At 38.7% G+C, this 72,089-nt stretch overlaps 1 protein-coding gene across 1 annotated transcript; it reads right to left on the bottom strand.

Moving 5' to 3' along the window:
- Nucleotides 1–38,566: 38,566 nt before the first annotated feature.
- SERPINB7 (serpin family B member 7) lies at nucleotides 38,567–60,336 on the bottom strand. Its single transcript, XM_041739865.1, has 7 exons — nucleotides 60,169–60,336; nucleotides 54,820–54,870; nucleotides 54,161–54,277; nucleotides 46,978–47,095; nucleotides 42,809–42,951; nucleotides 41,343–41,489; nucleotides 38,567–39,675 (listed from the first exon to the last, which is right to left on the bottom strand). Exons 1-7 carry the CDS (start codon nucleotides 60,334–60,336, stop codon nucleotides 39,277–39,279), a joined length of 1,143 nt encoding a protein of 380 aa, XP_041595799.1. The 3' UTR covers nucleotides 38,567–39,276.
- Between the last annotated feature and the right edge of the window lie 11,753 nt (nucleotides 60,337–72,089).

The following is a 72,089-nucleotide window of genomic DNA, read 5'->3' as shown; positions in this document are numbered from 1 at the left end:
GTGAATCCATGAAGCAAGAAAGCTCCCCACCTAATAGAAGCAGACAGAATGGAGGGAAGCAGGGGTGGGAAACATTGTGTGAAGACTCATGCATTAACAATTCATTATTGTAATGATTTATTAACTTATTATTTTATTTTTTATTTAATTTATATGATGAAGTTAATAAATCATTACACATTTTTAATTCAATTTGAAATGGGGGTTTAGGTTATTTTAACTGGAGAGTGTTCTATTATGGTCATAAAACTCATCTATGGGCACAAACAGCTGTGCAGAGTAATCACCTCTCCCTATTCCCCACCCCACCTCACCCAACTACTCTTAACTTGTTTAAACCTGTGTATTCCTTCCTGACTCCCAGTTTCTGGCTCCATATTCCAGTTCTCATAACTGCTTTTTGGCTTCCTTGGACCTTAGCGATTCTTTCTTTCTTTTTTCTTTTTTTTTACAATTCTTAAATTTCCCCTTTTGCTCTTTTTTGGGTAAACAGTTCACATCTGACTTCAGTTCTTCTTGTTCCTTGCCCTCGATATAACCATTTCCTGGACTGAGAACTTCCCCTGACCCCTGACCACACACCTGGTTCCCTACTAGTACCCCAGATCCAAACAGATGGTGGTTTCCTTGTCTGTCTTACACTCTTGGCTATGATTTTACAGTATACTGTAGTTGACTTTGCTTCAAGTAAAGCAAGTATCCAGTGAATGTTGAGTGATTTTCATTCCATTGAACTATTTCTCATAGTGCTCAATCAAGCTCCCTGGCTACCCTAAGCCATCTTCCACATCCATGCGGGCACCTTCTTGGGGAGCCCTCCAGGAAGCATGTCCTCCTTCCCGCTTCACCCATAGTCTTCTTCCATTGATGCTTCCTTATTTGTGCTTCCCCTATTTTCATACCTATATATAGTCTGTTTTTCCAATGAAGAGAGCACCAGATTTATTGAATTAATAACAATAACAGGGATCCCTGGGTGGCACAGCAGTTTAGCGCCTGCCTTTGGCCCAGGGCGCCATCCTGGAGACCCGGGATCGAATCCCACGTCAGGCTCCCGATGCATGGAGCCTGCTTCTCCCTCTGCCTATGTCTCTGTCTCTGTCTCTCTCTCTCTCTGTGTATGACTATCATAAATAAATAAAAATTTAAAAAAATAATAACAATAACAACAACAGCATAGTGATAAATAACTGTTGTTTCATAAGAACGGTTGTTGAGTAGCAACCACGGGCATTCACAGTACTGAGGGATTTACATGTAATCTTGGTTTAATGTTTACAATAACCAATGCATTAGTACTATTGTTTCTCCATTTCAGAGGAGAAAACTGCACTTTAGAAGCCATTTAGGCTACAGAGCCAGTGAGGATCAGAGCTGGAACTCCCATTCTCTCAGGGCAGAGTTAAGGGCATTCCAATTCCTGGATTTGTGCTTTGGGGTGGTGGGTGTTAGGGGCTGAGGGCCAGAGAGCCCAAGATCAGCAGGGGATGCACCTCCAAGCCCCAGAGAGCAAGCATACTGCATGACACACCGTCTAGTTTCACATGGCTCTACTCAGTTGACTATACCACTTTTTCTTAAGTCTCTTAAAACAGTTTCAGCCTTGTCCTAATCAAGTTTCAGAGTATCAAAAGGTAGATGATGTTTGGCAACCAGGAATTATCTTCTATTACCATACATGCGGAAACCCACTTTTGTTTTCATTAAGAAAGAAGGGTATTTCCATACTTAATCCTCTCAGAGCACTTCTTGGTTTTCTCGACTGGATTATCTAGTTATATTCCCTTCCTGAAAGCCTTAAAACATTCTATTATTGTCTATCGTGGCATTCGTTATATCATTCTTGGCATTAGATGTCTTTAAAAAAGATTTATTTCTTTATTTGAGAGACAGATTAGGCATGAATGGGAGGAGCAGAGGGAGAGGTAGAGAGAATCTCAAACCGAGCATGGGGCTGGAGGTAGGGCTTGATCTCACGACTGTGAAGTCATGACCTGAGCCAAAACCAGGAGTTGGACGCTTAACCAATTGCACCACCCAGGTGCCCCTACAGTTGTTGTTGTTGCTGTTGTTTTTAAATTCCCTCATCAGATTGGATTCAATGTGCTAACAGGGACCACGTCTTCTTCCTCTTTAATTTCCTACAAGTCACTATTCCTAACTGATGTCAACAAAGAATGCTTGCATTAGGTGGGATTTCCCAAACTTGGTGCTACTGATATTTTGGGCTGGATGATTCTTTGTTGTGGGGGCTGTCCTGTACCATAGGATATTTAGCAGCATTTTTGGCTTCCATGATCTATCGGCCCTCCTCCCAGACTCCCAAATTGACAAAAATGTCTCCAGACATTGCCAAAAGTCACCTGAGAGATAAAAACCACTCCTGGCTGAGAACCATTGATAAAGAATATTGTAGCATTCGAGTGCTTTCACGTAAAAGACAGCTGTAAAAATATGAAAGAAAAGAGGGATAAATAAAACCTGGCTTAAATTAGATGAATCATGTAATTTTCAAATATATATTTTGGCAATTTATTTCTCATGGCTACCAGCCTCTAAGAGCTCATGCTCCGTATTTTGGCAATTTAAGAAAAGGTCTCAAAATAGATGGAAGAAAGGGAATTAGCATTTATGTAGTATACCTATTGAATATTAGGTACTTAACTTATAATGACTCATTTAATGTCCAACAAAATGTAATGGAATAAGGTAATATGAGGACTTAGGGAAGGTTCTGTTTTCTTACATGTTCTCCCCTGAAAATCTACCATCAATGGGGTAATAAAAGAACAGCATTAATACTTAAACCCATGGGCTATAGAGGTAGATAGTGGATTCCAAGCCTGGTTTTGTCACTTAATAGCTGCTTGGGGCAAGTTACTTAAACTTGCTGAGCTTCAACTGACTCATTCGCAAAGATGAGTTTAATTATAGCGCCTCTTCATAGAGCTTTGTGAAGACTAAATGAAATAATGTGTGCACAGTGCTTAGAACACTACCAAACCTTGGTACTCAATAATAGTATCTAAAAATAAAAATATTAATTGTGCACAAAAAGAAGTACATCATTTGCAAGCTCATTAATTGTAAGATGGAACCCAATTTCAGAGGCATTAGAATACACATTTATCATTTCTCTGAGAACTATTGATATTCAGTATCTTTTCATGTACTTATTGGCCACCTGCCTTATTTTCTTTTGTGATGTATCTACTATTTTATTTTTTAGAATATTTTATTTATTTATTCATGAGTGACACACAGAGAGAGGTAGAGACACAGGCAGAGGGAGAAGCAGGCTCCAGACAGGGAGCTCGATGTGGGACTCCATCCCGGGTCTCCAGGATCACACACTGGGCTGAAGGCGGCACTAAACCGCTGAGCCACCCGGGCTGCCTGACTCACATGACTTTAAATGAATCTGGAAATCATTAGGTTGAGTAAAAGAAGCCAGACACAAAAGAGTAGATGCTGTATTATTCCATTTATACAGAATTCTAGTAAAAGCAGACTCATCTAGAGCAATAGAAAGCAGATTAGCGGTTGTCTAAGAATGGAGATGGAGACAGGATGGATTGCAAAAAGACCTGAGGAAATACTAGAGGCTGATGGAAATATGTGGTATCTTGATTATGCTAGCGTGTACACAGTATGTAAACTAATCAAATAGTTCCTTTTATATATGTGGTGCTTTTTTGTTTTGAAGGTAGACTTAATTTCCTTTTATTCTTTTTATTGTTTTTTAGTTAAATTCCAGTGAGCTAACATACAGTGTAATATTAGTTTCAGGTATATAATATAGTGATTCAGCATTTCCATACAATACTTGGTATTTATCACAAAAAGTGTTTCTTAACTGGACTATTCATTTTAGGAATGTTGAGTTTTATAAGTACTGTATAGATTTTGGATACTAACCCTTTATCAGGTATGTCATTTGCAAATATCTTCTCCCACTCCATAGATTGCCTTTCAGTTTTGTTGATCATTTCCTTCATTGTTGCAGAAGTTTTTTATCTTTTTTTTTTTAAGATTTTATTCATTTATTCATGAGAGACACACAGAAAGAGAGAGAGAGGCAGAGACACGGGTAGAGGGAGAAGTAGGCTCCATGCAGGGAGCCCGACATGGGACTTGACCCCGGGTCTCCAGGATCAGGCCCTGGGCGGAAGGTGGCGCTAAACCACTGAGCCACCCAGGCTGCCCAGAAGTTTTTATCTTGTTGATGTCAGAGTAGTTTATTTTTGCTTTTGTTTTCCTTGCCTCAGGAGGCATACCTAGAAAGTTCCTATGGCCAATATCAGAGAGGTCACTGCCAGTGTTCTCCTCTAGGATTTTTATGGTTTCAGGTCTCACATTTAGATCTGTAATCCATTTTGAATTTACTTTTGTGTATAGTATAAGAAAGTGGTCCAGTTTCATTCTCTTGCATGTGGCTGTCCAGTTTTCCCAACACCATTTGTTGAAGAGACTGTCTTTTTCCCATTGGATATTCTTTCTGGCTTTGTTGAAGATTAATTGGCCATATAGTTGCAGGTTCATTTCTGAGTTTTCTATTTGTTCCATTGATCTATGTGTCTATTCTTTTTTTTTTAAAGATTTTCTTTATTTATTCGTGAGAGACACACAGAGAGGCAGAAACACAGGCAGAGAGACAAGCAGGCCTGATGTGGGGCTCGATCTCGGATCCTGGGATCACGCCCTGAGCTGAAGGCAGATGCTCAACTGCTGAACCACCTAGGCATCCCTATGTGTCTATTCTTGTGAGTACCATACTATTTTGATCACTACAGCTTTGTAATATAATGTGAAGTCCAGAATCGTGATTTCTCCAACTTTGCTTTGCTTTTTCAAGATTGCTTTGACTACTTAGATTCTTTTGTGGTTCCATACAAATTTTAGGATTATTTATTCTAGCGCTGTGAAAAATGCTGTTGGTATTTTGATAGGGATTGCATTAAATCTGTAGATTGCTCTGGGTACTATAGACATTTTAACAATATCTGTTCTTCCCAGTCCATGAGTATGAAATGTCTAATGGAGTTTGTGACACTAAACCAGCCCTGCAAGAAATATTAAAGGGAACTCTTTGAGTGGAAAAGAAAGATCTAAAGTGAGAAAGATAAAAAGGGATCAGAGAAAATATCCAAACAATGACAAAACAAGTAATAAAATGGTAAAAATATATATCTATCACTAATTACTCTGAATCAAAAGACATAAGGTGTCAGAATGGGAAAAAAAAAAAGACCCATCTAAATTCTGCCTACAAGAGACTCAATTTTTTTCTACTTTTTTGAAAATATTTTATTTATTTATTCATGAGAAATACAGAGAAAGAGAGACAGAGACATACACAGAGGGAGAAGCAGGCTCCATGCCGGAAGCCCAATGTGGGACTTGATCCCGGGACTCTGAGATCATGTCCTAAGCTGAAGGCTCAACCACTGAGCCACCCAGGCATCCCTAAGAGACTCATTTTAGACCAAAATCATCAGCAGGTTGAAAGTGAGGGTACGGGGAAACATTTATCATTCAAATGGATGTCAAAAGAAAGCCAGAGTAGTGATACTTACATCAGAAAAACTAGAGTTTAAAACAAAGACTGTAATGAGATAAAGAAGGGCAGTATATCATAATAAAGGGAAAAATCCAATAAGAAGATCTAACAATTGTAAATATCTATGCACCCAACAAAGGAGTATGCAAATATATAAAAAGATTCATAACAAACATAAAGGAACTAAGTGATAATAATACAATAATAGTAGAGGACTTTAACACCTCACCCACAGCAATAGATAAATAGAAAACAAGGATACAGTGGCTTTGAATGACACACTGGACCAGATGCACTGAACAGATATATTCAGAGCATTCCCCCCTAAAACACCAGAATACACATTCCTTTCAAATGCACATGGACATTCTCCAGAACAGATCACATATTAGGTCACAAATCAGGCCTGAACAAATACAAAAAGATTGAAATTATACCATGCATCTTTTCTGACCACAACGTTATAAAACTTAAAGTCAAGAAAAAATTTGGAAAGACCACAAATAAATGCAGGTTAAACAATGAATGGGTCAACCAAGAAATCAAAGAAGAAAAAATTTTTAAAATACATGGAAACAAATGAAAATGAAAACACAACAGCCCAAAACCTTTGGGATGCAGCAAAAGCAGTCCTAAGACAGAAGTAGGTAGCAATGCAGTCCTACCTTCAGAAACAAGAAAAATCTCAAATAAAAAACCTAACCTTACACCTAAAAGAGCTAGAAAAGAAATGCCAAATGAAGCCTAAAACCAGCAGCAGGAAGGAAATAACAATGATTAAAGCAGAAATAAATGATAAGGAACAAAAAAAAACCCACAATAGAACAGATCAATAATATATAATATATATTATGCAAATTTTATATATTGTACTCTGAAAACCATAGAACAATGATGAAATAAATTGAAGATGACACAAAGAAATGAGAGACATTTCGTGCTCATAGATTGGAAGGACAAATAGTGTTCAAATGCAGCTTATTATACATAACATGTCGATAAAGTTGTAAAAAAATATGCATTTGAGATCAAGGAGATACAAAATTTTCTCATCAGTTAATGCAGAATTAAGATCCTTCACTCACCTCATGCCAACTCCAGCATCTGTCAGACTCCTTAAACAGCATTAATACTCCTTAATTTACTAGTGGCTGACATTGGCTCTTGGTGGTATAAGTTCATCACCTGTCCTCTAGAGGTCAGCCTTGTTCCAGAAAAATAACTCAAACTGGTAAACATGCTAGCTCACCTGGACTGTGGGAAGTAGCCTTAAGATGTATTGGAGGAAGTGTGTGTATGTGTATTTAGTCTTGCATCAAATAAAAAACTGGTGTTTTTTGGTATGACAGCCTCCTGCCCTACCACTGTCCAAAGAAAGCGTACCCCTACAGTGAGTAAGTTGACAGCTAACATTCAATGGGAGGAGAACTCTTTAGAGAAGCCTAAAAGGGATCTTAAATTAGGAACTCTTGGTTTCATGCAGATGTTAAGCCAGAAGTACCTTGGAGAAAACAGGCACATCTAGCTATTTGGGTTATTTTCTGCCAGAAGGGATGTTGGAACAATTTAGTAAAGAACAAGTATTCATTGAAGGTTGACTGTGTACCTGGAACAATGGTAAGTACTTTTATATGTGCCACCATATTAATCTTTACAACAACACTCTGAAGCTGGTGCTAGTCTTCCTATTTTTACTGGGGAAGCAGAGGGCCAGAGAGGCAAAGTAAGTCTCCAAATTCCCATGGCAGTGGAGCCTGGCTTCAGGCCCTGGTCTTGCTACCTTCAAAGCTTAATTATCACTGAAAGATACTACATTTTTGTTATTTTTTATTTAAGTTCAATTAGCCAACATAAAGTACACACTTAGTTTCAGATGTAGTGGTCCTCTCAGGCCTTAACCCAAAGGTAGATAGAGTTCAGTAATATAAGCAATTTCAGGCTGTGGCTGATGTTTTGGCATATCCCACTAAGGGGGCACACAGTGTCATTGAATATATTATTGAAAGGCTTTATCAAAAGTAGTGATGACAAGTTGTTTGAATTTTCAGATGGTAAGAATCTAAGAAGAATAGTTTGGAAAATACATTCAAGTATATATCAAGTCCACAAATATAAAATTTAATAGGGATAGATTAAAAAAAAAACCTTGCAGACATTTGCAAGAGCATTATAGAAAGAGGATTTAAGCATTTGAAAATGAGGCAATATTTTTGAGGGTGTGGGTCCATGATTCCCACATCCTACAGGAGATTGATGGACCAGACTAGAAAGGGCTCCCAGTCAGGCTATTTGGAGGAAGCAGGAAAAGGGGTAATACAAAACAAAAATTCTTTGATTTCCATCGTACAGAAATTAGAACATCCAAGACAAGGGAAGGAATTTGGAACCAATTGAGACCCTGATCAACCAACTGAGATCCACATCAACACAGATGGCCTATCAAGAATGGTATTGTAGGGCTCCAGATTGTCAAAGCAATTGACTCTTTCTTTTCAGCTCAAGTCTGATCTCAGGATTGTGAGATCGAGTCCTGCATCAGGCTCTGCTCTCTGCTTGAGTTTCCCTTTCCCTCTCCCTTTGCCCTCTCCCCTCCACTTGCTCTCTCTCTCTCTCTCTTTCTCAAATAAATAAATCTTTAAAATCTTTAAAAAAATGACAGAACTCTGGAATGCTCATTTCTTAGTTCTTCATGGAGCCAAGATGATGTTAAAGTGCTGGTCCACTTCAGAAATCTGCTAGGGCCACAAGATTGTTAAAATGACACATAATATTTCCTATAGCTTAGGATCATAGTGGTCAGGGAATCTGGCTGTATAGTCTAATTCTTCCCAGGTCAATCTGCTGATAGTATGTTCTAGTCAAGAAGAGCCCCTTCTTGGATCAGCCAAGCCTCTAAAATCCTGATTCCTCAGTTGAGGGCTTTGCCCTGAATGATCTGAATCTCTTTATTCCTTTTTTTTTTTTTTTAAATCCGCAAACTTGTTAGCACTTCTGTTTCCTTTCTGAGGCAAAGATGGTGTTGTGGTTAAAGAGAAACTTAGGGACAGTCGGGATGTTAGTAATGTCTGGAGACATTTGTGACATTTATGACTGTCACAGCTTGGGAGAAAGTGGTGCTATCCTCATCGAGTTGGCAGAGACAATGGATGCCACCAAATCTATATATCTCTCGATGTACAGGACGATCGACCACAACGAAGAATCATCTGGCAGAAAATTCCATTCATGTTGAGGTGTGAAAACCTGAGTCAGACCAGGCAACTCCTTCCTGGAGAACCATTAGAAAAGTACAGATGCAGTGAAGAACACTAGAGGTCAGTAAAAACTCATGAAATGTCACTTCCTAGGCAATTGTCGCCTTGTTAAAAAGAGTCCCAAACTGTTTCTAAAACAATTTCTGTGTGGATTTTAGGAAGTAAGTAAATATATTGCAGTTTCTGAGAAGCAGGTCTTTCACTGCGGGAGAATGATTCACAAATAGGGAAATGGGGCAAAGTGAGGGCAAACCCTGCAGGGTTGGATTTGACTTTGATACATAGCTACCAGAGGGAATGTGTGAACATATTGTATTGTATTATATTATATATCATAGCATATATCATATTATATCATATCATATCATGTGAAATGCTTTGTGCCTACCTAAATGTCTTAAAAATGAAGATGCTCATAAAGCAAGGAGTACACCTGGCACCCAAATCTAGTTCTCTAAATACCACTCTTTACTTAAAGGAATTAGAGATTCTCAAAGAACCGGCTGATTTCAGGAACAGGACAGGGAAAGTACAGGATAATCCTGAGATACCTTATTGGACTAAACAGTAAGGAAGTACTCAAAGTGGGATGAGGACATGTCAAAATAACCTGGTGTTGGCCATCTTCCAATGGCCAGATTTAGGGCAATTTGTACATGATAAAGAATAACAAGCTAATGGATAAAATATCTTAGGCTAATTTAAACAAGGGACAAATTAATGAGAGAAAAGATATTATTATGGATATATAGTAGCTACATTCCAGCAAGAATCATAAAAATACATTAAAACCACTAGTTGAAATGAAAAGTTATGGAGAAGAGCATATTCACTATCTCAAAGGATCGTCCCATAGACATATATAACTTTTTTCTAGATTATATAGTAGATTTTAAAAAAGCAATATTTCACAAAGATTATTATAATATTCAGTTGCTTTGCCACCTGGATGGATTCAAGAAGCACTAATAAAGAGAAAGCTAGCACCAGCACTTCTTAGCCTGGGATCCATGTACAACTTTAGAGGTCTGGGAAATTGTGTGAAACGTTTTGTGTGAATGATGCAAGTGTGTCATTTTATGAGTAAAGTTCAATAGCTTTTATCAGGGCAGCCCTGGTGGCCCAGCAGTGTAGCGCTGTCTTCAGCCCAGGGCCTGATCCTGGAGACCCGGGATCGAGCTCCACGTCGGGCTCCCTGCATGGAGTCTGCTTCTCCCTCTGCCTGTGTCTCTGCCTCTCTGTGTCTCTCTCTCTCTGTGTGTCTCTCATGAATAAATAAATTAAATCTTTTAAAAAATAGCTTTTATCAAATTCTAAAAGGATTCCATAACTTTAAAAAGTCCTGTTAAATAGAGGACATCCCACTCACATATAGCTACGTGTATTTATCACACATTTATGGGAAAGGTGTGTTTGCCAGTTAAAGCACTTTGCTTCATGAATGCATGGTATGCAACATTTCATTCATGGAAACTCTTAAAACATATTGCTTTCCATTAAAATTAAGCCATTGTGTCTTTTTCCACCACCAGAAAAAAATTTTTTTGAATTTTCTTCTGTATTCATATTTCTGCCCACCACCTTACAGATGGGAGTTTTTTAATGATTTGGTCATTTTGAAGAATCCTCTTAAGACGGCAGTCTTGGAGTTCAAGGGCTCTCTCTACCAGTTTGTTCTTAGAGCCTAAGACCATTAAAAACAACCACAGCAATAACTATGTTTCCATTTCTATCATTTTCCAGTTATGAAATACAGAAAACTCAAAGTTTTTATCCAACTGAACTACTACTGTGCTAAACAGAGGGAAAATAATTTATGAGTATGATGAATTTTTGTGTTGTTTCTACACATGAAAATGAAAGTCTGTGTACATTTTGGTTTAAATCAACAAGGTTCTTTTTGCTACTCTTTCCTTTCTGCATGTGGGGGTGCAGTAACAGAGGAAGGAGGTAGGTAGGTTCCTGACAAGATACTTTACACAGAAGCAGTTTTCTCTTATTCTCACCTGGAGGCTACAATGATACTTTGGTAAAGGGAAATCCAGTCTTTATTCAGTGTTCTTGATCATTTTTCCTAAACTTCCCAAGTCTTGTCTGATTCCAGATTATGTTGATGGGTGGCTGTACCCACTTCATACTCCTGGATGATAAATATTTGGTTATTAGGTGATAGCTATGATTAGAACAGGACAACATTTAAAACCTCAACATATTATATGTATGAAAATTCTCTTTCTTATCCCAATCCCTGTATTTTCTAAAACTAGCATATAAATCGTAACTGAAATGAATTTTTACCAAATGGCCTCAGCTGAAGTGGAATATTACAAGGCGGTAAACAGCCTAAGTAAAGTCTAGATGGAAAATGCTTTGAGAATGAGTTTTTCCCACTACTTCTTCTTATTTATATACCTAAGTAGTCCAACCCAATTTCCTAACTAGCATGGCAAAATATTTGACAATAAAAATAAAATGTAAGATATATAACATACATATTAAATAAGAAGTTTGTAATATAACAATATATAATAATATAACAAGACTAAGAATGTGGATTCTTATTTACATATTCTACTAGAGTCTGTTGCAAAAAAAGAGACTATGCACAAAAGAAATTCTGAGTTATCTTTAAAATCTGTGTGCTAAGTAAGGTATTAATATATGGTAGCTTCAAACATCTTTCCTCACTTTATCAACTAGTACTCTATTAAATTCAAGGCATTTGCCTTATGTCAGCTTTCTTATTTTATGTCTTCTATGTGTCTTCATAGATCAAAGGCCCTACCCAATTTTAGAAATACGACTGCCAGCCTCCGACCTAAGCAAATCATGACCCAGATAAAATTATTACTTAAAACCGGAAGCAATAAATGCTTTTCCTCTTATTTTTGTTTAAATTATCATCATTATCATTACTATTAGTATTATAACTTACTCCTACAGTTTTGTTGTTTCTATTAAAATTGCTCATCAGTATTATGGTAGAGTATATGGCATGGGTTGTTAAAATTTTGTAGAATACCCACAGAAGTAGAGGGAGGGCTCCTTTCTAGAAAATTATATATGTTTCAATAGGAAACAATAAAATAGCATATGAATTATAGTCCATAGCTTTTATGGTTTTCTGTTTTAGAAAAAATTCCTAAATAGAATATTTGCTTCTAAACAACAATTCACAAAAACATTTAAATTTTATTTCTCAAACAATATTATTCCCCATATGGAAATATACAGTTTTCTGCTCTGAAATTGTAATTACTCCCATAAAATTATTTACAAGTGTTTACTCCCGATCCTTTGGCATAGATGTCTTGGTCTTAGATAGAATCAGGTGAAGCTATTTTAAGTGTTCAACTTAATGATTTATTCATTATTTTGACATGTATGTTCCCTTCATTCCTTGTTCTCAATTTTTGAATGTCAAGATCAAAGAGATTAATTCATGAGATACTTCATTTCAAATCTCGTTTTTAGTCTTATGCCAAATTTTTCTTAAAACGGCAGCATATACCTGCTACAACAGAGATGCACAGAGAACAGCCCTCAGGCATTCTGCCCTAGAAGAACAGCTGTATGAGGGAACTTAGGTTTTCTGGTGCAATGGAATCTCCTTGTTGCTATGTTGAAGGTGGAGAGAGAAATCTTTGGGTGGCACCATGTTCCATATGGATGTTCATGCAATGGGTGATGGCTGGCTTATTGACTAACTTCATTAGTACTTTCAATTCATGGATAGACCCAAGTATAGATGTATATTGAGGGACTTAATAAGCTATATACAAGGTGAGGCATATAAAGATGTAAAGTCTGATGAATAGAAATGAAATATTTTTATCAAGTACGAAGTAAGGAATTTCTTTGAACCTATGGTTCATGCTATTATGGAACTCCATGGTCACTTTTGCTTTTCTATGTATATTACACACACATTTCAGACTCTTTTAAAACATATCTTCCTTATTTGAGGTAAAGACATTTTTCTTTAATCCATCTTATCTACTAGAAACCATTGTTAGTTTTTAAAAGCATTTATTTTCAAAATAAATGTTTTTTAAAAGTAGTACTAAACAATATTTAGATTCCTATTTTTAAAAAGATTTACTTATTTGAGAGAGAGAGAGAGAGCTCTCATGCATGCTCGCACATGCATGAGCAGGGAATGGGGCAGAGGGAGAGGGAGAGAGAGAATCTCAAGCAGACTCCTGGCTGAGTGTGGTGCCCCATGGAGGGCTCTATCTCACAATCCTAAGATTATGACTTGAGCTGAAATCAAGAGTTGGATGCTTAACTGACTGAGCCACTCATGTGTTCCATTAGATTTCTATTTAAAAAGAATTTAGTTATGGATTTTTAGATGTATTCCTTTTTTCTTTTACACAGGTATTTTCTCTCTCTTAATGGGTAGATATTTTTCTGTTTTATTTTGACTTGTCCTCATTAGGTGAAATTCACATAATTCTATTTATAATTTCTGTCTTTGGATGTTAGGAAATTTAATGTATTTATGGGTGGTAGTTAATTTATGTGACTTTTTGGTGTGTCCTGTATGCAACATGCTTATCTATACCTGTTTTCAGGAAATAGAAATTGTGATCTAATTTTGATTGCATGTATTTCCTTCTATCAAATGGATTGTATACTGTTTAAAACAAAATATATTAATCAAAGGTGTCAAACTACTTATACATTCAGTAAGGATTTTATGATTAATCTTAAGCTGTCACGCATTATAGTGAAAAGAAAATGTTTATTCTTACATGTTTGGCATCATTTAGTATCAGTTTGAGGAGGGAGTTAAGTCTATAAGGGAATTAGTGATATTCTAGTAGACCCAGAAAAATTTACCTTCCCCGAGGGAAAAGCAGAAAGAAACATGGCTAACAGAATAAAAATGAAAGAGTAGAAAATGACAGAAAAATCTCATGAGACAGAGTATGGAAATGTGCATTGTGAGGGGTGAAGTGATGCAATTCGGAGGGAGAAGGCAGAGGAATTTGAGGAATAAAATAATGAATGTATAATAAAGACACAACTACAGTCCCACACTAACCAATCAGTATTGAAATGCAAGAATATGAAAAAAAAGTCAAAATATTTTGAATTTTTGAAGAGAAAAAATACTAATGCAGCAGGGCACCTGCTCAGGTAACTGATGATATAACCCAATGTAGAATTCAGAAAATATAATCAATGAAATCATTTGAGGACATATCCATGCAGTTAGCAAATTCATTTATGAAATTAATACTAAAATTATTTAGATATCTCTTCTTTTTTATCAATAACACTTTTTTTCATGAGTGAAACCAGTCACCGTATTAAAACAACAACAAAAAATTCTACTTGGGAGAGCAAGGGTTGGCATTCTATAATCCAAGGGCTCCCTCCAGCAGAGTTGGCTTCCACATCTTCGAGAAGCATGTCCCTGCAAGAAAAGGCTTTGGAGAGGGGGACCTGTTTGTTTTATTTACATTAGAGATACAATAGTTTAGTACCTAGCCTCTATACATTCTGTTTGAACTAAAGATGAGACTCTTAGAATGTTATTTTTTTTTTAGAAAACATTTCACAGAACTGTGTGAGTCCCACTTTCCCCAATTATACTTTTTTCCCTTTCCTTTCTTTTCTTTTTTTCTTTTTCCTGCATAATCGATTAGAGGCATGGACATACAACTTTTAAAAAGAAGAAAAATCTCAGCATTACAATGAAAAAAAAAACCCTATAGTTAAATTGTTGCTCTATGTTACTATATACCTTGTCCTTCCTCCCCACCTTTTATTTATTACTTCCTTGGCTTGTCCACCATTAATTGTCTTCTCATACATCTTTGGCTGCTTCTGACAGTACTTCATTTGGAAACTATGATGACTCAAATTTCTGCTTAGACAATAGAAGGTATTTACAACAAATTCTAGGAATGTGTTATTAGGGTGTACCAACCACAGAGGGTGTGCAAAGTGACTCGATGGAAAACACTCTAAGCAACTAATAAATTTTTAATAGTACAACATCACCAATATTTCCTCAGTGGTTACACATTACAGAATTTTTATTCAGTCCTGTCAAAATAATTGCGATATCTAATCTAAAGCAATTAAAATCTAAATCAGGAGGTAGTGGAGATTGAGAAACAATTTCATTACAATGTATCAGCATCACTGGAATGATTCACCTGATACGAGTTACCAATTAAGTGGATTAAGGGAAGTGTTTAATATTAGGTTTATTATATCAATAAATTTAAATTCAAATGGTAAAGCTAAAAAAACAATGCCCTGACATGAGCAAAGGGATTGAAGGAGTTGTCCCCAACTCACTTAAAAGGAGAGATACAATTCAAATTTTAAAAATCCAAGAAAGGTGTTCAAAACCATTTCTCTGAATCGTTCCCATCAGATAAAAACTAGAAATGCAGAATGCCTGCAAAATGACACCACAGAGGTAAGGAAGGGATTGGCATTAGATAATCAAGCCTGCAGATAACATGAAGAAGGACCAAAATTAAGAGGGAGGAAGCAGAGGGACACAACACAGGAAGGGATGCCCCAAAGAGCATTCTATGTGCAGGGCTCCCAGACAGCTGTGCACTTTGGCAGCATGTAATTGTATTATTTTTAAAGATCTATTTATTTATTTATTTATTTATTTATTTATTTATTTATTTGAGTGAAAACGAGGGAGTGCACAAGCATGGGGAGGGGCAGCGGGAAAGAGAGAGAGAAAGAGAATCCTCAAGCAGACTTCTCACTGAGCATGTAGCCTGACACTGGGCTTGATCCCAGGACCCTGAGTTCGTGACCTGAGCCAAAAATCACGAGTTGGATTACTTAATCACTTAACCTACTGAACCACCCAGGCGCTTCTATAATTTTAAAGTTAACAATTTATCAAGCCCTTACTTGTGTGTTAACTTGTGAGTCTCCCAGCAGCCTACTGAAGGAGACAGACTTGGAAAGCCCATTCTGCATAGGAAGGAGATTGAGCTCCAAGTGGTGGGGGCCTCCCCCAACCCTGCTGGCTTCTCGATGCCCAGTTGGAATCTCTGACATGGAATCCTGGGCTCTTTCCATTCCATTCTCAGGGTCCCCTGGTGAGGGACCTGAGATGATGAGCACCTAAAAGCCAGAAGAATGAAGAGTGTGATGAAGAGAAGTGGAAGCTATATGGAGACAAACACAGGAAAGGGAATGAGCACACTTGCCTATGCAATGATTTCAAGTATGAAACTTCTTTGTCAACTTGAAAATCCTCTATAAATGTTATTTCTAAATTGTGCCCATGCCCACAAGAAAGGAAAGGAAGGAAATGACTCCTTTCTGTTCCTCTCTGCTTCATTTTCCACCACAGAGGCCCTGACTCTGAGTCTCACAACACAAACCAGTAAATAAGTCTGGGTCGATTGTGGTCAAGGTCTGGGGTCTCATATCCGACTTTCTGGGTTTGAAAATCCAGTCTGTCACTTTTTATTTCTGTGTTGAATTACTAAGCCTAAGCTTCAGTTTCCCATCTTTAAAATGGAGGAAACAGTAAGTCCTGCTTCTTAGGGGTTTGATGAGAATTACATGAAGTCACACATGTGAGTGCCTGGCACATGCCCAAATAAATCATCGTAGGGAATTTCTACTTTCTTCCTTTTATGACCCCTCTATAAATAGTACAACATGTATTATAACTGCACACTATATGTAAGTTCCTACCCTTTTCTCTCATCCACATTAAAAAGACTCCTTTGGAACATGAGATCCTCTGATTTTGATGACATAAATTATAATTCTAGCCTGACCAACTTACTTTTCTACCTCAACTCAAACCAACATTCTTATTAGGCATCCATAGAGATCAACGCAACATCTGCAAATGATTAGAATCAAATAATCTTACATTTGAAAGAGATCTCCAAGGAGGGTGTCTCACAGCATTGGCAACACCAATAAGCACCCGCTTGAGAAGCTCTGTGTCAGTGCACCTCTTTATGAAACAGCCAGGCTCATGGTTGCCCAGCTAAGCTTGCAAGAAAGGCCCTTCCCATTTGACCATAAATCTCCTTCCCTGTAATTCCCGCCTATTCATTTTTGTTCTCACTCGGGGAGCTACACAACATTATCCACTCGTTCTTCACAGGGCCACAAAATATTGTAAGACAACCAACACACTCCCTAATGCAGGGCCTCTTTCCTCATTTGCTTTTCACAGGGCACCTTCTCTGGCTTCTCCTCATTCCAGTTGTCCTTGTGGGGAGGAGATTTAAGTGTTTTTGTAGCTCATTAGATTTGAGGGTATGGAATCTATCAGGAAGTAGGCTGACCAGACATCAATCAATGCCATCTCTAGCAGTAAAAAAAAAAAAAAAAAAAATTGTTTTGCATGGAATTGACATCCACCATATACTGCCTCCAATCAAACTCATTTACAAAACCAGGAATGACTGTCTTCATGCACAGAGATGAATTAATGTGAGGTATCATAATAGGAAAAAATTGGTTGACCATAAAGACCTACTAATTCCACCCGTTCCCTCTTTAAGATCATTTTATCCAACTGTGATTGTACTTCAGAATCTGCTTACTTCTCAGAGATCTTAACATTACTCTATATGTTCCAATTTTATGATGCATACTAAGGATATTGAAGCACACCACAAGGTACTGACAATGTAATCATGTAGCTTATAGTAGATAGATGTCATTTCACTGAACTTTCATAAGATTATCAAATTTGAGAGCTGAAAGGAACCATAGGAATCATTTACTGTAATGTCTTCATAGTGTGAATAAAGTGAGGTTTGGAGAGATTAACTGCTGAACCCACAGCCCTGTTGTGAGTTTGTGGCAAAAACCATGGTCAGATTTCAATGTCACCACCTATAGACCCGGCATTCTAACCATGGGAAAGGAAGTCTGTAAAAATAAATCTATCTAGCATTAATAATTTTTAATTAGCTGTAACTCAAACCTCATTTATCAGAAAGGTTTTATTTGTCTGTCTTATTTTTCTTCACAGCTCATAGCAATCACATTTCTTATGTAGAAATATATTTTTATATAAGGACTGAGATTTTGATTTTCATCCATATTCATGATGCGTCTGAACAACTTAAACATCAAGCCAGAACAGGCTGAGAGGCCAGGGAACTGGGCTATCATGGCATCACAGACATGAGTTGCTATGAAAAACTGAGCAAATCATGGCTTGGTCTCCGCGTTTCCTACCCCTGATGGGCTGCCAGTGTCTGAGGATCCTTGCCACCAGGGATGAAGAAATGTTGAAGGTGAGGATGAGAAGTCTGTAGCCAGAGAGAAACAGGTAGGAACAATGTGAACTTGAAAGATGCATAAAATGCAGAAGAAAAGGAAGAAAGAGAGGAATTTAAAGAAAGCTACAGGGGAGAGATCCTTTTAATGCTGGGAGCAAGAACACACCAGCACAGTACGGTGCAAAACATACAGGTGGGGCTCAGGGGAAAGTACCTGAGAAGGAAGCGCAGGGAAAAGCCTGAGCATTGAGTTTGTGCATTTAGGCCTCGGGTGTTGGTGAAAATCAATTTAGTTGGTTGGCAGCAGGTCCAAAAGAGATGTCAGAGTGTAGTATTTTTTTTAAAAATACACGTAAACCGATGACCAGCTGTGAAGGATGAAAGAGGAAATGTGCATGGCTGCTTTGAAAGCCTAAAACTTATACAAGTGGAAGTGGCAAATCCCAGTGCAAGGGCATGTACTTACTTCATTTGGTGCCTCTGCTTATTTTTTTAAGTGGACATCGCACTGCATTAAGTAGTTGTGCAGGTGCTCATTTTAAAGCCCCAAGCCTTCGGCATGGAATCCTCAAGCAGTGCCTTTTCATGTGGCTCTGGCTGCGAAGGCCAATGGTTCCCCTGTCCCAAGCTGATATCCTCACTGCAGAGCACGACGACCATGCTCAGGTGGCCCTTGGTAGCTAGTGGGCATTGCAAGGACCTGTGCCCAAGGCTCCCTTACAGAGCCAGGTCTGAAGTGTCGTTGTGGCTGCATTTTCTGCTCTGCTTTGCTCTGGGGCTGTAGAAGGAAAAACCAGGAAAATGACAAAGCCAATTTCTTCTCCCTGTTCCATTTCAGGCATGGGAAATTCATGCTCATAGTCATCCTCCATCACTGCCCATGTTGCGTGACCAAAACGAAATCTCTTCATCTTTCCGCAGAAATATCTGAGTGATCACTGTCGCAATGATTTGAAAGGAGGAGTCATCTCAACAAAGCAGGCCCTGAAGTACAGAGTGTTTGTCTCTCAATATGTTATTTTCACTCAACTGTATGTGTTTGATGCCCAGAAGCAGTTAATTCACTTCAAAGAGCCAGGGAAAATCCACCAAAAGATCTTATCAGTAAAATTTTTTTAAAGTCAAATAGGCCCTTTCAAGAACAGAACTTAGAAATCTTTCCAGATCAAGTAAAATGTGACTAATCTGGACTAATCTGTAGCATCAAGTTGCATGGTACAAAGTAGTCCAAAACAGCTAAGAATGTAGTGAAGTGCTAGGTGAGTTGCATATAATGAAGCTCCTTTAAGGAAATTTAGTTAAGACTCCAACCATATTTTATGTTTGTCTGTATGACAGACTAGGTAACATGACATAAAGATACCTGCATTGTGTATGTAAATCAAATGGACCAGATTTTACTGAGAAATTAAAGATTCCAATTGCCTAATTCTTTCCTATGGTAGATGCACCCCCTTTTGGGTATATTTACACCTCAAATATCTCTCTATGAATCCTGCTAAAATCTCCACTGCATTTTCCTTATTCTGGGGTCCCCCAACTGGGCTGATCCTTGGAATGACCTACAGGGGCTATTTAAAAATGCAAATGCTCAAGCACTTCTTGCAAATCAGAATCATCAGGAAGGTGGCCCTGGAATCTGCATTAAAAAAAACCCATCAGCAATAAAAAGGAACATAATTTCACTCTATGTCTTATGACCCCAATATGTGCTGACAATATTCTTTAGAAAGAGAATACTAGATACTTCCAGATGTGACTACTCTGGCTTGAAGGTTATTTTTTTTCCCTTAAAGTCATTCACTATTTCTTTTGCATAAAAATGTTTTATTCAGAACTATAAACCCTCTTTATTTTTATAGTTGACTATAACAAAATTTAAGTTGACCAGTAATTTCAGGCATTTGTTGCTAGTACATTTGAGAGAATAAACACATTTGATACTTTAGGGACTGAGTTATGCAAATCCATTATTTCCTATTAAATAACATGTCTTATTTTGGTTGCAGCCTGATATCTTGGACACCTGTGGGACACTAAGAAAAAAAACTGAAGAATAGACTGGAGGTAGGAGCAAGACAACATCTGAAACCTTTTTTTTGTGATTGTGAATCTTGTTCACCAGTTTGGCTTTACTGAAGATCACACCCATTTTCCAAATGACCTGCGCATTGGTTCTGAAAGTGTTAATTCCTTGTTATCACCTACCTCATTTCCAGTTGGCAATAAGTGAATTGTTTAATAATGATTTAAGTTTACCCCAAAGCCCAAACCTGCTTTAAACCTTCTCGAGGTCTATATGTTATACTTCTTAATTTTACAACTTGTCATGCCAAAAAAAATAGTGTTTGTATTTTCAGGTAGGGTAAAAAAAAAAACTATGGAGAATTTAGAAGAAAGGTTTAATAGCAAAAGCAACATTTTGTAAATTAACTCTGCTCTTGTTTGAGTATGCAGTTAGAATAGTTGCTTGCAAATTAATTACATGCCTAAAGCCAGAAACAATTCAACATATTTTAAGGCCAAAATTATTGAGGATTACCTTGAAGAGTAAAATAAAGACATGAGACTACCTCATCCAACCTGAAAGCCACTGCTTTAGTGTGGTCTCTCTGAAAGGCACAGCGATGGGTTAACCAGCACTTGATGGGACACTGTGAGGCTATTGGGTGACAAGAGGATCTGCATTTCACCTTTACAGAGAGAAACATGACTGATCAGTCATGGGATAGGAATTCTTCCCACTGGAATTAGATGAGATAGTAGATGTTATAAATGTGAAGACTCAGAACAGTCTGTGATGTAGATGAAGTATCTAAGAATATTCACCAGCACCACCATTTAACAGATGGGAAAGGGATTTTAAAAGTTAGGAATCCTGTTGAAGTTAAATAATTGAATTAATTCATATGATGATTGAGATACCCAGGTAAGAGATGGTGTAGAGATACTAACACATTAACCATTCAGCTTTGGGTTTCCTGTGACATTTCTCCTCCTCTTCTGCTGAAAACATGAATGTCACAGTAGGTGGTTTTACGGATCACCACTGTCATCTGACAAGGACTTTCTGCTCAAATCAAGAAAAGAGATCACTGGGTAATTGCAGAAGAAAGATTTTATGCTTTTTATGCCTCCTCGCTTCTCAATAGTAAAATTAATAAGTAACTGTCATGGGTTTTCATTTTATGAAGGAAAAATGTCTTTAGATTATCAACAAATGATTTTGAAACAACCAGTTATTCACATGGAAAAAAGAAAGAGCCTTTACCCTTATTTCACCTCCTATATAAAAGTCAATTTGAGATGCATCATAAACCTGAATGTAAACACTAAAACAATAAATGAAAAAGAAAAAGTGAATACCTTTGTGACCGTAGGATAAGCAAAACTTTCTTAGTATACAGAAAGCACAAGCAGTAAGAGAAAAATAATGATAAATTGGACCTCATTAAAATTAAAAACTTCTGTTCATCAAAAAAACAGTTAAGAAAATAAATACACAAGACACAGACTAGGAGACAATATTAGCAATATATGCATCTGACAAAATTATTTGTCTCCAAATAATTGTTAGTAAAGAGTTCCCACAACTCAACAATCAAAAGAAAACAACCCAATTGAAAAATCTTAATAAGGAGAGACATATTAAGGGCTAAGAGACATATGAAAAATGATAGTCGATGTCATTAGTTATCAGAGAAATGTGAATTAAGGTCACAATGAGATACTACTATAGCCTACTGAAATAGTTAAATGATACAGATTTATAACACTAAAATTGGAGAGGATTTGGAGCAACTGGAACTTTCATACAATGCTAGTGAGAATGTAAAATGGTTCAATCTGGCAGCCCGGGTGGCTCAGCAGTTTAGAGCCGCCTTCGGCCCAGTGTGTGATCCTGGAGACCCGAGATCGAATCCCACATCAGGCTCCCTGCATGGAGCCTGCTTCTCTCTCTGCCTGTGTCTCTGCCTCTCTCTCTCATTCTCTCTCTCTCTCTCTCTCTCTCTCTCTCTCTCTGTGTCTCTCATGAATGAATAAAAAAAAAATCTTGAAAAAGAAATAAAATGGTTCAATCACTTTGAGAAACTGTCAGTTGTTAAAAAGTTAAGCAACTAGATAAGACCTAGCAATTCTACTACAAAGTACACAATAGAAATTAAAGGATACATACACAAAATGTATTTAACAAAAATGTTCATAGCAACATTATTCACCATAACCCCAAACTAGAAACAATTCAAATGTCAATCACCAGGAGAATGGATAAACAAACTGTGGTATATTCGTACATAGAATTCTACTTAGCAATAAAAAGCTGCTAACCATTAATATATCTAAAAATCTGAATGGATCTCAAAAATAATATGCTAGGGCAGCCCGGGTGGCTCAGAGGTTTAGCGCTGCCTTCAGTCCAGGGCGTGAGCCTGCAGACCGGGGATCGAGTCCCACGTTGGGCTCCCTGCATGGAGCCTGCTTCTCCCTCTGCCTGTGTCTCTCCCCCTCTCTCTCTCGATCTGTGTGTCTATGATGAATAAATAAATAAAATCTTTAAAAAATATATGCTAAAAGAAAAAAGTTCACAAAAAGTGCATGCTCTATTTTTGCATTTATTTAAAACTTTAGAACAGACAAAACTAACCTCTGACAATACAATCAAATCATTGGTTCCTTGGTGGCATGGAGGAACTTTCAGGACGATGGGCATATTTTGTATCTTCATATGCATTTGCCAGAACTGTCCAAGTGTACTTTTTTAAATTGGAGCATTTCACTGAATGTAAATTTTTCCTAAAAGAAGAAGGGGAGGAGAAGATTAAGAGGGAGAAGTCTTAGGTCTCTTTTGTCTTATTTTCAATCCATGAGTTAATCTGCATCATGGCTTCTTCTAAATTATTTTTGAAATCCAAATTTTCAGGTTTTGGTTTATATAATATTTCAGTATAGTCTAAATATCCTATAAAGTGAGCAGAGAAAAAGAAGAGACATAGCAAATAAATCATGACTTTAATACATTTACCCCATACATAGTAAAAATCATACGTTAATAAAGGCAGAAATATATAAAATGCAAGTATTCAGGACTAAGCACAACTAATAAAAATATATACATTTATCATATTTGAGGCATATAGTGAAGTAAAACTAACATTATTATAGGATGTTATTTCAATGACAAAGACATTTCTCTTTCTTTTCAGTTTCTGAGGGTACACAACATAATTAGGATAATCTGACAAGAGAATGAGTGTCCTCAGCAATTAGTGTCAGATATCTTAGGTTCTAAAATGTCAATTCCTTTTTTATTACCAATATCAAAATTTTGTCAGGATTGTTGTTTTTAATTATAAACTATGTATCTGGGCTTATCTGAAAGATGATTAAACATGTCACAAATTAGCATCTGAAAATTAGAATCCTAAACCCTTCTATATGAAATAAACACATCTATAAAATATATTGTATGTTCTTTATATAGCAATATCTATCTCAGTATATATCTTTTTATTTTCCTGCAGTTTTGAAAACACAAACAGTGCTAGAATAAATTAATGGAAAGAAGCAAAGGCTTCTACCTTACTTATGGAAACATGTTTTATTTTAACTCCCCAGGAGGAATGGATGGGCTGCTTCTGCAAGCATCCCACTTGCCATGTGGACTTGACTGGACGTATTGATTTCCAAGGGAAGTGCTTGAATGTGTGAAAGGATCTTTGTTTCTTGTTCACACTAGGATGAAGTTAGAAAATACTTGAACAGGAACCTTGGTATCACCCATTTAGGTATCAGCTGAGGTTATTCAAGAGGATCTTGCATTTGTGTTAAGACATGCAATTCCAGGGGAAAAAATGCAATCAAAGTCTACTAGTTCCACTATTTGGACATATTGGAATTTTTGCTTTTCACTGACTGTGTTGTCTGACAATGAGACCATGCTTGGAGAGCATGTGCCACGACGTGTCACCATCACCTCATGGGCATGAGGGACAATGGTCACTGAGCAGAGCTTGCCTGTCTTCTCCACAAGATCGCCCAGGGCACACATTCATATGGACATATTAATTTTAGTACAGCTGGCATCAGGGAAAATATGTTTGCTATATTTTGTAATAAATAAGAATTCTGGGCAATGAAATTTGATCTTAGTAGCCCACCATAGATAATAATGGGAAGGTCACATCTAAAAAGCTATAGATCCCCTTACATAAATGAAGGAATACATTACTTTGTTTTTTAGAAATTACTAATGTTGAAAAGCATTTAACAATAAAACTTATAAAGATAAGCCATCTTTAGTTACCTTTTCAAAAAATAATATATTTATATATTTTGAGCACTCACTATGGCCCAGGCACTTCTACTGTCTGGGTAGCTTTTGGGTTCCATTATGAAGTCGCTCTGATTCTAAACTCCCTTCTGCACTTATTGTTCAAGGAAAGGAATAACCCTTCTTAGACTGTCTCTCCTTCAATGTTTTGACAATGTCATCATCTCTTGTTTCCAAAACTCAAGATGATAGTTTTAACACTGCATGTGCAGGAGTTTGACTATATGCGTCTATATTCTAGACTCAAAGGATATGTGGAATAAATAACCTGCTTTATTGCCTTAAACCTTTATTCCTCATAGACTAAAGATAAACTGCCATAAAAGAAACGAAAACAGAAATAGGAACTATACATACCATTGTGTTTAAAGAATTTGCAGTTCTTGTTAATTCATTCAAGTGAAGCACCTACAATGGGAAACAAAGAATTATTCTCAAAGGCTATTCAAATGCTAGTACAAGAGACCACATGGTGCCATAGGAAATCAATGTCTTGCCATGAATGGTAAGCTGTTTACCTTTTATGAACTTTCTTTAATTCATTGCACTTTCTCTTATCTGTTTCTCAGTTTTGTTTCTCATGAAAGAAAGGTATTATTTCAAAGAGGAAAGGTGAGTTTGAAAACCAAAATCTTTCATCTGCTCTTAAGCAGGAGTCTGGGTGTTACAGTGTAAGGGATGGGGTGCAGGCACTAGGTGTGTATGTGTTTGAATATATATTTACCTTTATAATCACTGTGATAGAATGCAAGTTGCAGGTTTAAAAAAGGTATTTAAGAATAATTCAGAATTGGGCACCTAGAGGGCTCAGTTGGTTAAGTGTCTGCCTTCAGCTCAGGTTATGATGTTGGGGTCCTGGAATCGAGCCCCACATTGGGCTCCCTGGTCAGTGAGGAGCCTGCTTCTCCCTCTTCTTCTGCCCCTCTCCCTGCTCATGCTCTCTGTCACTATCTCTGTCTCTCTCAAATAAATAAATAAAATCTTTAAAAATAATAATAATAATAATACAAGTTTATTCATTTGTGTTGTCACTTCATTTTGTTCATTGTCAGTTGTGAAACGTAGTAGGAAGGCCATAAGTATTTGTTGAATGAAGAATGAATGTGTGGATTAATGACTGATCTTAACATCATTTGCAGACAGTTAAAACTGCTAGTTACTCACAAGCATGCAAAGATAATGATTAAATTCATATAACAGGTAATTACTGTCAAGTTATATTCACAAATAGTATCTGATTTGATGTTCACAGTATCCCTTTGAGATTCCAGTAGCTTCTATCATTTTCTCCACAAAGAGTTAATAAGCCTCCAAAAGTCCTATTGACTAACCCAAGGTGTAACCATAGTTTCTTAAAACCTTTATCAGAGAACAACTGAAATAAAACATTGCAACTCTCTTCAAATATTTAAAGGGTGAGTACATGTAACCTGCTTTGTAGAAATGGGATAAAGAAGTAGCTGATACCGAGGAGGTATTTCAACTTTCTTAAAATACACGTGCAAGAGGACATAGTTTTTATGTATGTCTCTTAAGAAGATGAAAGGAGCAATGGTTATGGAGAGGTAGACTTTAGCTCAAGGTTAGGAAGAACTTTCTACAATGTCGAACTTTCTAAATGTTTGTTAAAAAGCCTTCTAGTAGGACTTTGAAGAACTGAGCAGCCTGCTGGTTTCCAGTGGAGATGGAAGCTAGAGTGGAGAGTGAGCCCTTGCTGCTCTGAGCTGACCTGGCAGTTTCCCCGTACCACAGGTCAGAGCTGTTCCGCAATCCGCGGGCTCTGCATGAGTGGCGCCCTCTGCTGTAGCTTCAGTGGCCCGCCTCCTCTTCACCAAAAGAGCACGCAACTGTGAGCATCTGGCTGAGTGTTTGAATGTTGTAAGGGAGAATCACTAAGGGGATGAAAATACAAGGGATTTTTCTCCATTTTTGTAGGGCAAGCAGCAAGGAAAAATTTTGAATTCTTTGGTTCTCTGCTAACTCAGGCCGCTTGGCTGCCAGAAGGGACAATGAATGATTTCTGCTCCACACTGCCTAATTTGTGCCCTCAGCAGTGGGCAAGGCCATCCCTCTTGTGGCAAAACCTGAAGCAAGCACCAGTGTAGATGGACCCCCCTCCTCCTGCCAGCAGGTCATCTCTCATTTTGATGGAGTGGTGACAGGAAGAGGTGACTTTGTACATACTCTTCTCACAACGTGTAAAGAGCCCTCAGCATCCTCCTGCGCTACTGTTTCTCCTCCTCCACAAACAAGGATTTATTGAGCACCTACTGTGGGTAAGACACTTCGGGACTTAGTCTCCAAATGTACGGAAATAGGATAAAATTGAACACAAGAGCTTTTACATTTAATTTTTCTTGAGTTTAAATATATCATTAAATTCAGAGTTTGACTCCAGCTTTTCAAATTCATTTCCACTTTAAATCCTGACTGGGGAGAAGCCTTATTCCACTAGTTAATCATTTCTTCTATAATAAGCAGAGAGACAATTAGGCATGTTGACAGAGGCCTACTAAGAAATATTTCTTCCAGTCACCCAGAATTATTGGCTGAATTAAAGCACTCATGATCTTTTTGAAAATGTAATTGTAGAGATTATAAATCCTTGAAAATATTCCTAATGGGACCTGTAAGAGGAAGGCCCTGGGAGGATGCATATTAGTGAGGCTGGAGGTGGGGACTCCCACTTTTGCTGTTGGTCAGGTTTGCCTCGCTGCGTGCCTCCCCTGTTTGGCCTCTGCTGTGTTCACTTTTCCCTTGCCCCTCAGAAGAGAGCTATGGGAAATCTTACCTTTTGAACCCTTTTTGAAAGAGCCAATTTGATAGGGAACCTAAAGTGAAAGTGGACATTTTACATTTACAGAGTTGGGCATCTATGGGCAATGTCTTCACAAGATAATCGGGTGATTGTCTTCTAGATGTGGCTGCAAGTATGACATACCTTTTCCATCTGAGATGCACTGTGGCCTCTGGTCCCAAAGTCAAGGGAGAAAAGTTCTCAGTTGTGTGGTCATAGCTCTTTTCGTTAAAAACATCAAAGCAGAACTGTGCATTTGCTGCACTGAGTGAGCTCATTCTTTACCTGGGTTCTAGGATAGAAACAAGCAGCATGTACAAAAATGTACATCAAACCACCACTGCATAGTGGTTTATTTCAGTTTAGGGAAATAGTTACTTATATTTTATGAAATCAAAATGCTCTAAGAGGGTTTTATGGGAGCCGAAAGAACACAGATGTTGGAGCAAAATGCATTTCCATCTCCACCACCTTCTGGCTTTATGACCCTGGGAGAGTTCAGCTCTTCTGGTAGCTATGTTCTCTCCAGTGCTGGCTAAGTAACAGCTTTCTTACAGGACTCATATGAGGATTACATCATGTAATATCGGTAAAATACTCAGGACTGTAGTTGCATAGAGCAGAAGGTCAGCTATGTCAGTGAATATTGTCATTATTGTTCCTGTTAGTTTAGTTCACTTGGTCAGAGTAATGACAGGTCAAGGTTATAGCTTTGATCCCAGTAGATACATGACCTCACTGAGTCTTTCAAGAGTGCACAAAAGAGGCTTACTCGGTGAGAGAGTAAGGACACACGAGCCAAAATCCATTCGCATCACTGGAGAAACATCTCAAAGTGCACACCCTCCCCTCATGGTGGGTTGGCAGTTCCATCAACATATGTAAGGAGAGTACTATTTTATATATGTTTTAAGAGCAGAAGAAATTTAAGTAAGCACATTAGAGTCCTAGAGAATTATTATTCCACTTTCTTCTCTAAAGCCTTCGTCAAATATTTATCAAGAAAGACAAAGCTCCCTGTTCTAGGGTCTGTGAGGATGACACAGCTTACTTGGCTTGACATCTTCAGGTGGCTGCTCATAATCACACAAGGGGTTAGAAGCTCTGAATATTTCCAAGGCACCTGTGCAAAGTCCAGTAAATAGAGCATTCCTGGAGGAAGGACAGTCTACCATTCCTTCTTCATTCACTAAATTCTCCCTTGCCCTGAGCAGAGTCTGGAGGAATGAAGTTAGAGAACAATGGAGAGCTCTCATCAGCATTTTTGCTTCTACCTGGTGTTTGGTAGAACCAGATAATGGGACCTCATATGCTATAGAACCATGTTCTGCATTTCTGTGCCCTGTGTGGGCTACTTTGAAGAACCACCTGGAATCTATAATCTCTTGGGATCCATGTTGGGACTAGGATGAGGGAAGATCCTAGGGTGCAAAATTTAAGGATGTACTCACCTAATTGTGTTGACCTTCTGCTCGTGTGGCTTGTCCCTGGCAGCGAGCACCACGTTAAGAATGACCCACTCACTGAGCCAAATTTCAGAAAGCACTGTACACTCGGAGTCACACAGACACAGAGCTGGCTCCTAAGAATGAGTGCCTCCTTAAATTTTGCTCCTTTGGGAACCTGGCTTGCCTGTCCCTGCTCCTGGGCCTGCTTGGGATGCCAGGTCAGGGGTTTTGAATACAGGAGGCTGCAGGTCTACATTTCTGGGGGCTGGGCTGCTTTATTGTACTGTGGACATCTTTAGGGGCTTCCATTAAGATTCAAATCAGAGTGAAATTCTCCCTTTGTCTGTTGTTCATGTAAATGGAGTATCTCAGTCTAGGAAAGTCCAAATGTTTTAAGAAAATGCTTTCTTCATCCTGTACATTTTAAAAGGGTAAAGAACCCAATGTGGTACATTTCCTTTAAAAGCACCTGAAAAGGGGGGATCCTTGGGTGGCTCAGCAGTTTAACGCAGCCTTTGGCTCAGGAAATGATCCTGGAGTCCCAGGATTGAGTCCTGGGATCAAGTCCTGCATCGGACTCCCTGCATGGAGCCTGCTTCTCCCTCTGCCTGTGTCTCTGCCACTCTCTCTGTGTGTCTCTCATGAATAAATAAATAAATCCTTAAAAAAAATAAAAATAAAAAATAAAAGCACCTGAAAAGGAAAACATGTAGTTGCTGAGTTTGAGTGAGGACACAAATAGAAAAGTCATCATTTTTTTTCTGCTGAAGTATTTAACTTTACAATGTCTTGCCAATATCCGGAGGCCCAGAAGCAACTTTCCCAGCCCAGGGGTGTGGTTCCAATAAAACAGCCTCAATAGTTCCTACACAGAGACAATCAGGTTTAAATAATTTGGCTTGCTAGACAGCTGACATTTCATAGGGACCAGAAGTGTTACCACTTGCTTAAAGCTACCACTCTCTTCCCATCAACATGGAAGTGAAGTCCTCTAAGACACCAGTATATTTCTGTATGTTCTGGAAATGGAATATTCTGTATATTCTAGAGAAAAATATGAGTCAGATGTGATTCAAGTGCACAAGAAATTAGAATTAAGATTCACAAACTCAGATCTGTTCCTCAGAGTTTGCTAGATGCTGACCCATTGGGGTTTTTTTGCCTCCTCTCTCTGCTGTTTGGGAAGTCTACCTCCTGGTAACCCACACAGACAGTCTACAATCAAAAACTATGCTCTGGCTGTACCAGTTAATCCTAATTGATTCCAAAGAATCTGAAAAATAGGATTATTCTGCTGAGGGGACAATTCGTTGAAATGGCCAATCATGGGTCTTGATAACAGAGAACCTTTAAATCTGACAAGCTTGAACTTTGCCCTCTGCTACATGAGTAACTTATTTGACTTCTCTGAGCCTATCTATAAAATAGATCTCCTATTATAAAATAGGAGTCATCTGACAAGGTCTTCGTGGGTGTGAAATGTGATAATACATAAAATGCCTCTAACTAGGAACATTATTCAATACTATCATCTTCTTGCCCCCTTCTAGGGATTATGGATTTAATTGAAGGAAGAGTCATAGATTTGAGAAGGAAAGCATTGGGTCCCAAAGTTAATTCTACAGATGGGGAAACTGAAGTGAGCCTAGAAGGGTGACAGGGCTTACTCAAGTCCACACAGCTGGAAAACACGCAATTCGCAGTGAACACCCTGTTTTCCTAACTCAAAGTCCAGTATCTCATTTACCAGACAATAACACAACCTAGGAAAAGAGGATCTAAATGTGGCACCACATAGCATAGTTTCCTCTTAGGTATTGTAGCCATTTACCAGCAAATCTCTCATTCGGCCTCAGTTCAGGCATCATAAAAGTCCTCACCTTAACCTGGGAATAAAGATTGGTGACAGGAATGGCTCTCACCACTATTGGAAACCATGACATCAAAAGGCTCCTTCAGGGCAGCCCCGGTGGCGCAGCGGTTTGGCGCCGCCTGCAGCCCAGGGCGTGATCCTGGAGACCCTGGATTGAGTCCCACATCAGGCTCTCTGTATGATGCCCGCTTCTCCCTCTGCCTGTGTCTCTGCCTCTCTCTCTATCTCTCTGTGTCTCTCATGAATGAATAAATAAAATCTTTAAAAAAAAAAAAAGGCTCCTTCAGTGAGTATGAATAGGAGAAAAGAGAACCGCACTGCCTGGTTTTACATTCCTGCCTCCCTACCATGGTTCCCCAAACCATGGCACATCACGCTGCCCTTTTTCTTTGATTACAAGTAAATATTTTCTCCTCTACTTTCTGAGACAAGCTATCAGTAGTTATAAAAATAATGTCAAAGAAGGTACAATGATTTAGAGTTGGCATTTTTACCTTGTCTTCAGATTGGCTGAAATTCTGCTCTGTGAGCCCACGGCTGTGTCTGCAACACACGGATGCACAGAGTACTCAGCGCACAGAGTTTGCTCCTCTCGTCTTCTCAGAATTTGGTTACACAAGTCACTTCTCCTTGCAATGTAAAGTGATTTAAAGTATTTATACCAAGGGTAGAGAATGCGCCACCTGATATACGCAATATAAAATACACTGCTTCTCTGGTCAACGTAGTGACCCAAGAGATGTGGAAAAACTTAAACATTTAATACCGTGGATTTTATACAATAAATTGAGTGCTATTTCATAATCACAAAATATATTAGATGTTAAAAAAAACTAATTTTCCTGTATGTAATACACATACTCTCTACCTATGACAACAAATTATCGTGTTTAAAAGGCAGAGAGGAGGCATTGTTGTCTGGGGACCTGGAAGTGGGTTTCTTCCCTTGACTCCTAAGATGATGAAATGTTGTTCTGTCTGGAATAGAGGCATCCAGGGATGGAGCAACCCAGGTTGAGTAAGGATTTCAAACATCTCAAGGCAAAGGTAGGCAGGATTCCCATGGGAAGCAAGTCACAGATCAGCTGCAGCTTAAACTCAGACAGAGACCCATATGGTATACTAGAGTGTGAGAGGTGGAGGGGACTTAGAGAGCATCTCTTCAGAGACTTTTAACCCCAACAATAAAGTACTGTTTACACTGTAATCTGGACCTCATATTCAAAATGGAAATGTGAGTTTTGCAAAAAATACTTCCCCTTAAGGTTAATGACACATTCTGATATTTCCTATTTTCTCATTTTTCATGTTTTAAACACTGGCAGCAATTCACTAAATTGTTTTTACAACCCACTATTTGGTTCCACGCTATGGCTGGAAAATGCTGATCTAGCCCAACTCTCTCATCTTGCAAAAGAGGAATCTAAGCCCTAGATAAGTTTAATATAACTAAAGGTCCACCTAGCACAGTGAAGAGACTAGAATGGATTAGTGTTTTCAAATTATTTACTACCAAAAAATAACTCATATAAAAGATAATTCTGGGTATTTGTGTTCAACCATAGATTTCATCCGTATATTGATACTAGGTCTCCTGGTTGAGTTCATGCACTTCATCTGAATTCCCTAAGCATTTTTAATTTTAATTTTACCATTAAATTACTATGCTATAAAAGTATTTTTTGCTAAAAATAAAGGTACATATTTTTGCCTTTTTCATAAAGAATGCCCCCAATAATTATCTGGCATTAATTGGGTTCAATTAAAGTCAGATCCAGCCATTTGTACTAATTCCTCTTATCAAATCACACACACACACACATATATATACATAAAAAGCTTCTACTTTTAAAAAATGATATCAAACTACAAATATGTCCAGAGGAAAAAGAGGTTAATTAATGGAAGAAAAGGATCCAAGGCAACGAAAATGAGAGGGCAGGGGGGAAGGCAGGACTTAGGTCCTTTGTATTTCCATTAAGTGACCACTGATTTGTATAGGTAACATAAAAACAGACACCAAATACAGTTACTACAGGACACAAATCCAATAGTTCCCTTTATAAAACTTTATAATGAATTTTATAAAATCATTGGACACACTGGAATAAAAACTTGGATTAGGGTCTTTACAAAACAGAACTGTCAAATGCCCACCGTAACAGACCATTTGGCCGTGTTCAGCTTCACTTGGAGTGTGTAAAGGCAATGGTGCACAAGAAATGCCCCTTCGTTCCACTGGGTTCTCAGATTCTCAGAAGGTAAAGGGAAGAAATTAAATAACTCAATCACTTCTAACATAAGCAAGAAGCGTCCTGGATGCTCAGACCATATTCTCAAGAGTCAGCTCACCTCCAGGTTGCAATCCTCACTTCTGGGTAAAGATCTAAAAGGGATGCAGGAGACTTGGTGTTACTTGTTGAGGAGTGTAAGACCTGTGTAGGGACTCTGGAGCAAGGAATAGGGTCAGTGTTCTTTATGCTCTGGATAGAAATGAACTTTTAAATGACTCTTAAAATCTTCTTATACTCTCAAAGAAACACACCTTGAATCATTTTGCCCACCAATATAGAGAACTTCACTTCTCTCATATACAGTCCTCACGAGGATTTGGATTCAAGGAGGAGGAAGGGTTCACAATGAAAAAAAAATTCTATCACCCTCACAGGACTTCATCTATAGATAGATGCTGTTCCCCTCAAGAGATCCAAGGAACAGATACTTTAAAAAAAGTTAATAATTCACTGGTTGGCTACTAATAGAACCAGGAGGTTATTTGCAAAGATGGCTGAGCATGTTCGATACTTCTGTGGTATTATTACCTAAAAACGTGGTTAACAAAAAGAACATTTACTGGCTTCTCTTGCATATTAAGCCTTGTCTCTATAAAGACTCTGATGAACAGATGAGAGAGCGTGTGTGTTCTTATTGTCCTAGATGTTTAAATGGACCGATCACTGTATATGGTCACCCCTGGAACCCTAATTCCACAGAAATTGTACCCATCTAGTGGACCATGGCTCTTGTAGTTTTCTTTGTGTTACAGTGGATGGCTTCCACCCTGACTGCACTAACTTAGGTATATATAACAATGATTTTTAATCTAGCAGCTCTATGGATGAGATTTAAGAGGTCTTTGAACTTAAATATGTATATGTAAGTTCTTATACATGTGCGTGTTTTGATACTTTGATTCTCAAAGGGAGCATTTACTTCAAAAAAGTCAAGGATCATGACAGTCAAGGCTCCCAGTGGCCTCACGCCAGGCACCCTGACACTTCAGCCTTCCGTTTCTCTGATGTCGACCCTCTCTGCTCTGTTGAATGTCACCACTAGACTGAATCTTGGGAAGTCCTTATCTTTTGCCCTCAAATTCATTGTCACAAAGCCCTGACCCCACATTCATTCAAAGGCCACCTCCTAAATCTGTCCGCTTCATTCCCATGTGTCTACTCTATGACCTGCATTGTGGTCCAGACCATTGTCACTTCCCTGGTGGAACACTGCCTAGTTCTGCCCATTAACAGTCTAGTAGCACTCTAGCTCAGCACCCACACAGCAAACACAATCCTTCAAAATGCAAATTTGAAAGCGTCACTTCCCTCCTCAAAGCTCTTTCTGCCTATGCACAAAACTTAGAACAAGGCAAACTCCACATAGTGGTGCCAGGGCCAGCGCCTGCGACCCACTCCTCTCTGCCCACCTTTCACAGCCCTGCCCTCTGCATCCTGTGGCTGTCCCTGCAGCTCGCAGAGGAGCCCGTGGTCTTTCATCTGTGGGCTTTGGAAGATTCTGGTGCTTCTACTGGACCCCTCCTCCCCTCTTCTCCCAGTCCCTTTACCTCTTCATTCCTTCTGATTTGAGCTACAACAGTCCTTCCTCCAGGAAGTCTTCCTATCCTTCCAGGACTGGTTTAGAAGCCCCTTTCTTCATGCTTCCACAGCCCTCGTTCATAGAACTTATCACACTGCTACGATTTGCAAAATTTGTGATAGTTCCATCCAGCCTACGACTCAAACACTTAACAGCATTGACAAGTCTTGTCTGAAGGGACACATGGTGGAGAGAAATTTTACTTTTAAAAATGGAATGTTTTAAAAATATCTAGAAAGCATTTCTCCCCGTCTTCTCTTCCCTCTGCATGTTCTCCATTCTGCTCCCTTTTTTCTCCCTCCCAATGCACTAAATATATCAAGGTATATTATTTTGCTTTGCTCAAATTACAAGTCAGTAATAAAATTCAATACTTATAAAAGATTAGTCACTTTGGTTTCACTAAAGATTTTTCACGTTCCAAGTTCAGTGGTATTCTTGTTTTGGTTCACGACGTCACAGGCACGAGACAAGGAGAAGAAAAGAGTATTAAACGAATATCTCATGACACAATTAAGTTCTGATAGCCAACACTTTGCCACTTTTAAGTAAGCTCACTGTGGCCTTCTCTTCTTCAAGATGCTGCTGGTATCTAAAGGAAAGATTAAGCTTACAAATGCTGTTCTAGTCCTGGGTTTTTACAAATCCCAAGATGTCTGTAAGGACAGAAATGAAATATTAGTGTCAAAAGATAGCCAGATCAATACAGACACATATGCTGCTTTTCTCTGTTGTTGAGTAAAACCTATCAGTCAGTGAAGGGGTATGCAATGTGTTGGAGAGAAATTACAAAGTGAGCAGAAGATAACCATCCCTTGTTTCAGAGAATTTGTACTTAGGAGAGTTTATGATTAGAAGAGTTTGTACCATCATTATCATTCCTATATAAACTCTCAAAAAGTTTGTTATTAGGGCAAATAATGTGTGGTCAAATTAAATCACCTAAATCATAAAAAGCATAAATGACCCAAATAGAAGCATATAGAGTCATGTAATTATGGATTTGCCCAAATTTATAAGAGGTGTGGTGTTTCAGGAAAGCCTGAGCTCATCAGAGACAGGTGGCGTCAGCAAGCAAGCATAGCAAAGAAGAGGTGAGCCATGTGAGGCATTGGAGCACAAGATGAGAGAACCCTGAGCAGAGCCAGGGCATAAGTGAGATTTGTGAGGTTCAAGGCAGCATGTTAGGATGGAAAGAGCACACATGATCTTAGGCAATTGCCCAACTCGCTGGCCCTAATTTTCCTTATGAAATGAAAACAACACTAATAGTCGTAATAGTTTCCACCTTACAGGATTATAAAGAGAATTGAGATGAAGTCTGTGAAAACATTTTGTAAATGATAAAGCAGTGGTGGTATTGAAGAAGATGATGACACTGCTCTTCTTCTTCCCTGAAAAATGAGTGAAAATGAGAGGAAAAAAATTTCTTCCTGTTCCTGAAGAGACAGAAGATCCAACAATGCTCTTTCACTCACCTTAGAGATCTTGCCTTTATATAGGCTTTGGCATGTGACTGGTGGAAAACATCATGCTCTCAAGGAGGGGCTGATGGGAGTGGGAACTGGTGCTGACCAGAGTCTCTGCACTACGCTCTCTGGTTATTGTGGGTTTTTTTTTTTCCTTTCTTGGAACCTAAAGGAAATCTATTTATTTAAAATAAGGATGGGATACCCACCATATGCCTGTCCTTAAAGAGCTTATAATCTAGCAAGCCATGAGCACACCCACACGCACATGCGTGCACACACATACAAACAGAATGTAGCAAGAAATTTGAGCATAGCTCTTGTAAAAGGATGCCCAGTATGTTTTATGAGTCCACTTGAATGGAGACCTTCCCAGGGAACATGAATGTGGTCAGCTGCTTGAATAATTCAATGGGTATTAAGCAAAGATGGAGAGAATGTGCCACTCAGAGGGGACAGGTTGAACAGCATGAAATAGTGGATTTGGTTGTCAATTAGTCCAAGGTATGTTGAGCTCAGAGTCCCTGGCAGGGAGTGGCAAAACCAGGTGGAGGGGAGGATATGGAAAACTGTCGAAGGCCTGAAGGGGCATGCTGGAGTTTAGACTCTGTCCTTAGGTGGTAAAGAACCATTGGTGTTTTATAAGAAAGTGACTTGCTCTGATCCTTGTTTCAGGAAGATAACTTGCATATATAGATGAAAATGTGGAAAGCCTTATCACTTTGGGGTTAAGCGTGAGAGGGAAATACAAGTCACAAAAGGCAGAGAGAACAGATAAGATACAAACTACAGATGTGAACAGTCTAAACTCGAGCAGTGCTGATGGGAAGAAAGAAAAGGAGATAAATTCAAGAGACGTTTTAGTGGTAACTCCAGTGAACAGTCCCAGTGTGAAAAAGAAGAATTATATAAAGATAACCTTGATGTTTTGAGATGAGAGTTTTAGACAATATTTGTCCTTAATGAGAAGTGGGTCCCCAAGAAGATCATGCGGAAGATGGTGATGTGTTTTAGCTTGAGACATGTTTAGCTTTACTCCAGGACATTTATGTGGACTTTTCAGGGGGCAGTCATGAATTTGGATGAAATTAAGCATTAAGCTAAGTGTCATCAGCTATTACAGAAGCCATGTGTTCAGACGGGATCATATATAGAGAGAATTTTGAGTAAGAGAAGAATTTTGGAAATACCTATTGTTAAAATAAGCAGATTGAAACACACATGATCCTAAAAGATAAAAAGTCATCTATGTATGAAAGGAAATTGATTTCAAGCTCAATGGCTTGATCTTCTACTGAAGTGGTCACTGAGGTTTCATTTCCACCCCAAGTCACACCCTTAGGGCCACCCACTACATTTACTCTAAAGACACACTGAGTGCCTACCATACATTAAGTATTGTTCTAGGGATGCTGGGATACAAAACCAATCAGTCATGGCTCTTGCCCCCAAGAAGCCTGAAGCCCAATACTAAGAGAAGTTCAACAGCTGTCTCTTTTGCTGTCACCAAGCCTTAGGTATATTCACAATGTTCCTGGGAAGCAAAAGTGCTTCCACAACAGCCCCAGTTTCAGAAGCTGTTCAGGCTTCTGGAAGTAACACCAAACTAAGCCTAGATCACGACTAGACAAGGTAGCCCTTCTCCGCATGAGCTGGGGCCCTTAACCATGGGGTGGACACATGGGCAGACCAAACAACTGAAGTTGTAGGGAAAGCTCACACCAATTTTTCCACACTACTTCCTCACTGACCAAACTCTCATTCTCTGTGTTGCTTGCTTCAAGCCTCAGCAGCTGTGAATCCTGCCAAGGCTGTCCAGAAAACGCTATCAGCAGTGAAGAGTGTCCATGCTTCTGAACAGCATGGCTACCATCAGAATGCATGCTCCTGTACCCTCTTCTTGTATCTTAAAAGTGTGTCATTTTTGAATGGCTATAGGTGGGAATGGTTAATCAGAAAAATCAGTCCCTCAAACACACACACACACACACACACACACACACACACCACTGCATACCAGTTAATTTCACTGCCCCCACCATAAATGTCTCTGAAAGGCACAATAGTTATTTCAGGTGTGGCAGGTTAGCAATTATTTTGGTCAGAAACTTTTCTACATCTCTCAAATCATGTCACATTAACTCATTCATACCATATTCACGCATCCCACATTTGTTGAAAATCTAGTACCTGCCAGGTCTAGTATTATGCACCACAGGGTCATGTTATAGACTACTCCAGGTTTATTTAGTTCCTATTCAAGTGAAAGTCTTTTGTGATAAAAACATAATCCAATAGGCTGCTACTGTTTCTAAAATCCTGAGTGAGTTCAGGTTGGCCTATTGATTCTCTATTTTTTTTATTCTCTATTTTTGATCTGTCTTACAAAGTTACTTACATCTTACTATAAATTTTCATATATGCAAATCTTTTCCCTAATGAACTTAAATTTTAGTACTTAAAATTACCTTATCAGTCTACGTATCTGTAAAAGTAACTTTCATGTGTAACAAATTAGCAACATTGAACCAGATCAGATTTATATTTAAAAAATATTTTTTTTATTCATTGCTGATTTGCTTGGCCTAGCAAATAAAGAAAGACTGGTGCCCTCACAATTGGTCAGAGAAAAACAATCACACTGTACAGCCGTGTTGTATTTATTTATTCTGATAAACAGAGAACAAACCACACAGCTTATGAAATATATACCATAAATAACAAATGGCAGTAGTTCAAAGATACATAATATTTGAAAAACTATGTACATGTTAAGTCTCTACCAAGGGGAAAAAAAGTCTCTATCAAGGAAAGATGGAAAGACATGAACTTGAAATTATTAATGAAATATTTTAGTTGTCCCCCAAACCCAAATCTATATTTTTTGGCATCTAAATTCAACACTGATCTCAAATCAGGTGTGTGAAAGGAAGCTTTCTAATGTCTTCCTAGGTCAGCAGGGAAAGAATATTCCTCACACCTACATCCAGCAGCTGGGCTTCCTTCCAAACTCATCTATGATGAAACTGAGTAACCAGGATAACTATAGAGATTCTGACAAATCTTTAGGGCTGCTTTGTCATCACCAGCTGTTCCCAGACATGATGCCCAGCTCTGGGTCCAAGGGGCTATAGGGGCGGGGGAGGGGAAGGCGGCAAGGTGGTAGGAATGAGTTGGGGCAGAAAGAGAAAGAACTTAGAGATGAGTGAGGCACATGGTAGTAGAAAGGTTCAAGCAGGGTCAGGACCACCAACCAGGTGTCCATAAAGGGTCAAGTTTCCAAGTCATCCACTGATCAATATGAGAAGAAAGTAAACACAAAGGAAATACCACGTGCTTCCATTACATTCAAATCTATTCTCCTGTGGTGGCTCCTTGACGTGGGAAGGACTGCTATAATAGAAACCAACTGGATTTTCAAGGGCAAGAGACTTTGCCACTAAACAAGATGATGTCATTCTTCCTGATGATGAAAAGGAATGGGTGATCCGCTCTGAACACCCTGGACTCTGGGAGCTGCTTTTCTACGATGTTACTTCCTGTAGCAGCAGTGGCCTCTGTACCCTCCTCAGTGACCTCTATGTAGGACTTGTGCACCATTTTGGACACATATAGACGGCCTCCTGCAGCTATACCAGACAGATCAGCTCTGGATTCATCAAAGATGTCTTTCAGCCCCAGGGCTCTTAAATGGTGTTTGATTTCATAATTCTTCTCTATCTTGAATTGAGGAAGAAACACCTCAACATACTGAGAGCTCATTTTTCTTGGATTGGTCCACTCCATTAGATTCCGAAAGGTCAGCCTGTTTTCAATCTGCAGGAATATCGAAAAGGCAATTCAGAACCATACGCTTAAGAGACAGATAAAACACCAACCACAAAGATAGATGGTTTTCTGTAATTATCCTCTCCTGGATATTTGCGTGTAAGAATGTCAATGGGTTCGGGGGAGTCTGAAAATGGGAAATTATTAACACAGTTCAAGCACTCTTTAACAAATCATGTTTAATTCGCTCTGCTATGACAAGGTGTGGCTTACTTGTATTTTGAGGCATTTCTGTTCTAGTCTGCATGTGAACAAATATAGCCAAAGTGGAACAGTGGGCAGGTGAAGGAATTAGGGTAGCAAGGATCATCAGGGGGAGAAAGGAGCTCAGTGGTCATTTAAGCCAGTATTCCTTGACCATTTTCCATCATGAAAGTAATAAGAAATGGTAATGTTTACATAGCTTGCAGGAATAGCCAATGGAACCCCAAGGGGCCCAAGGCAAGGAGCCCAGAGGTCTAGACTCCAGGGTTTATTTAGGTGATCTGTACCTTCCAGTATAATTACCTACACCTTCTAGGGGGCTTGGGTCCAAGTCAACTCTCCTACTCAACACATGCAACAACTGAAGCTCAAGACACTGTAAGGAAATGTGCTGAATTGCATGGCTGGGCACCTCAGTTACACAGCTAGGAGCCCATGGCTCTCTCTCCAGCACCACTGCTGCCCAAACAATTCACAAATGGAGCTCACCAACTCCTGAATACTGACAATTGATTAGAGAGACTAGTCCAGACTTATACAGGGAAGATTTTTCATGCACATTATTTACAAATCTTATAGGTAGATAATCTGTTCTCAAATTCAGTCTCACTAGAATCCTAAAGAGCTTTTTAGAACTATCCTTATCAAGGATCTAAATTTATATAATCAAATTTTGTCTAATTTAAATTTTATGCATGTAAGTGATCCAGTTTATAGTTAATCTATAACAATTTCTCATTCTGAATTCGAATTTTTCCTCATTTAACTCACCATAAAGCCAAATCCCCATTATTTAGTTACATAGAGTAATATAGGTCTGTAGGATAATGTAGGAATATAGATTTATACTAAACTGACCCAAACATCTTTAGGAAAATCTATCATGGGAAAGAAAAAAGTAGACAATGAGTAAAAGAACAAATTTATCTTTTGAGTTATCTGCTGTTTGTTTTATATGGGCTACTTTTTCTACTACTGTAGATTATTAGGAATCAAAATCTAATTGTGATAAAGATTATCAAGTGAATTATTTTTTTAAGATTTTATTTATTCATGAGAGACACAGAGAAAGAGGCAGAGACATAGGCAGAGGGAGAAGCAGGCTCCCTGTGAGGAGCCCGATGAGGGACTCAATCCCAGGAACCCCAGATCCTGCCCTGAGCCGAAAGTAGACACTCAACCACTGAGCCACCCAGGCGTCCCTCAAACGAATTATTGACCTAATATGAGTACCAATATTTAATATTGTTACTTTGGATTTATCATAGCAACGTTATGACATTCCTCTTGCTGTTCATGTCAAAAAACACAATTACAATGAAACTAAATGAAAATCGTAATGCAAGAATTCTTACAACCTGAAATTTTTAAGTGGATGCATAAAAACACAATCAATAACATCCTAAAAATCTTCTAATTCCCCAGTGGTGAAAGTGGTAGTAGCAACTTACTTGGGATAGGTCATTCTCAGGCAGCATTATGTACATGCTTATGCCACCATGATACTTGAGCTCAAGAACCTGCATGGGTGGGTCTCTAATGACAGACAAATTGAACTTCCGTTCTTGATGCATCATGGAGACTGCTTTCCCAGGACACTGAAAGTCAAGTCGCAAAAAAACTTTTATAAGCCCTCCTTATTTCATTTATACAATGAAAATGATGCTTCAATTTTTGGTTGTTCCTGTAGATTTTTCCTGACCTGCTGCCAAGCAGTGTTTCACAGCTCAGACTTTGAGATTAACTGCCTGAGTTTAAAACTCCCAGCTGTGTAACTTTCGGCAAGTTACTTCACTTCTCTGTGCCTCTATTTCTTCACCAGTATAATGAGGGTAAAACTAATCTCTACTGCATAGAACTGTTGAAAAGATTGCATGAGTTAATATACCTAGCACTTGGTACACTGCTTCGCACTTAGTGTTTTACCTGAAAATGTTTATATAATAAGTAATGAATAATCATTAAATGCCACTATAATTTAAAATGACCACCATAGTTTTTTTTTTATTTTTATAAGACTTCATTCTTAAATTGTGTGATTTGGATAGTACTGTCTGTATTTTACTTTTGATGAAAGAAAAATATCTAGAGTATTCATAGTAATATTTATCACTCATTCAGTGATCTTTTATTTTCACCAGCTCTCAGTACTCCTATGTCTCAAATTTTTGATGTGGAAAAATGCAGGAAGAATATTTCAATAAATAAAACTAATTTTAAAAGCTAACCTGAGTTTCTCTGCCTCAAAAGGCTGAGCGATTGAAAGAAACTTTTGAGATCAATTAGTGGAATCGCCTCATTTGTGAGGATAAGAAGGTCTATAGTGCTTGAGTTAACTTGACTCCAAAGCCTTTGATGTTTCTACTATAAGATTATTGTGTAAAAATTGGGAAACACACACACACACACACACACACAAGAATATATGTTTTATAAAAGTTGGTTAAGACTGACACTCAGAAATGTGTAACTTTACTAAACATAACTTCTTCCTTTGTAAAAGGACACACATCCTTGCTTTGCCTAGGGAAAATCATTGATATTAAATGACTGGAACTATCCACCCCACAGTTAGAATTACAAAAAACTAAAAGCACACTTTTGTCATATTTTCAACTTGATGACATAGGCATCCAAATATTAGAATATTTTTAAATGAATCCATACTTTATTACTTTTCTCAAATTTGAATGTATTTTAAGAAATATTGACTTATGGGACATCTCCAGTCATGTACCATAAACTGCATTATCAGGAAAATAGGTTGTATTATAAGCAATTCACCATAAAGCACTGGTAAGCAGTAGAAGAAATAAGTAAAGAAATGAGGAATCCTTCATTTGTCTATATAAATACCATAATTTCTGCAAAGGAATACTATTGGCAAAAAAAAAACTTCTTAAAAATATTTCCATACCTTGGGAGATTTGAAATGACAATTTAAGGTTTCATTCTTGCTGAAGGCCAACTCCCACTTGCCTTTGAAGTACACGGCATTCACCAGCACCATTACAGCAGAGGAGCTTATGCCATCTTCTTGAAAGACATTCCTGATTTTACCTTTGGAAAAATAAATGGAGAAAAAAATGTTAATTTTTAATGTAATTTTTATTTTTTATATTTTTAGACTTATTTATTTGAGAGAGAGGCAGAGCAGAGGGAGGGGTAGAGGCAGAGGGAAAGAGAATCTCAAACAGACTCCTCACTGAGCATGGATCTCACCACTCTGAGATCACAACCTGAGCCAAAATCAACAAGCAGATGCTCCATTGTCTAAGCCACCCAGGCACCCCATTAATGTAATTTAAAAAAAAAAAAAAGACAAGCTGAACATGATATTTTCCTTATGACATAATTCTAATAGTAACAATGATATTAGTAATAATCTATGAACAATCACTCCATCCAGTACTCTCTGAACACTTTATGTACAATATTTGGTTTAATCCTCACAAAATCTCTATGAGGCAGGCACTATTATTGTTTTCACTTCCTGTTGAAGAAGATGGAACACAGAGAGATGGAATAATTTATACAACATCATACAACAAGAAAGTTACGGCAAAAGGATTCCAACCCAGAAAGACAATTCCCCAAGGGCCCTCCTTGCTGGTAAGCACCAAACTACCTTTACTGCCCCAATGAGATCACAGCCCTCCAAATATAATTTAACTCCATTCTGTTGGGCTAATTACTTCTTTCATTCTACATTAAGATTTTTGCTGGATGTCAAACCTACTCTTGATACTTGAATCATAACCATGAAAGGCGCCGTCCTTGTCCTCATTGGGTTCACGGTCCAGCACAGGGGAGGCAACAACCAAACAGAGCCATACACACTGGTACTGCAGCCATGTGCTCAGGGTGCTGTGGGAGTACAGATTAAGGGCTCCCATCTCTGATTTGACCTTCTGCTGGAGCTGAGGGCCAAGGGGAGGCAGAGAGAAGCTGCATATAGTAGAGGCTGTCTATTTAAACACACGGAAGCCTGGAAGAGCATAGAGTATTTGGGAAAATCCTAACTCATTCTGATGTATTAGGGAAAGTAGTGGTTGGAAAGGTTACATTCAGTGACCAAATAATGAAGAGCCTACATGTCTGGTGGTAACTTTGGATTATCCTGAAAGCAATGGAAAATGATTATTCAGGATTCATTATAAGATAAAAAAGAACACTGTCATGATGGGTCAGATTTCTCTTTCAAAAGGACTGCCCTGGTATGTGTGGAGGATGGGGAAGGGGTGATAAGACCTGGGTGGGTTTGTTGGTATGTTGGCAGCATTTTGAAGTGTTCCCCCAAATGAGTATTGAGAACAAATGCTTATCAAACTAAGAATAATTTTAAGATATATTTGCGTGAAAAAAAGAAAGAAGAGAAATAAATAACTGGTCCAGATGGAAAAAGGTGTTATCAATCTGATACCCTTAAAGAATACACACTAAATAGAATTCCATTCAGTTATTGGGAAAAGCAATGGCACAGTGTTAGTTTGTGAATAGTGTATTTGAAACTTGTGGTGGCTAATGGTCAAAGTAATCCCCTACTGAGGTAATGATGAATGAACAAAAGGAAATTGAGACACTGTATTCTTGTTCCCAGTTGTAGTATGTTGAATGTTTACCTTTTAAGAATGCAAGTCACATGTTTCATATTTTTGATACAGAACCAGACTCAGCAAATACAGGTATATTGTTCTGAGTATAAATCCGGATCAAGCCTTAAGTAAAGAAATGACCAGGCTTATAATCAGTTGATTATAAAATACCATATTTGTTTTGACTCAACCAGAACATCAACTGGAAATCAGTTTTTAGATTTATGAAAGACACTTACCAATAAAGCAATGTATTTTTTTCTGAAAGGTACTACCTTTGCCACAAATATTATTTTGATAAATGAAGAGGCTTTTAAAATGAAAGATAAACTATGCATCTTTTAGAAGAAGCAATGATATAAAAATATATTTCACATATAGTAGGATGTCATAAGTTCAATAAACTTCCTTAAGAAAAAAACAGCGAGATACTGGATTGATCATTATAATGAAACATTATGTTGTGGTCACTGAAAATAATGTTCTATAGTCTTCTAGTCTTTGTTCACTACACAGGTATAAGATATTGAGGATAACTGGGTAAATTATTTCAGCTTGTCACTAATGGATAAAATGGTCATAATGAAGTCAATATTTGTTTCATAGGATTGTTTCCCAATCCAATGAGATAATATAATAGATAAGATTTCTGAAAAGTATAAAGCATGCAGATTATTAAGATACTCAGAACCACATTGTGGACAAATATGAAAGCAATTATTTTTTATTTAATAATATATTTTATTTAACCAATATATCCCAAATCATTCCACCATATAATATATATAAAAAGCTACTGAGGATATGTTTACATTCTTTATTTCATACTTGTTCTATGCAATTAGATGGTCATGAAAATTGCAAAGTAGTCTGTAAAAATGTGGGAAATAGAGTATGAAGAAAAAAAATCTAGACATAGATGTGAACATAGGCTACAAACATAACTAGGTCAACTTATGCGCATGAGGCCAAGGACTAGAATAAAAAATGGGAAAAGGGAGGATCCCTGGGTGGCTCAGTGGTTTCACGCCTGCCTTTGGCCCAGGGCGCGATCCTGGAGTCCTGCGTCGGGCTCCCGGCATGGAGCCTGCTTCTCCCTCTCCTCTGCCTCTCTCTCTCTCTCTCTCTCTCTCTATCTCTCTCTCTCTATGTCTATCATAAATAAATAAAAATAAATTAAAAAGAAAATGGGAAAAGGAAACCGTGATTTACTGAGGTGCTAAAATTGTGAGGAATTTTTGCTTCCCATTTTTCAATGTGATTAAAAAACATATAGCATCATATTTACCATCTTAACAGGTCAGTTGTATTAACTATATATGCCTTGCTGTGCATCACACCTTCAGAATTTATTTCATCTCGAAAAACTGAAACTCTAAATGCATCGGACAACTCTCTCCTTCATGCACCAGCCCCCAGACCCTGATAACTGCCACTCTATTTTTTTTTAGTTGAAGTACAGTTAACATACACTATCATATTAGTTTTAGGTGTACAACATAATGATCCAACAGTTCCATACATTACTCAGTGGTCATCGAAGTAAATGTACTCTTAATCCCCTTCACCTATTTCATCTCCCCCCCACCTCCCCTTTGATAACAACCACCTGTTTTCTCTGCATTTAAGTCAGTTTTTTGTTTGTATCTTTTTTTTCTTTGTTTTGTTTCTTAAATTCCACATATGAATGAAATCATAATATCTGTGTTTCTCTGTCTTATTTCACTTAGCATTATACCTTCTAGGTCTGTCCATGTTGCTGCAAATGGTAAGATTTCATTCTTTTTATGGCTTAGTAATATTCCTTTCTATCTATCTATCTATCTATCTATCTATCTATCTATATCTTGATATATATATCAAGATATATATATCTTCTTTATCCACTAATCTACTAATAAACATATGGGTTGCTTCTACATCTTGGCTACTGGAAATAATGGGGCAATAGCCACAGGCATATATATATTTTTTCAAATAAATGTTTTCATTTTCTTTGGATAAATATCCAGTAGTGGAATTCCTGGAGCATATTGATAATTCTGTTTTTAATTTTCTGAAGAACCTCCATACTGTTTTCCATGGTGGCTGCACCAATGTGTCTTCCCACCAACAGTGCTCGAGCAATATTCAATAACAGCAACTATTACTTTGGATTAGGAGGAACTGTTCCTTGTATATCTTACAAAAGACTTCCAGCTGTATTTTTTAAAGATTCTTTATCTATTTATTTAGATAAAAAGACAGCAAGTGGAAGAGAACAGGAGCAGGTGGGGAGGGGCAGAGAGAGAGAGGGAAGCAGGCGCCCCCCTGAGCAGGGAGTAGGACTTGCGGCTCTATGCCAGGACCCTGGGACCATGACCTGAGCCAAAGACAGACACTTGACAGACTGAGCCACCTAGGTGCCCCAAAACTTCCAGCTTTAAACTTGACTATTGTTAGTATTCACATATCACTGACAAATCTTATAGAAAAATAGGGTCGCACTCACCATGTGTCTCATTTTCAACCCATTTATTAATTTTATATCTGGTATCTTCTACATCATTTGTAAAGTCAACTCGTTCCACTTTGGCATTGTATAACTTTTCAGCACACTCAATATAGTCCTATAAATATAAATAATTACAGTTCTATAAGTAATACACAGTTCTTATAGTCATAAATCACCATCAACTAAGCATATAAGAAATCTGTTTTTGAACTCATCTCTTCATTTCCACCATCTAACTCAAAGACTCATTCCTCACTCAAAAATGAGGAAATATGGCTAGAAATATGAAAACATGGCTAAGACAGGAGCTGGAGAACCTGAAACTGAATTTGCACAGCAAGCATGCTATTTGAACTTATGTTTATTAGGGGGAGGCTGATTAGGATTACATCTAAAGACCACTCCCTTGGCTTTACCACTGCTTTCTCACTATAAATACTTCAACAGTGTCTTCGCTTATCTTTCTTGCTCTTGTCACCCCCTTCCTACTGAAAACATTAAGAAGGCTTTCAGGCTACTTCTTGTACTTAAAAAAGGAAGCTCAAGCCCCTGGACTTTGCCTGCACTTGAAAGAAAGAAAAAAAAGAAGAAGAAAAGAAGTCAAGTTGATGAGAACAAGCAGAAAAGGTGAGCACTCCAAGCAATAGTACCTTCAGAGGAGTAAGAGGATCTTTGCACACTCAGAAGACCAACAGGAATTTGTGCTGATGGAAACATGTGTAGAAGGTGGAAATGGAGCCAGGGCAGAGGAAGAGCGAGAGTGTCTTGTTGCCCTTGACAAGGAGCTTTCATTTTATTTTAGAGTAAGTTATTTAAAGCATTTAAACAGAGGAATAATATTTAAATGTATGTTTCATAAAGGGGACTCTGAAATCAGCACAGAAAATAAAACTGATTGGAAATAGAAGGACTTGTTAAAGTGTCCTTATAGTTTATCCTGAAGGATGTAAGGAGGTCCTGAACCGAGGCACTAGCAATTTCCAGGGTCATGGGGAAGACAAGAAAAATGTTAGAAATGCACTAGCAGGTGGAACTAGCTCTTTTCTTATCCCCTACCCTTCCATTTCCTTCTTGAACCATTCAGACTCAAAGCCATAAGGAGGGGCGAATCTAGGTAGGTATACATCTCAGGATGGGGAGGACCACTGTGGCAGGGCTGGATGGCATAGCCCCATCACAGTGAGGAGCCATTCAGCACAAAGTTTTAGTGGCCAAACCAGATGAAGAACACATTGCCTTGTCAGGGAAGCCCAGCCCTGGAATTCAAGTTCAGGCAGTGTCCTGAGGCATCCCTGAGGAGGGGAGTCCTTATGCAGATATTAGATCTTAAATAGTGTGAGATGGGCATCCATGTGGGGTGTCAAAGCACAAAAAAGTGAGAGTGACATCTCTGTGGTAGGCAGCTCACCATGGGGTGTGGGGGACTAAGTGGAGGGAGGAAGTATTCTCGTGGAGAAACAGCCTAACATGGAGGGGCAGATCTCTCATGGGATGAAGAAGGTGTTTTCACACTGGGAGGGGCAACAGCATCAGTGATAGGGGATTGGTTACACAGAAGGAGGTGGATCAAACAAGTAAATATATAAGAATAATGTCAGCCAGACTTCTCACTATTAGAGAAGGGAGATAAACATAGGAAGACAAAAAACAAAAAAAATGAACCCTGTGGTGTATTAATGGAAATTGGAGATACCAATAGGAACTCATGAGTTTCATTAGATACAAGTAAAGAGATGAACACGCATTTAATATATGCATGTATCTTCCTTAAAAAGAACTAGGGCTCCTGGAGAAATGGCTGATTCTAGGACTAAAACAGAAAAAGAAGATGAGATTGGAACATCTCATGGTGCCAGAGAGTGCTCAAATGAAGGGGGCCTATCAAAAAAAAAACACAGATGCCAATAGAAGAAATAATTTAAGCATGAAAATAATATGATGGATTATAACCTTTTGGCTAAAACAAAAGATACCATGGGTCCATATTGCTATAAATAAACAAACAAATAAGTAAATACGTTTTCTCAAGAATGAGATATTTACACAGCCTGAAAGCAGTTCCCTACAAAATACTTAACAGGGGAAAAGGAGGAACTTCACAACAGTGAAACCCAGCAGATATCTGTGTAATCACATAATCAAAGATGGCAGGACAAGCAATGGGATAAATCAGAATCCTGTTGGTGTGCAATAGGGATAACACAATAAAACAAAACACTGGATGTTTCCATCAAATCTGGTGCAAGTGTTAGCTAATGTTATGGCAATAATCCTTGCACAATATATAAATGTATCAAATCAACATGCCATACGCTTTAAACTTATACAATATTACATATCAATCATATTTCAGTCAAACTGGGGAAAAATGGAACTCTAATTATGAAGAAACACCAAACAAACCCACACTGAAGGGCATTCTAAAATATACCTGGCCTAAAACTGGACACTGTGAATATCATCAAAAGTGTCGAGATCATGAAAGTCAAAACAGGCTATGAAATGTTCCAAATTGAAGGAGACTAAGACTAAAAGTGAGTCAACAACAGAATATAGTGCATGACTCTGACTAAATCCTTTGCTATGAGGGGATGATGTTGGGCTGACTGGTAAAACTCAAAAGGATTTAAAGATAAGCTGATACTAACATAAATTGTTAACTTCCTGATCTTGATGGTCGTACCGTGATTATGTAGAAGAATATCATTTTTTGTAGGAATTACATGAAACTATTCAAATATGATAAAGCATCTCAAATGGTTCAGGCGGGGAATGTTCTTTCTACAATACTTGAAACTTCTATGTGAGTTTGAAATTATTTCAAGGATGCCTGGGTGACTCAGTGACTGAGCATCTGCCTTTTGCTCAGAGTGTGATCCCGGGATCTGGGATCAAGTCCCACTTCGGTGTCCCTGCATGGAGCCTGCTTCTCCCTCTGCCTCTGTCTCTGCCTCTCCTCTCTGTGTGTCTCTCATGAATAAATAAATAAAATCTTTAAAAAAAAGAAATTATTTCAAAATAACTTTTCTTTTGAAAGTAGAAGGAAAACCTCTTAGGTCTTCTTCACTGATGCACTGTGAAGCTCCAGGAAAAGGAAAAGTCAAAGTTGATCAAAATACTTGGTAAGTCATTCACTGAAAGAGAACCCATGGGTAGGAGAATATGTGGGGACAGGAGAGATGGTGTGCTGAAGAATCCATAGACCCTGAGGACTTGTAGTAGGCAGGTAGAGAGATGAGCATAGCACTCAGGGTGAGGAATGATTCATCATACAGCCACAGAGAACTGTGGAGGTATGGAGGACAGAGTCAAGGAACTACACACTTTCAAGTTGATCACCTCTTCCCGGATAAAAGAGTAGACTCAAAGTGTTAGAAGTCTCATAGCAGAACCCTAAAGGACACCACTATTTCAGAGATAAGCGAAGGAATAAAGATAAACAAAGGAAAACGAGATGAAGAAGAAGGTAGAAAATCAGGAGAAATCAATGCCATAGAAACTATGAGAGGGGAAAGTTTCAGGGAGCTCCAATAGTGTTGAATACTAAAGAGGCAGGTAAGACCAAAACTGTGAGGTGCCCATAGCTTGGTGTCCATTGGAAGCCATCAGTCACCTTGGTAAGAGCAGCTTCAGGAGAAGGTAGAAGGTAGAAGCTAGTGTGCAATAGCTAGAGCAGTGAGAGAGGGTGGGAAAAAAAATGGATTCTGCCTAGATTTACCACTCTGAAGAAATTTGATTTTTCAAGTTTAGATTGTCAGACTGAGAAACACAAAAATGGGAAGAGAATCATGGGGTAACTTTAAAAGAAAAAGAAGAAGAGAAAAATTTAGAAGATTTGTCTCTGGAGCACATTTATATGCGAAGACAGTAGAGTGACGGAAGTTCAGGAAAAATACTGACGGAAACATATCAACAAGAAACTTGGGTGGGGAGTGAGGTGGCAAGAAGAAATGGAAAAATTATCCATTAAACAGTGTTCCCTCTGAAAATGTAGGGAAAGAGGAAAGGGAGCCGGGTGTGAGTCGGGATATGGATCACCCATGATGGTCTCTGTTTTCTTTGTCAAGTAGAAGACAAGTGGAGATGGGAATTTATTGCTTAAATAAGAAAATACATTATTCTGTGGTGAATGTGCTTCTACCTATAGAAGAGAAGCTGGAATACAAAACAACACAAGTCTAGGTTTTTCTCTATATACAGTCTGTTCCACGGACTTCTATCATATGTTCATCATTAAGAAAGAGCCACACTGTGTCTCTTGAAAATTCTTCCATTAATTTTAAGATCAAATTGCCTATCCAGAACTAAAATATTTATCCTTTGTATGTTACAACATGTATTTTCACTTAAGTACTAAAGTAAATTCCTATTTTAAAAAGGGGGGGGGGCCAGCCCAGGTGGCTCAGGGGTTTAGCCCTGCCTACAGCCTGGGGCCTGATCCTGGAGACCAGGGATCGAATCCCATGTCAAGCTCCCTGCATGGAGCCTGCTTCTCCCTCTGCTTGTGTCTCTGCTGCTCTCTCTCTCTCTCTCTCTCATTAATAAATAAATAAAATATTTTTTTTAAAAAAAAGAAGTTTGAAATTTAAAGGTGCTTGTGCCAAGTATGGAAAGTCTATTTTTGAGGTGAAGACGATAAATGATTGTAAAATTAGGACCGAGTCAAGTGTTTGATCTTGGCCAGGCAGACAGCAGTGAGTGTGCAGGTGGTCCCTTCCGCTGGCTAGTCACCCGTGGAGCCCAGAGCAGCACAGGGGTGTCACCCTGAGGTCTCGGGCTATCCCAGATGACCCAGACATCCACCCACACACCGGAAGGCCATGGTTGACGCCCTGCTGCTGTCGTAATTCTGATGACCAGGGGAGACAGGATGTGTGCTGAAGAAAACCCAGGGACATTTCCACCAAATCCCATGGCTCCTGGTCCTCACCTGGGCTCCTACAGCCTTGGGCCCTTCTCCTGTCCCAGGACCAACTGGATGGATCTAATGCATCAGAGATCTAGAGCTCATGGCACAGAACTAGTTGAAACTGATGGTGGCCACAAGGGTTTGTTGGGAAACTGAGAGAGGCAGAAGAGCTTTCATAAGTGTTGGGAGGAATGAGAGAAAGATATTACTGAGCACCCAGCTGACTGCTGGGCAGCACTGAGAACACCTAGCGGGGCTGGGAGCCCGTGGCATCATGCTGGTGACCACACACAGACACACACACAGCACAAGTGTCGGGTAGTGGGTAGCCAAGGAACGGCTGCTGGGGGAAGTCATGGGACTAATCCGGATGGGGCTTTGCTGGGGGAAAGAGAGAGCTGATACGTTGAGAGACGACAGAGCGATCAAAAAAAATTGCATAACTCGCTGCAGCTGAAGAACAGGTAGGGTGGGGCTGAAATAACGAAAGAACGAGAAGCATGGAATGATGTGGCCACTGTCGGGCAACTCCAGTTGTAGATTTCAGAAGTGCAACAGTTCTGGGCGTTGATGAGTTTCAGGGTGTGGCTTGGGCATTTGTTACTGTAGTGGTATAGAGGGAGGGTCACTGGGAGCACTGTGACTGTGCTCACAGCTGGGTGTCCTCTTCAGCGTCCCTGGGGTAACCTTCAGTTACCCGAAATGATGGCAGAGCTGCGGGGCAGGAATGGCATTCACAGAGGTCCGGCCAACCAAGACAGATGTAGCACAGATTTGGGGAAGAGGGAGAAGGTAACAGAGATGGTGGTTGGGTCTCCTACACACTTTTTGTAAAGACAATTCATACATTATTATTATCTTCTGCAATTCTATTGGACTCATCCACACTCAAATATGAGTAAAAAACTATTACACAACAAAAGGAAAAATACCTGGGAGATGATCTATCTTTGCACTGGTCTGACAACCGAAAGTTGACAATAGTTACATTTTCAATGCAAAGTAGTTTTTAGAGTAACTAACTGTGTTTATAAAGGTTTGGGACGGTAGAAATGGCAGTGTCTGTTTCCCATGTTGGTGATCGGATGTCACCTTCACCGTGCTGGGTGCACACAATGAGTGCCAGATAAAGGAACATGGAAATGTGCTATAAATAGTAACATGACATACACATCAACCTCCAGGCTAAAAGAGCTAGCAGTCCCTCAGGGACTCTGCAGCATGTGTGGGAAAAGAGGCACAAAATGTGCAGCTGAACACAGAGGGTGGCCCCTGTAAAGCTTCGGTAGGATTCCTTTGGAAAGATTAAAGCACAAAGTGGCCTCATGCTTCAGACTTGGCCAGCTGCCAAAGGGCTTGGGAGTGGTGTAGGAAGGCAGAGAATCCGTGTGGGTGACTGGAGAGACAATAATGGCTGGGTGGAACACAGACAGCTGGCCAAGAGGCAAGTGGAGATCAGCCCAGAGATGTCATGAAGCAAAGCTCTGTGGTCGTCTGACAAGTGGGGAAGTCAAAGGGAGCAGAAGCACGCCCAGAAAATCATGGCCCTTGCATCTGCTTCAATAGTACTAACCTGCCTGGTCGCCCCAGCGATGGTGGCTCTAAAGCGTGGGTTGAGCCCAGTGGCGTGTAGGGTGTGGTCTGGGTCGCACTGGTCTTTGGGTGGTGAATGCATTGATAACACAGACACCACAGAGTAACATGAAAACTCGCCTGCTGACCTCGAGTGAACCGATCCTCTGCCTTCTGCCCACTTCTCTGCTGCTGCCTGGCCTTATCCTAAGTCCCACACAAGGGGCCCTTGGGTCAGTGATCTCACTGCAACGTTACTGTTGGCAGGACAGATGAAAGCATGGCTGAGAACAGAGGAGGGGGACTCAGCCCTGGGGATCCACAGCCATCCCAGGAGACACGAAGCTCAGAGGAAAAGCTGTTTCCTCTGCTGCCCACAGACAACCCTAAATGGGTTGCTTGCTCCTCCCACCCGGTTACAGCTCCGCATCACCGCCAGAGGACAGGGTGTCTTGGGGTTTGGAGCCTCGCAGTCTGCTGACCCTGAGTATGGGGATCACTTGGCTCAAGTGAACTGCACTCTGAAAACAGAGTGATGAAATTTCGAAGACATCTGGGAACATCATTAGCAGCTATAAGAAAAGAAAAATCTCCATTATAAGGCTCCCTAGAAAGACACAAGTCCCTTTGCAGACAATGGATTGAATGAGACTAGTGTCCAGAGAGGAAATCACCTGTGATGCGGGAGGCCACACTTACCTTATGAAAGTCAAACACTTTTTCTGCAAAAAGACCATTGACAATGCTGAGCTCGTAATACCTATGGGATGCGTTTATATCAGAGAGGACTCTTTTCAGTTGAGATTGAAGTCCTGGCTGTTATTAAAAAGATTCATAAAAACGTATTACAGGACTGCAAATATAACTGCACTCTTACTTACACAAGAAATAAAACATGTATATTATACCAGAAAAGAATTGAAAAATTATGATGCTTGTAAAAGCAGCAATGCTACCTATATTTACAATTTCTGGCCCTTTCTCATAATAGTACCTGTAATCAACATTAATTAAAAATTTTACCAAAATAATTAACCTTAGAACAAAATTATTAACAGCAGATAATGAATTTGCCTTGTATGTATACTAAATAGTTCATTTTACCAATATAAATTGGCTGTGAATATCAAAGGATAAAAGCAAAATCTGCCAAAATCTGACCAACACACACACAAATATTGGTAAATTAATAATTAACAAGTAAATTATCAAAATTCGTACTTAAGATGCCACACTAGAAATCTGAGTGAGACATAGTCCTTGGCTTTGACAGGACACTAAGCATAATTAACTACATCGGTGAGATGGTAATTTCTCTAAATTTAGTCTCACATTTTTTTTTGCAATGTTGTCTTTACCTGAGTGTTAGAAGAGCTTCCCCATCCTGACGCTGTGTTGAAGTGAAGCATCTGCAGACGGAGAGCAAGGAAAGCAGTTAGCAGGTCCTGCTCGACAGTAAGGGACCCCACAAAATAAAGTTAAGGAAGAGACTTCATAGTCAATGATTGTGTTTGTGTGTATATTTGGAAGCACACAGGGCACACGTGACAAGTGCAGCCCCCCTATTGACTTGGTTAGGACACAGATTATTCATTGGGGAAAGTGCCACAAGCTGGCAGAGGTAATAAATCGATGGCTACAAAACGGATTGTGCTTAATAGTTATTTTGGTTTGCTCATTCTGGTGGAGCAATTTAACAGTTACTCACTGATTAAACCTAGACAAGGATCAAAAAAGAATCAAATAAGAAATTTTATTTAGCTACGTGGTGGGCAAGATTAAGGCTATATACGTAGGCATCAAGACATAAAAGGGAGACGTAGTTACTGAATATCTAGGAAGTCCTAAATGTGAAGCCAATTGGGACTTGAGAGATGTAATTTAAGATCCTGCGACTATTTGAGGAAAAAATAAAGAAGATCCTGCGATTATCTGAAATTAGGTAGTTTTAGGTTTTTCCTTTTCCAACGTGGCCCTCATAATCCTATTATTTTAATAATTGCTATTCTGCTCAAGCTTTAATTTTCTATTGCACTTTACCTGACTTTCCCCAGGCCCTTACATCCACGGGTTCTGAAATGCAAAACAGCTTCTCTCCTAGGAAGTGATAAAGCGTGCTACGTATATGGTAGTCATTTATGCAACTGTCTGGAGCAATCTGAATGTGCGCTGCCCCCCAGATACACAGAGACAGCCAAGATTGTCTGTAGAAGGGTGTAGGTTTTCTTTAAGGGTCATGTGTGCCATATTTGAAGCTAGTGGGAGGTAGAAGTAGGGAAGTAGGGAGAAGGGGTGAAAGACCACTTTGACACTGGGTAAAGAAATCATGTATGGGAATTTAATTAAGTCAATGCTGCTATCAGTGCCTCTGTGGGAGCAATCAACTTCAAGACTTCAAACCCCTAACTGACAGCACCATCTTATTGGCTAGAAAGAAATGGAACAGCTCAGTAAGACATATGAGATCGTATGTAGACTAGGAGTGTCACTATTAGTCTTAATAGGTCACAGAGAATTGGAACCTACCTCAGTTTCTACATCCTCTTACTCTAGAATAATAATTAATATTGAGGTAGAGTAAGAGATAAGGCAAAGGCAACAAGGCAAATCTGATATACAAATTAGTAGTCAATTTAAAATTCATTGGTGGGGTCTTTGCAGGCATTGAGACACCATCCTTGGCATCCAGATGTCATCCCGCCCCGCCTCCAAGTTCTATGCCATTGTGGAGCATGAAAAATATCAGGCCCCTTTCTCATTTTGCCTTGGCATTGGATAGACTGGTATTTGGGAAAATTCAGAAGTACCAGAAACATAAAACATCATGGTATAGTGTCAGGACTCAAAAATGGTGTCTTTTCAGAACTAGCTCTTTTGAAACCAAGTTTATAGTTGGTTTAACTCTTGTGAAACCAATACTATAAAAAAGTATATGAATGCCCAGAAGTCATTCTTGTGAAGTTTTTGAAAAAAGCTTCAACAAGTATAAATATTTACTATCGTTCTTTGATCATTTCTAATTTTACTCTATTTTGATAATAATCTAGTTGTCTCTTCTGATATTCCTAATTGGCTTTTAGTAAACTGGACTGGTACAATATTGAGGCGATACATATATATTTTTATATTTTCAAAAATTCTGAGCTATTAGACATTTAATAATAAAACTACCATGACTAGGACACCTGGGTGGCTCAGTGGTTGAGCATCTGCTTTGGCTCAGGTCATGATCCTGGAGTCCTGGGATAGAGTCCCGCATCAGGCTTCCTGCAGGGAGCCTGCTTCTCCCTCTGCCTATGTCTCTGCCTCTCTCTGTGTGTGTCTCATGAAAAAAATAATAAAAATCTTTAAAAAAATAAAAATAGAAACCATTATATTAGTGTAAGCAGAGGTGTTTCTGTTTGCTGCCAACCCTGTTTTACCAGAAGGTTCACCAAATCATTTTCCATAAGCTATAAAACAAAACCCTTGAGGTCACTAATTTAGAAGAAGGGAAAAAGGTTTCTTAGTCTTTATTTTACTTGGTTTTTGTTTTATTATACAAGGGCATTAAGTTGATTTAAGATGTGGAGTTGGGAAAGGTAGTTTGGATAAGAATTTTGAACTTTGAAGAGTTACTTGTAGATATCTGTTTCTGGCCAAGAAGATGTGGATATGCATTTCTTGAAATACACGTTACATCTTTCAGCTAGGAGACCCTGCAAAAACATGAGAGGTGACACTACACTGGGTATGGGAAGCCATACCCCTTACCAAATACCACTTTTGCCTGGGGCCTTTGTATCACGTAGGGGTCCTGCCCTAGCTCTAGCACCTTATCATTTTGATAAGGACCTTGCTATCTTTTTGCCAACTTATTTCTTGAAATGATAATAGAGCCTATGTTTGGTGTTTCAAGGCTGTGACATATATTCCTAGTGTTTCAGTCTTAAAAAAATAAATAAGCCTTGGTTTTTCCTCCAAAAATAAAAAAAATAAAATAAAATAAAAAACATTATATCAAAATAATAAAGTAAAGTAATATTAGAGCTAAATGAAAAAATATGATCCTGAACACAGGACCTCATAAATAAATAAATATACTTTTCTTCTCTTTCACTTAAATGGCAAGTAGCTGGTATGTCACTTTAACTCCACTGAACCTCATGCGTGCCAATTCTGGATTTCAATACTATTATCCTACTATTATCCAATAAAGGAACCAGGGCTTCACTGAAAGTAGGTAACCTGGCCTGTCTTGAGCCAAGAAAATTCAGGATAGGCCCAGAACACCATGTTGTCAGTTAGCAAAGATTTAGTCATCTGAAAGGATTATTTTAAAATGACAAATTTAAAGAGATTTCTACTGGCCCAACTGTGACCATCTGAGCATCAAAAGCAAAAATGACCACTGATCCATGGTAACACTTAAGAGAGACAGATGGATGGATGCCATAAATTATAACTAAATTGATTGAGGCTGGATTTCTCTTTTATATATATACCAGATTTCTCTTTTATATATATACCACCTCAAGTGCCAGGTATTACAAGGAAAAACTAGCTGGGACAGGATTGGGGGGCTGTAGGGGAAGGCTAACAATTTCCAAGAAGGAATACTGCAGACAACTAAATATTTGTACAAATGAATTATATGAGTGTTTCGGTCTCTACAGTTGCCATTTTTTCCCCTCTTACATGTTTCTTATAGGAAGTCATAATAGCAAGGATTGTGAGAAGTAACTCAGGGAAGGCACGGAATCCACCAGTGACCGTAAAAAGAGCAGGCCCTGATAGGAAAGGCTCTTTGAATTCACTGTGACCCACCCCCCATGAGCTATTGACCCGAGTTCACATGGCAGCTGGGGGGCAAGGAGACCTCAAGAAATGAATCAGGCAATAGCCTGAGAATGTTCCTAATCTGAAATCATACAACAATAAGTAACTGCCTTCTATTGTGTTAAAGGCGTGGGGTTTCGTCACAGGTGTGGAGCCGATCCACCTTTGTCTAACATATGGAACAGGAACAACCTGGAAACTATCTTAGGTGGATACCACCAAAGCAACCCCCACAGTTTACAGGTAAGGATCCTGAGGCCCACATGGGTGAACTAATTTTCCCAAATCAGAATTTGGATCTAACTTTCTAACTCGCAGGCCAATGATCTGTTTCCATGACATCAAGTTGCCTTACTAGGTTCTAAAACATTATGCATTTATACTAATGAATGAATAGATTTTTATGAGTTGCCAAGTTTTTTCTTTCCCAAAGGCTTTAGATTTGTTGATCAAAATCCCAATTTTAAAATAACTGAGGCTTTCAATAATGTACTTGGGGCTGCATCTCAGTTTGGCGGCTTTAAGGCAAATAGTTCTCAGTTGTGGGTTGATTCTACTTCGTGGGGGACATCTGGCAATACCTGGAGACACTGTTGATTGTCACGACAGGACAGAGGTACACTAGTGGTATCTAATGAGAAAAGGCCAGGGATGCTGCTAAACCTTCTCCGGGGCACAGAAAAGCCCCTCACAACAAAGAGTTATCTGCCTTAAAATGTCTGTAGGGCCAAGGTTTAGAGACTCTGGCTTAGGAGATCACCTTGAATTTGAAACATAGCTCTGCCACTTACTAGCTAAGATGGTATGGGAACACACAAAATCCGGGTAATAGTACCTACTGTCAGTGTTATTGTGAGCAGCAAATAAGGTACCCATGGAACCTATCCCACAGCCTAACACTGACGAAGTCCTCAGCAGTTAGTTATCAGCTCATTAAAGGTGCTCAACATACTGGGACTGGGAATCACTCCAGCTTTTGGAAAAATGGCATTCTGAGACTCCGCGGTTATTTCCCGAGCAACAAATATTCACTGAGCTATCCAGAGGGAGAAACAAATCGCCCTAGCTTAAAGTACCTGCACGAACAATCTTCAACAAGTGCTTAGTTGTAAAAGGTTGCAACGCAGACGATCTTCTCCTAGCTCTCTTTTATGAACTAGAATATGGGGGGAACCAGTGGGCAGGAAGGGATGATAAAGACCAGCCTAGGCCTAGCATCTCACCTGCTACTGAGCTACTGCAATTCCATGACTGTTTCACTTCCCTGCACAGCATGGTTCAGGGTAGTGTACATGGGTTAGTTAAAAAGTACTTTCTAAAGATGTTGATGACAATGTGATAACCGTGCAGGCAGGCTGCTATTATCTGGAATGTACTATTATGTCTTTGGTACCTAGGTCACTCATATTTAAAGTGGGACTTCATTGATATCTTCTTGTTCTTCTTTCTTATCTACTTGACTACTAATTTGTTTATTAGGCAGTGGTTTCCCAAGCTTTAGTGTGCATCTGAGGAGTTTATTAAACTACAGATTGCTGAGCTCCATCCCCATGGTTTCTGATTCAGTGGGTCCCAGGTGGGGCCCAAGCATCTGCATTTCTAATGAATTCTCCAGGTGATGCTGATGCTGCTGGTCTAGGAAATGCATTTCGAGAACCACTATACTAAAGAAAAGAATCAAAGCGACAGGTCTGAGTATGTTCTTGTTGTCTCTCATCTCAAAAACAAGTGCTACGAGCAGTGAGACTTCTTCACACCCGGAGAGGGGAACTCATTGAGATGTCTTCATTTACATGGGACCATTGCAGTAGAATATGCTCTTGTAGGAAACAATTGGCCCTAAACGATTAATTGCAGAAATCATGGGTGGTGGCATGATGGAGACTGACCTTATCAATCTGGGAAACACAATCACCCCGTGCGCCCAAACGGACCAGGGCCAGGGCAGTGAAGATGCTCAGGGAAGAAAAGAACACATTTTCACTTCCTTGATTGTTATCCATCTCTCTGAACAGATTGAAGCAAAACTCTGCATTTGCTGCAGCAAGGGAGGCCATTGTGGAACGAAGTGCCGCCTAGAGAACAAAGACAAATGGAATGAGTTCCAAGGACATTTTGGGTGATATGATGGTTTTTTAAAATCATTTCTTTTTATATTGGAAGCTTCATTTCTTCAGTCTTGGATGTAACCGTCAAATAACTTAGAACAAAAAGAAAAATTTCCCCTGGTCCAGTATCCTTGTTACCAACACTAAAACTATCTCTTCTGCCAACAGCATCATGAGACACTCATTTTGTTTTACACCAATACTCTTTCGTTCAGTGTTTCTATGTTTCTGCCTATGCTCTCCCACTCACATCCAGGACATATTTCCAGTTCTCCTTGATGTGGCATTTCAATCATCAGAGGCATCTGAGAGTTCTGTTTTCAACTCCTAAGCAGACATATTCCTAGGTTCTACCATTGATCAAATCACCCCAGCTTTCTAAGCTGAAATAGAGCAAAAGTGCTCTTTGCACTAAAACAAAGATTAGAACATTAGACAGTCTATTAACAGGACTATAGTCCTTGCTTTCTAAATCTGTAATTTTAAAAAATATTGACATTTGGAGATTTAACACATAATTTCCTTCCTTCTCTCCAGAATAGCTGCCATACATGTGCTTAGAGTAATCATATACCTTAACTCTTTTTAAGACTGTCCTAACTTCAAATATTATGGGTCTTTGATCCTGTATCTATTATTTTCACACCATTTTCTAACTTTTTTGAAATGTAGAATGTAATTAACCATATTACGTATCACAAACATGCACAGGACTTTCCAACACAGAGTCTCTCTTACTGGAGAACCTGAGGTATAACAGCAAATTTACAATCCAGGATGAAAATGAGACTGCCTTCAAATTCTTGATAATGTTTCTGAAATATAGAGGGCTGCCACCAGCATGAAATTCTTCAACAATCCGCCTTGGCATTTCTTTGCAGACTTTTTCCACAATACTCAAGTGATCCCAACACCAAAGATGGGGTTGTCTCAGACTGAATGAATTCATATGGATCCTCTAAATTATTTTTCTTGAATGTTTTGTGATATTATGCCTAATGGTGTGGCAGGTTCTAAGAGTCATGGACCCTTATGGAACCCAGTCCTAACCCCAACCTTGTTGGTAACAGTTGTGTGACCTGAGTCAAGTCTTTAACTTCTCTAAGCTTCTAAATTGCATCTTATTAGGTGAGATGATCAACCTACAGGACAGAAAACTGTGTGTCCTTCCACCCTTACAGGTGTAAAAGGACCACACCATAACATCAAAGCATTTGGGAGTCGGAGGTGGGAGCAGGTACGGAAAAGCAAGAAAGTCAAGAGGAGGGAGATATGCATGGCTTGAAAGAATAATATTCTAAAATCGCCATTGTGTTGATTTTGTTGAAGTCACAAAAACTTAATGCCTTTCAAAGTTACAAATGACATCAAAATAAGTTTTGAATTTTTATTTTATCAAATGGAAACTTGAGCTTAAAAACAAATGAGAAACAATCCTAGTATAATGCCTGACTCATTGTGGACAGTCAATGAATTGAATGAAACTGCTCTATATTCTTTATTAACTCATAATAAATTCGTTCTTACTAAAAGGCCACAAATTGGACATTTCCAGAGTGTTCCTGAGGAATTGTATTCTTCCCTTTGGAATTCCAAGCCCTGAGAACATCACTGAGGCACAAGGCCATAAATTATGCTGTTTTGCAAGGTCAATTTCATCTACTTTCATACAGGTCCCGCTCTTCAGTTATGTCCCCAGAAATACAGGGTGGAAAAAATCATTCACACTCCAAACCCTCTTTAGTCCAAGAAAGAACATCTACGGTTTATTAATAATTATCCAGGAAATTTAATGATTTCATATCAAGTCCATGAAAACTAGAGGGATGAGTAGTGGCTGCTGTGATTGGAGAACAGGAGAAGCCCCTTCTAGTAAAGGAGAGAAGGAACCAGAAAAAGGAGAAGACACAGGATGAAAGATGGAAGGCAGCTTTATACAGCGAGTGATATGTCAGGGACAAGGCCTCCAAACTTTCCAGGGGTTCAAAATCACATTCTTCATTGGAAAAATAAGTATTGCTTCTAAGAAAATGTTTTTAAATGAAACAATTGAAATTAGTGAATATGGAAGTAAATATATTTAAATTGAAACATTAATGACTTTTATATTAAATTTTGTACTCATAAGAAGTTTCTTAATTTTAGAGAGAAATTGTATGCTACATTCTCTGTCTTCAAACAGTTTCTAAGACTTCATATTGTTTGCTGAAAAGCATAGTAAATGAAATTAATCACTCTTGGGAAAGTAACTTTAAAAGCAAAATTTTAATAATCATTTCCAAATATTTACAATGAAAATTATGCCTCATGAAAGATTGTGAGTTTATTTCATATATTCTATATAATTTATTTGATATATTTGATATACTATATTCAATGTAATTTGAATCTTTAAGACCTGCAAAATTTAAAAATGACCCTCTCTGGGGATCCACCTGTGTGGCCCAGTGTAGTCTGGAAGTTACTTGGTTAGTATCATATCCCAAAGTACAAAATTTCAATGTACTTTTCTTTGGCCAAGTCCCAATTCTTGGTGCTTTACAAAAGTATCTCTTACTGAGGCGCCTGGGTGGCACAATGGGTTAAACGTCCTACTCTTGGTTTTGGCTCAGGTTGTGGTCGCAGGGTTGTGGGATCGAGCCCTGTACTGGGCTCTATACTCAGCACAGAGTCTGCTTGGGACTCTCTCTCCCTCTCCCTCTGTCCCACCCATCCCACAGCCTCTCTCTCTCTCCCTCTATCCTCTCACTCTAAAATAAATAAGTAAATCTTGAAAAAAAAATTTAAGAAAAAGTATGTCCTACTATTTTACCCTCTGGGCAAAGGGGGAGCCCTTTCATGTTTTTAAAAATCATTCCTTCAATCATTTTCTATGTAATAACTACAAATGTTCATGTTCTAATTTTTTAATCATCTTGGTAACTTTTCACAAAGCTATCATTGTACTGAAGAAAAGAGAAACTACACAGGAATTTGTTCATTGAAGTAACTGAGTACACATTTTTATGAGTTAGATAAATTTTATGGCAGAGAAACCATACTAGACAAACAAAAAAAATGATCTGAAACTTTCCTAGACCGTATAAATTCTTAAGCAATGACTTTTAAAATGATAAACTGTACTATATCATAAGTCTTTAATATTCCTGTACAGGCATGTTTATGCACTTTGAAAAAAATACCAAATAGTATGTTCCACTTCACATAATTGTTTTTATCTTTCTCTATGCTGGTGTACTCCAGTTCCCAGAATGAAAGCAAGATTCTTTCTTTCTCTTTTGATATAAAATCTAAATCCCACTGGCAAATAGATAAACAGTATTTTAAAGGTGCCAAATTGAACTCCAATAAAAAAAATATACAAAATTTTTTTTAAATTTTTTAAAAAGATGTTACTTTTTTTATGTTCCTAAGTTTCCATCAGGTGACAGATTAATAAATATTAGCATTAATACCAAAACTGTGATTTTCCTTTCTCCTCTAATTACTTTTTATTGCAACTTAAAAAAAAATAATAAACAAGTACCAACAGAAATAAATTAAGTTCAAACAAGCCATGCACAAGTATCCAATAATTTGCGTCCCAGTTAAATAACTAAACAAAATGGAAAAGGAAAATAAATTATATTAAGCCACAGAAGGCATCAGTATGATACCATCAAGCATGCCATTGTCCAGACATAGCAATGAAGGAAGGTTCTTTTCAAATCAGGAAAGAACTTGGTTTCAGATTAATTTTTTCATCCCACTAAAAACATACTATATTCTTACATTCTTTACACAAATATCTTAGTTTAAAATACAGATATGTAATTTATGATTTGCAAGTTAACACAAATTAACAAAGATTCATGAAGGTTTTTAAATACCAAATGTCTGACTTGAGGATCTAATACCCCACAGGAACCCAAAGCTTATTTGTTTACTTCTGGTCTATTTAAATTTAAGAAATGTTTTACCCCTTCCTTCCTAGAGTCAACATTTTTTTATGTCAAAACAAAAGAATACATACGTTCTCACTAAATCTTTTTTTAAAGACTAACAAAAGGCAAGAAAAATAATTTTGAAATAAAGCATGGGAAAAGCTAGAGACAAAAAAAAAATTTTAAAAACATGAAATCATAATGATATTTTATGGACCTAAGCATACTACACCTGATTGATAAATTATGTGCCTTAAATGTTTGATCAAAATATTACCTAATCCAAGGGTTATTTTGTCTGTACAAGGAAAAATAATCCTATTTCATGGTACATTATTGAAGAAAAAAAACCTGTGTTTACTGAATTAAATAAACATATTGGGGAAAAAAACGAGTTACTACTATCGAGCATGCTTAATTTTTATTCTTATCATAGAAGTCAAATGTAATGCTATCAATAGTTACTTCTCTACAGAAGTATTTTCAAATCTTTCCATTTCTCTTAAAACCTGGTTTCAAATTTTGACAAACCCCTAAGTAGACGAACACATTGCTATGTGATTTTTAAAGCTGAATTTTCATCTCAAAACTTAGGTTTTCCTATGCTTTATTTAAAAATTACAATCTGTTCTTAAATAAGAACACTGGAAATATAGAATCTAGATTTGTACACAATTCCCCAAGTGCTATTTTACCTATTCTAGAATGGAATATGATGTGTTCTACTTGTCTCCGATCCCCTGCATAGGGGTGCCTGCCCTTCTCCCCATGACACCACATAAAGTCAGCCATAGGCAAGCCATAAGATAGAGAAGCTGAGGGCAGGACTAGGCAATGATTTTGATATTGTTTGATGAGTTCAGACCCTCAGGTACAGAGAAACAGCCATTGTTCTCTCTCTCTCTCTCTCTCTCTCTCTCTCTCTCTCTCTCTCTCCCTCATTACTCTCATTCAAATTGTCTGGCCAGACTTTAAGTTGTGGGCTTTAGAAATATTTACCTTACTCTCTTCATAGAGGAAGTTAGCAGCTGGTTGGGTGAGTCTGAAAGAGTTCCTTGCATTACTCTGAAATATAAAGCCTCTGACTCAGACACTCCCTACTTCCTTTTGTGATGACCATGGAAGTTTTAAATAATGGCATTAAAATGTAATTATGTTAAGGCCCTTTATAAAGTAAATTAAGAGAAATGTGTAGCACATGAGCTACAGATCCAATTCAAAGTAGTCAAAATAGATGTTCTAATAAGTATAATTTAGCATGAAATTTTAACTTGATATTAGCATCACATAGTATTTTTATGTAGTATATGTAAATATTCATATATTGTGCTACACCTGGTACTTTTCTTTTTTAAAAAAGATTTAATTATTTATTCATGAGAGACACAGAGAGAGAGCCAGAGACATAGGCAGAGGGAGAAGCAGGCTCCCTGCAGGGAGCCTGATGCACAGACTCAATACCAGGACCCTGGGGTCATGACCTGAGCCAAAGGCAGATGCTCAACCACTGAGCCCCCCAGGTGCCCCGGTATTTTTCTATATGGAAAGGCATGCTTTTCAAATTCAATCACTGGTTTTTGTTATTGCTGTTTGCTGGATTCTACTTTCTCCTTGGATTTTGGTATCTTACAAAGCCTCACCTTCAAGGATTCATACTACAAGGTGTGTAATACTGTCACAGGAGGCCATCAGTGCCCCCCTCCCAGAAGGAGAGGGGGCAAAGAGCTGGGGGACACAGTGGAGGAAGCAAGTACTGCTCTGGCTAAGAGATGGGATTTCTGTGTTTGAAGACAGCAGGTGTGCTCACTCTTTTTGCACTGGTTGGGTTTTACTTTACAGTGTTTCTGACTTTATCTTATACATTAATTCCTACAAGCATCTGCCCACCTTGCCTTCATTTTAATTGCATGTTTTAATGCTAGAAGGCAATATCCTGATCATTTAAATCCCAAATGTCCGACTTGAAGATCTAATACCCCAAGGGACCCCAAAGCTTATTTGTTTATTTCTGGTCTATTTTAATTTAAGAAATTTTTTACCCCTTCCTTCCTATCCACTCTAAGGTGGATATCCTATCAGAGGGCTAGATGTGTTTGAACGTACTGAATACCATCAAGGAGAGACCTACCTCCAGTAGATGAATAAGCTAGTGCAGAACACTGAACACTAACAAAAACAAAATTCAAAAAATATATATAATTATTACCTCAAGAGAAAACAAAGATGACACAGTGAAATGTATATCCTACTACACTTTTTGGCTCAGCCATGGGTAATATTCTCTTAGTTGTAATGATTTAAATATTAAGTATTGAGCTAAACAAGGCTATTGATAGATCTCTGCAAGGATGCTAGTAGGAAACTGTCGGTAGGGGTCAGGTGGGAAATAGGTTATCCAAGAGGCTCATCTTCCTTCCATGAAAGGAAGTTTACAGATAGTCCTTAAAAGTAAAAAAAAAAAAAAAGAGCAGCATTAGCATGATATTTAGATGTCTGGAGGAAGATACAAGCCAGAATTAAAAGCACTTGAGATTGGAGATATGTCTACACCCATGAAATCACCACCGCAATCAATCATATTTCAATCAAGTGGTTTTAAAAACAAAAGCATTGAGAGTTGTTTTTCCTGTTATGTGAGAAGCAGGGAGGGGGGCAGGGTGAAGAGGGCACTGCTGGTCTATTTGATCAGCTTTATGGTCTCATTTTGACTCCTCACTGCTTAGATCACGTATAAGCTTGCATTAGATGAAGGATAAAATACTAGACCTAGGGTTAAGTTCCAGCTTGGCAACCCTACCAGCATGTGACCTCGAACTGATAATTTAGTTACTCTGAGCCTCCATTTTCCTATCCATAAAATCAGAATTCAGATCAATTCTTTTTTTATTTAAAAACATATGAATGGGGACACCTGGGTGGCTCAGTCAGTTGGGCATCTGCCCTTGGCTAGAGTCATGATCCCAGGGTCCTGGGATTGAGCCCCATGTCCAGCTCCCTGTTCAGTGAGGAGCCTATTTCTCCCACTCATACTCATGCTCTCTCTCTCTCTCTCTCATTATAGGGTTGCCAAGCTGGAACAGAGATGTATCTCTGTCTCTCTCTCTCTCAAATAAATTAGTAAAATCTTAAAAAAAAAAAGTCCCATATGAATGTATGTGTACACATATAGATGCTATATACTATACCATATATACTATGAAAACATACCACCATAGTGCTTAGTGTAGGATAGGCCCTCGATAATTTTAATTCCCCTCCGTGCTTACTTTGCCCTTGCTATAGTGTATTACATGTGATTACATACAACATAAAAAGTAGGATCGCCTCAATTGTTTTTTTTTTTTAATTTTTGGAGTTCAACTTGCCAACATATAGCATAACACCCAGTGCTCATCCCGCCAAGTGCCCCCTCAGTGCCCATCACCCAATCACCCCAATTCCCCGCCCAGTTCCCCTCCCACTACCCCTTGTTCATTTCCCAGAGTTAGATGTCTCTCATGTTTTGTCACCCTCACTGATATTTTCACTCATTTTCTCTCTTTTCCCTCTATTCCCTTCCACTAATTTTTATATTCCCCAAATTGTTTTTTATATATCATTTTACCTTCTCGAATCTGGGGTTTTAGGGCTACTATCCCTCTAGTGTGATAGCACCATCCTTCTGAAAATAACACAGTGATAAATAATACAAGGAGATTTTCATCACAGGAGGAATGGGGACCACTTTCAGGAATAATGGGCAGCTAGGAGTGCAAGCTCAGTGTTAAGAGCTGGGGAGGGGACATCTGTTGGCATGGAGGTTGCTACGTGAACAGAAGAACCAGGGTGCTCAGTTGGTTCCAGTTTGCCTGAGACTTACCTGGTTTTAGTGCTTAAAGTCCTATATCCTGAGACCCCCTTAGTCCTGGTGGGATGCCCACTGGGACACATTTCCCCCCTCTCAGCCACAGTTCCCAGACCATTGCTTATCTAGCACACCCCCAAAGTGTGCTCCAAACCAGGTCATGGTCATTTAATTCAAACTATCTTGAGACACACAAAATGTATTGCTGACACCCAAAATATGTCCTCATCTGCTCACTGATGCCTGAAATCATCATGATAAGACACATGGGGTCTCCAAGCCACAGTCAGAAGTAAAGCACAGGACAGCCCGGGTGGCTCAGTGTTTTTTTTTTTTTTTGGTTTTTGGTTTTTGGTTTTTTTGGTGGCTCAGTGTTTTAGTGTGGCTTTCGGCCAGGGCGTGATCCTGGAGACCCGGGATCGAGTCCCATGTCGGGCTCCCTGTGTGGAGCCTGCTTCTCCCTCTGCCTGTGTCTCTGCCTCTCTCTGTCTGTGTCTCTCATGAATAAATAAAAATCTTTGAAAAAAAAAGTAAAATACAAAAGAATACACACATTATGATTCCCCTTATGAGATGATCAAGCCAAGCAAACTTGAATTTTTAAGGATGTTTACATAGGTGGGCAGACTATGTTAAGGAATAATCACCTTTATTAGCTCTACTTACCTCTTAGGGGGAGGGAAGGTTTTGTTCGTAAAAGGATGAGGAGGAGGCTTCCGAGATTCTGGCAATGTTATATGCATATATTGAATGCACTTTTATGTATCCAAGTTATATTTCATAATTTTGAAAAGTCGATCAAAATATATAAGGAAATAAAATGCCTCAGAAATAGGATCAAGTGCATTGTTATATTAACTGATAACTCATCTACTCCTGAGGGCAAATTTTGATGGAAGATTGGTGGGCGGGGGGCCTTGAGCTTAAGATAAACAGAGTGGCAGTGACGTAAAGAATAGGATGCCAAATGAAACTGGACACCAGACAGACATGGTGCATGCTGGGAGACCAGGGGTCTCAGTGTTCCCTCCAGCAATCCCCAAACCTAGCAATCCCTCCAGAGAAGGCACCTGGAGAGATTTCAGGCTCTGCATGTGATCATCGGCCACACTGGCCATCTTTCTTGAGATTTAGCAGTGAGCTTAGCTCTCACCTACAGTAGCAAAAACAGGAACAACCTTTTAAACATGCAAATCAGTAACATATTCACGCCAGCATCCTGGTACACACACACAGTGATGAAACTCTGATCTTTCTGGAAGCAACGCATTCTCACTCATAAAGAAAGTGTTTCCACACCGCTCTGGACTGTTCAGTCCTACGTATTTTCCCAATGCACTTAGGAAAGGGACAGAGAAGAGGCAAGTGGAAAGCCTCATTGACCACTATCTAATTAAAAGAAACAAGCATCCCTACCCTTAACTCTGCTCCCAAGAAAAAAAAAAAAAAAAAAAAGAAACAAGCATTTCTCTTTTAAAAAAAATATTTATTTATTCATGAGAGACACAGAGAGAGAAAGGCAGAGGGAGGAGCAGGCTCCCCGCAGGGAGCCCGATGCTGGACTCGATCCCCGACCCCGGGATCATGCCCTGAGCCAAAGGCAGATGCTCAACCACTAAGCCACCCAGGCATCCCAGAAACAAGCATTTCTAATCAGAACTTTTTTCCTAAAAACTTCAGAATTAGGTTTTAAAGGCTGTCCATAGGTGTAATCTACACCCTCCCTGCCCCAGCACCTGCTTATTGATGTGTAGACTTAGCTTCTGGGATGGTTTGCCTGTGACTCAGAGTAAGCACTGTCCCTAAAGAAGTTAATAAGCGTTTAGCCTTTGCACCAGGTTTCAAAATAGTATCTGACTAAGGCGGTCATTATGGGGTTCACTCAGTTTGTACACGAATCAGATTTGAAGGGGTAATCTGCCCAACTCTTCTTTATAATGCCACTCGTTTTAGTGTAAACATACAAAAAATTTCAGGATCTGGAGTATTTACCAGCCTATCTCAAAATATACCTTCTATTTGTGAGAAGGATCATTAGTAAACCAAAGTTAGACAGCAGGGACTCCATGAGTTTTGTATAAAATCTTATTGCAACTTCTCATTGATTTCTTGTAGTCTAATTCCTTTCAACATTATCCCGTGAAGATGTGTTTAGCATAAGAGCCTAAAATAGAATTTAATACAATATTTTCATCACTTCTCAAACTCAGATGTTCAAACTATTTTAAGTGGTTCTTAAACTATTTTAAGTGGTTTCTTTTTGTACTGTCCTCCATCTTTCTCTCACTTACTCTTTATACCAGTTTTTTTTTTTTTTTTCTGGCCTGGAATTTTCCAGAAATGTATCTGTTGGGTTTGTAATCTCATGTGGCTTCTCCAGATGCTTACCTGAACTGAGCAGCCCCAGAGAGAAGCTGAAACTTGGGGTGTTAGTTCATTCTTGTTACCCAGCCAGACTCTTCTCCACCCTCTGAACTGGCAATGGAAAGCCACATCTGCAACACCTAGATCCTCCCTGCTATAATACAGGCTACAGTTCATTGAAATGGGTTTGCCCCTTGATAAGTGGCCACATGTAGGCAAAGGTAGGTTAGGATCAATTGGTTGCTGACAACTTTGACATTAGAACATACCATAGAGGGGCACACATTCCAGTCCCAGCACTAGAATCACATGGCTGAGCTCTGTGCTGTACCCACATGCATCTGCTGTGCAGGGAAGGAACCGCAAACCTAGTTCTTTGGGCTGAATGTTTTCCAGAGGATAGCCAATGCTTACCCAAAAGACTGGGTCTTCTACTCTAAAAAGCTATTGGAATCTGAAGAGGCCATAATCTTAACAGTAGCTTATCAATTTTGTATTTTTGTTTCTTTCCATGTAAGAAAAGGATCCAGCTAGCTTACCCAAAATCAAACCGTCATTGTTCACTTCCATGATGGTTTTTGAGTAATGTAATAGTAGAGAAAAATAAAGTAATAAATAATCCTTGACACTTATTTTGATTTAGCAGTTTCAATAAATTTTCTGATGGAAAAGATTGTTGTTAATACAGAAAACAGGATTACAAGTGGATTTCCTATTCTCTGTATTCAGATTGCATGGAGCTGAAACATGTTTAATTCCATATCCTTTCTATCCGCCTATTGTAGGCATAAAGTACTTTCTAGTGGTAAAATAGCCAGTAGGTAAAAGGTAAGGGATCTATGTGACACATAAACTGGATAATCCTCCTGGAATTATCAAGAGTCAACCATAATTAAAATCTCACCAATGTTTTCTTCTCCACTTTAACTCAGACAACCCTCCTACTACTGTGTTTCCAATAGTCTATTTAGAACTAACTAATCCCAAAGTGACACATGTCTGAGAAGGAAGCTGAGCCACAGGAACTGGCATGTAATATCAATTCTCTCTTGCCATATAATGATAACCCAAATGTCCATAGGTCTTAACAGTTCATGAGTACAGATGAAGTCATGTGAATCATAATAACCTAAATTTGACTGTCTCTTGTCCTCACTTATTTACCCAGGATTGAAGCCTGCTATGATGTTTGAGGGTTCCCAAAGAAACAAGTATGCTTGCTGGCTAAAGCCAACATGAGCCTTCCATATTTCTCTTCTGTTCTGGTACCTTGATCAACATCCTCAATCTCCAGAATTCTTGAGGATCCCTCATCTTTGTTGCTGCTCAATGAAGGAACACCGGTGTCCCCACCAGGAATACTATTCCCCGGTGTCCTCACAATTGTCAAAGGGGAGAACAACACCTTCATTTGGTCCAATGAAGAAATGGGAAGAAGGTCTCTTCTTCACTCATATTATACTTTATGACAAAGCACCTAGCAGAAATGCATCTCCCAAGATTTGTCATCTCAACAGTTTCTTTGGCTGATGCTTATCCTTGGGACCAGGTGAATAACAGAGATTGTTTTG

Source organism: Vulpes lagopus, chromosome 24 (genome assembly GCF_018345385.1).
Source record: "Vulpes lagopus strain Blue_001 chromosome 24, ASM1834538v1, whole genome shotgun sequence".
Taxonomy (NCBI): Eukaryota; Metazoa; Chordata; class Mammalia; order Carnivora; family Canidae; genus Vulpes; species Vulpes lagopus.
Note: the sequence above shows the minus strand (reverse complement) of the source record. Positions and strands in the feature narration are given on the sequence as shown.

What these genes read in the sequence shown, in the direction of transcription:
- SERPINB7 (XM_041739865.1), bottom strand. Translation starts at nt 60,336, where the DNA reads ATGGCCTCCCTTGCTGCAGCAAATGCAGAGTTTTGCTTCAATCTGTTC. An exon ending in GTCATTTCAAATCTCCCAAG is followed by an intron (nt 41,490 to 42,808) that starts GTATGGAAATAT and finishes CTTGACTTTCAG; the next exon opens with TGTCCTGGGAAAGCAGTCTC. An exon ending in CTGAGAATGACCTATCCCAA is followed by an intron (nt 39,676 to 41,342) that starts GTAAGTTGCTAC and finishes ATATTCCTGCAG; the next exon opens with ATTGAAAACAGGCTGACCTT.